Source organism: Lolium perenne, chromosome 2 (genome assembly GCF_019359855.2).
Source record: "Lolium perenne isolate Kyuss_39 chromosome 2, Kyuss_2.0, whole genome shotgun sequence".
In the NCBI taxonomy this organism is placed as follows: Eukaryota; Viridiplantae; Streptophyta; class Magnoliopsida; order Poales; family Poaceae; genus Lolium; species Lolium perenne.
In genome coordinates this window covers 72,418,698-72,490,786 of record NC_067245.2, presented here as the reverse complement: position 1 = coordinate 72,490,786, position 72,089 = coordinate 72,418,698, and the positions used below count along the sequence as shown (strand labels likewise).

Below are 72,089 nucleotides of genomic sequence, written 5' to 3'. Positions count from 1 at the left end.
TCTGATAGCAATATAGATGCACACATCTATAAAAAAGAAAGAAAAAATACAAAAAAAAGTCCCGCTAGAGTGATTAATTTCTTGTAGCAGCTTACCAAACACCATCAAGACAACACTAGAAATCCACCTTCTCCAAAAGCTACACCACATGTCGTGGTTTTAACCATGGTAGGTGCTACGGGGTGTAGCACCTTGTTGGTGCGAGGCAAGGAGGACAAAGCCATCCGCGGGACGAGATTGCACGTGGAGCCTTCCGGAACTCGACACTCCGGCCAGAACCAGGAGGACATACATAAGCGGATATTCGTCTTCACGCGAGAAGAACCCTTGGACCGCCGCCTTTATTCAGGTCGAGCCCCCATGCGTCCGACCACCACCGGCCGCCCAACCCGCCAGGAACGCCGGCATATCAATGGTGACCATGGCCGCCACTGACGACCATGGCGGGGGCGGGGGAGTAGCAGCGGCATCTTCGACCTAGGGCACGGACCGCCGCCAGTAGCCACCCGTGCTACCCTGCATCGCCGGACCAGACCGCCGCTCCACCGCCTCCCACTGCTACGTCGGGCGCAACACCAAACCTAGCGCACCCTAGAAGCCGCGACCCCTCTGTCCTAAAGCGCCGCCTGCAGAGCACCCTCACTGACCTCCGCCTTTGACCGGACTGGTGTCGCCACCGCCGGCGGCGCCAGCGGCCAGGGGAGATCGGATCATGGGTGGCTAGGGTTGGAGCGGGAACGCCCAGGAGGAAAGGAGCCACTTGTTCCCTCCGTAGACATAGGATAGTGCGTTTACACGTGCAGGATTTGGACCTGGTCGGCGTCCACGGAGCAGGGCGTCCACGGAGGTGCCAAATACATACACCCCCTCGTGCATGCATCCAGTCACCTGATTTTTCCAGGCTCAAGCGAGTGGTTTTGCAAGACCTGTCATGCCTTCTCTCCCATGGGGTGTTCAGATTTGTGGGGACAACAGCAGCCTTCGGCTCCGCATATTATAAGTTTTCATCCCGCAAACTGAAAATGTTCTCTAATGACTGAATGAGGCTCGAATGTGAAATTACAAACACTGGAGCATTTGACGCAAAGTCAGAGAAATATCACATGGCCTCAATGCTTATTGGTGAGGTGGAGCATAACGATCTTAACCTTTGCTGAATCTGGATTCGAAAATGAGTTTGAAGATGCTTCAGATGAAGATGTTAGAGCCTTTCCACTCGAGATACTCCACTGATGGCGGGTGAGCGCCGTTGTTGTTGGTTCTCAGGTTAAATGGAAGGGACAAGTTGTAGCTGTGCTCGGTGAAGCTTCCAACACATCTTAAGCTCGGCTCTTTCCAGCCTCAGGTGCACAAGCCTATCCGAACGCTGGGACAGCCATCAGGTTACTATAGGCAAGCGCATGATATGAGGCCCTCAAAGACTATGGTTGTGGTTGCTCGTCGGAGTTCTCTCCTGATCCGCCATCAGTCTCCCTCTGCAGTCTTCCCTCATTCTCCCTTGGAACACCTTTTGGAATTTCTTCTTTGTATGTTTCAAAGTTTGTGCACAACTTTTCCCGTCAAAGTTTCTCTCCTTGTACATGTGCTCTTATACAATATATCCTTTTTTCGTAAGAAAATTATGTCGAAGCTATTGCATGGTTTTACATCATTTCTATATTACACAAATTGTCAAAGCTTTGAATCAAGTGGGCAGGCTATGAACATTAATGTCATGTCTACATGTCTACTATAGGGACAGGGACGAAAATTATATACATATGATTTGCTTCACTTCCATTGTACCTCCACCAGAATTAAAAAAACACACGTGCTGCTTGTACTAACCCCTGTGTATTGGACAAGAAGGTTAACTTATGTTCTGAGCAGACATGTTTCGACGGTAATAAAACCAGATAATTCCTCATGTCTCATACCTGAACTGTAATATATGTTGAATGTGTTTGCCACCAGTCCTCAAATTGAAGTACTCCAGAGATAAATCGAATATTTTAGTCCGTAGAAAACAGGCAATACTGCATTTCGACTCTGAATTTAACATAAAGTATTTGTGGTGAAGATACCTATCATGCCCTATAAAAGAACGGCACATCTGTTATCCTGCAATAAAATCGACATTCCCACCTTCCAGCAACTCTTGGCTCCAGTTGACCAAGGTCTAATAAACATAGAAAACAATCCAACCATGTGCTAACTATGGAGTTTAACAAATGATTCGACAAGTGGATTAACAAGCTGAGGTGCCTCATCCTGTCAGGACAAATACGAACAAGTGAGACAGATGTTGCCTGATGCAAACATATTGTTGCTAAAAATGCTAGGTAGGTTGCAGTAAATAATAGTCGAGTAAACCCAGATGTTTGACCTGTGGGCAGTGTCCAACATTTGGCAAGACGATAAAATCTTCAACAGCATCAAAAGACCCATAGGCTCTTCCAAGCTCCACAGGCTCCCACGGATCCTTCTCCCCCCAAGCTACTAAAACAGGACACTGCACAATCCAAATCAAAGCCTTACGTACCTAAGAAAGTTGAAAGAAAAGACTAGCCACAAAACTATTGTGATCCTAACCTTCACCATGGGAAGTAGATCCTCAGGTAGAGGACCTCCAGAGTAGCAGATGAACTCAAGGAATACATCCACTGCCCCAGGGTCAAGCCCTGGCTGCAGAATAAACTGAACCAGCTCATCTGTGACAGCGGATGTGTCATGGTAGCACTGGAATTTTATCAGAATTAGAAAATTCATAAACATGGGAGAATATAAGTTCCTATATATCCAAGTAGTCTTTAAATAAGTGAAAAAGAAAACCAAATTCTTTACTTCAGAGACAACAAAACTAAAGCATCTTCATGCTTCACCGTAAAAATATTTGATACAAGTTGTTTTTATTGCAAGCTCTCAAAAAAAATCTAAGAGCATGTAACTAAGTCAACCTAAATTGTCTACTGGAACTTAAGGCATATAGCTCACATACTTTCTATATATGACATCCGTGTGCAAATCTGTTCCTGGGGAAACATATATTGCTGGAAGCCTGGAACAAAATACACTTTGCACTCTTCTTATGGACAGGAATCTATACCTGAGTCCTGACTTACTGAGTCTTTAATCTCTACTTATGGAACTGTTCAGTGTCTTTTCCTGGCATTACATCTGAGAAGGAACATGTATTTATGCAAACATATTATTACTGCATAGGGTAGCTCTTCTAGACATCTACTTTACCAATGTTGCTACAAAATAGGATAGCAGCCCTTCTGTAGGAGGTCAGGAGCTCAGTGTCCCCTTCTTGCTAGAAACTTTAAGATTATCCATGCAATGGTGCCAATAGTACTTCGTTTAGGGCTTACGTTTATACCTTTATGGTAGCTTCCAGGTCAAACTTATAGGTCCTTGATAAAATATATTAGTAATGTGTGTGGGGAGGATTGTTTCCCCATGTATTATTTGATTGGAGCAATGCAGAGCTCTGTTTTTATTTAGTTCAATAGGTTTCCGGTCTGAATATTACATGCACAGATGTTTAAAAAAAATTATATGCGACATATTGTGTTATTTTAATGTAGCATCCTTTTTAAATGTGGTCAGCTAAGATAGTCACCTGAGAAAGAATATTTTTCACGGATTCTGGTGTTGCAACAGAATTAAAGAAGAGCTTTCCAACAACAGTGTTCCTGACAACCAGAAAAGGCACTATAACACACAACTTGTGAGCCCAAAAATCATGACAAAAATTGAAATGTGATTTACCTTAGGAGATTTTGAAATGATCTGATGAAAGGCTTTCCATACCATGGCTGCTTGCTAATATGAAGCATCCTTAGTGAAATATCCAATAAAACAATACCCTTACAAGTTTGAGGTTGCATAACAGCGGCCTGCAGACCAACGAGCCCTGCATAATAATGAAACAACAACAAGGATTCACAGAGTTGTTTTAACTAAAAGAAACTGTCTCCAGTGACATGTATATAGAAATAAAAAAAACATAAGATTGGTGATCAAAGGTATATGAAATAACATCACTCATTTAATCATCATGGTGACAATAAAAAAGATGAACAATTCTAAGCTCTAAGTTCTAAGCTAGAGCAGTCAGCATCTTGGCCCATCTGTAATCCAATGCACAAAGCATTTTAGCTGAAACAACCAAAGACATTCAGTAGAATTGTGCTCTGGAGTCTGGACGGTGTCAGAGTGACTATCAGAGATTGTACAAGTAACCAGCATTGTTTTGCGCATAATTTCATTGTCTATATAAACATAGACTTTTACATTGTTTTCCGTAATCATCCAACATACCTCCGATTGAATTGCATATGAAGAAAGCATCAGTCTTGACAACTTCAGCACAAAACGTGTTCAACTGTTCTCCCCAAGTCTCAAAAGTATAAAAGCTCTCTTCAAACTCACGTGGATTAGGCTTATCAGAATAGCCATAACCAATTAGATCAATTGCATAAACTCTATTTTCCATGGCAAGAACAGAAATATTTTTCCGCCAATGGTCACTGAGAAAAAAAAAAAGAGAGAAATAAGTACATGGTTGATAAGGAACTGAAAGCCAGCTAGCATACAAGGGAGAGGAAACATAAGGATCATAACAAAAGAAATAATATAGCTTAGGTTCAAATAATTAATTATTATAGGCAAAACATGTAATCGTGAGGTTTCATAATGGATGTAGTATTACATTGACAAATAGGAAGATGGAAAGAAAGCTAATTAACAAGCCTAGATGGATAGGTTGCTACTCCGGATAAAAATTCCTCGAAATAGTAGGCCCAACAATTTTAGGTAAAGTTTAGTTTTCTATAATTTAAGTCACCAGATGACCAAAATGTTAATTCTTTAAGCTAAAAATCATTTTCCCAGGTCATTTCGATTGCCACCTTATTCTAGTACTATAAAGAGCAATGTATCGATTGTACATTTTAGGATTTGGTATCAAAGTGTAACATCAGCTAATAATATGTATCTATGGTTGAAAGTTTAAAGAAGGCCCCATGATCAGTGGACAAGTTCTTTCGCCCGCAAACAGTAAACTGTAGATAAGAATGTGTGTATCTGATGCGCACCTGTTGGCCCCGAAACCGTGAATTAGAACTAATGCAGGGCCAGCCGTTCCAGCGTACTGGTAGCGAATGTTGTAGCCCTTCCAGTTCCACGTGCTGCACGCGCACGAACAAAGGAAAATCGACGATACCATTATTCAGACAGAAACAGAACGAAGCAACAAGAACTCGGAAACTGCAAGTTAAATGAACTCAGTAACAACTGGAGCTGACGTGCGCGTACCTGGTTTGTGGTCGGGGCAGGGGTTCCGACGGGGCGGTCGGCGCCGGCGCCGGCGCGGCGGCGAGGCTCTCCTCGACCGGGTCGGCCTTAGCCCGCAGCCGAGCGCCGGGCGCGTTTCCAGAGAGGAGCCACGAACGCCTTGGGAGCCGCGACGACGGGGGGTAGTAGTGGCAGGCGGGCACGGCAGCAGTCGTGCTGCGGCGGCGAGCGGGGAGGGTGGCCACGGGGAGAGGGCTGGGTGAGGCCGCACACGCCATCCCGCCGCGCGCGCGCACGGTGCTGCTCGAGGCTGAAGAGGAGACGAGAGGAAGCGAGCTAGCGAAGCCACGGGGGAGAAAGGGGAAAACTTTGTTGACAGAATGCGGCGCGAGTGGTGCATGGCTGATGGGCGTTCAGCCGCGTGGGCGAAGCAGGACGTCCGGAGGGGCGCGAGCGGACGAGAGAAAATGTATTTGGCTCTTCGCCCTATGCACGCCACATCCCATTCAGTTTTTATCAAATTTCAAGAATTCAAAACAAATTGACACCAAACTAAACCTGCGATTTTGTGCACTAGAGGCTCAATGCACGGAACAAACGCTACTCTCGAAATGACAATAATAACTCTTTTAAAAAATGAAAATTATGCCTTTTATATAAAGAAAAAAGTCTTATTGTCACTCGAAATGATGATAATAATAATTCTGAGGAGGGGTGCTTAGAGAAATAAACAGATTTTTGATTAGCCGCGGTGCGTATTTATACTAGGCACATGCCTAGCTGGCACCTCTCCTGTACAAATAAGCACCGGTGCTTACAAAAGATGTTTTGTTTATTTTCATAAGAACTCATCTAAGCACCTTGCATTGTAGATGGCATCATCATCTCTTACCTTTCTGTCGAGCCATGTTCCTCCAGATGGAGGCACCTTGGCAGCCTAACATCAATCTAGAAAGTCTAACACGTATCAATCATTTATCAAGCTTCGCATCCAACCGGTGAGTAGCCTCCTTGACAGTGGCGGAGCCAGGGTTCAAAAACTGTGATGTCAAGCTTTAAAATTGCGAAGAATTTTCTTTTGAGAACACACTTATGTAGAAAAGTTAAGCTCTGACAATAAAAGGTTGTTGCTACAAGAAAGCAATTTAATTAATTGATAAACAAAGAAAATATATCACATATAACCAATCCTGCATACAACAAGAATTTTTGTTTCTTGAAAGTATACTAATGTTCTGAAAACTGGAAGAGATGGAAAACAAAATAGGCCTTACAAATAAAAGGGGAGAGTTAAGGGACTGATCGACAAGATGATGAAGCCACGAAGGTTGCCGTAATGCCATGGCCATGCCTCACCGGCGATCGAATTGATGTCAATGAGTTGATAGAGATGGACGATTGGATGAACTGCGAGACTGGGTTCCGTGCTGCCTTGTGCCTGGAGATGCCCCCGTTCCTCACGTCTGCCCTCGCCGGTAATCGATGGAGGTAACCGTGTGCGGCGCGTCTAGTCGCCAATTCCGAGCGGTGGAGTAGCCTTCGCCCTCGGTGTTACTACGATTTAGGAGAGTAGGATTTATACACGAGAAAGTGATTACAGAAACATCAAAATAGAATAGGAGAAGTAGCTGGACAGGAATGGTGGGGATTATCGAGGAAGTTAGGCGTTTCCATTGCTTCCATTGCTTCGCTTTGCAAAGACCAACCAAACTTACACATGCTTCGGTGTCGTTTCCAAAATTCTTGCGTTCAGCAGCCGGGTATTTATACCTGGGGTATTAAACTTGCCAAAATCATGTGTAGTCGCTTTACTACACTGTCATAGCGTGGCCCCCCCACCGCAACTTGAGAGGTAGAGGTAGAAAGGAGAAAACCCTAGCCACCATTTGTGTTTGTGTGTGAGAGCAAGCAAGAAGCCAGTCAGAACGTTGCTATTGGTTTGAGAGGGCTAAAGAACACACTAGAACACCACCATGAAGAGAGAAGAGAGAAGCAGATGTGATTATGTCTAGATTTCTGGCATCTGACTGGCTTGTCTTTAAACTGATGTGTGGAGGCTTAGAAGTGCTTGGATTGGCTCTAAACTTGGTGAGATTTTCCCTTACTTTGAAAACTTTGATCTAGTTAGCTGGTTTGAGATTTGGGTTAGTGGAGAATTACATTTGAGACAGGTTTTGTCAGTTCGGACTGATGTAGTTTCAGCATAGAATAATTTTAGGAGACGGACAATTTGGATTTGCAAGCATTATCTGATCGAGCAAATTTTTTGTTAGTATGCTCAAAACACATATTTTTGCCTGTCTACCAAATTTGGAGCAGATTAGATAGGTGGTGTGCAACACGCTGAAGTGTATTGTACTTACGATGTTCTAGAGAAGATCATGTACCCAGGTTCCTCATTCTGAAGCTTGCGTGGATCAGTTGGTCTACACTCCACACTCATGGTTTTCTCCTCCTCACATTGAGGAGGTTTTTAATGTAAATCCTTGTGTCACTTGTGTGCGCACTTGCGTTTATTTTTCTCCTGCATATCTATTGTTTGGAACTATCCTCAAAGTATATCTTTTCATATATGCTGCTGGGTTGTGAGGTCATGTATCTCCCCTTTCCCCAACAAAGTGGTATTAGAGCCGAGATTCAGTTTGTACTCATTTTTCAGAGCAATGTTTTTTAGGGCTGAGTGCACTTGCTTGTGTGAAAGATGGAAGTCAGTACCAACATAAATATATCATTCAATGGGATAAATTATAAATCTTGGAACTATAAGATGAAAATTTTACTATATGTACACGAATACTAGAAGCTGGTGTTCTCTACTGAGATGCCCAAGGACATGGACCAAGATCAGTGGGTATGCTTCATCTACAAGCTTGTGGGTTCATTTGACAGTGGGTCGGTGATAATGTTTCGAACAATATCATTGATGAGACACATGTACACACCTTATGGTAGAAATTAGAGGAGTTGTATACTCGCAAAGAAGGTGCATGCAAGATTTTCTTGATCAAGAAATTTATGTCTTTTGGGTACAAGGAGGGCACTACAATTGCAGACCATGTGGATGAGTTTTAGAGCATTATAGATCAACTATATTTAGTGAGAATCACATTTGACGATGAAGTGGGAGCCTTACTGCTACTTGGCTCATTACCGAGCACTTGGGAGACCTTTAAGGTTACCGTGTGTAGCTCAACACCTAATGACGTTGTCACTTGGAACCTTGTGAAGAACAAGGTACTAAATGAAGAGTACATAAAAATTGTTGACAAGGATAGTTCTTCCTCACACTCAGACACTCAGAAGTGTTGGTGACTCAGTCAAGGGGACGAAGCAAGAGTAGAGGTCCGAGTCATGGAGAAGAATAAGTAGAAACAAATCAAAAAGCAAGTTTATTGATTTGGTGTGCCATCACTGAAATGAGAAAGGCCACATCAAGTGGCATTGTGAACAAGGGAAGAAGTATAAAAAGAAAGGATATATAGAAGAATCAAGTTCAGAAACAAAATGACATTGATAGTGGCAGTGATGAAGAATTACTGATTTGAGGGAATCATGTTTCTCATGCATGAAGAACATGATGGCGGCAGTGGTTTCACTGTTGAGGAGATGATCACTGTAGTTTCTGATGATACCATAAACCTTGCAGATGGTGATGAGACGACTTGGATTCCGGACAATGGTGCTACCATACATGCTACATCTCTTGAAGACTCTTCGCAAACTATACGTCGGGCGATTTTGATGTCGTAAAGATGGGAAACAATGGTAGAGCACAAATCATTGGAAGTAGAGATGTACACTTGGCGTTTGAAAATGGTATGAAACTATTCCACAAGTGAGCGGGGCATGTTGATGCCCTAAGGCCCAATATTATCTCGGTGGAGTTATTTGATGGTGATGGCTACTTGAGCAGATTTGAAAATGATATTACAAGCTCACTAAAGGGAATCTGATTGTTGCTAAAGGTAACATTGACAAGGGATTAACTTGTCAATGCCTACGGGTTGTAGACTAGAGTTTTAGCTAGAAGTAGAGGGCAAGTAGATCTCAAAGGTTTCAGCCGAAAAGTACTTGACGATATGAAAACTAGGGTTTGTGAGATAATGAATCAATGCTTTCTTTGTCCCTCAGCTCCCCTTTATATAGGAGGTGGAGCCGAGGGATTCGTGATACACAAGTTACAGAGTCCGGGAGGGTTTCCAACTCATCCCGCAATATTACAAGCGTTCTCTCCTAATACAACTCTAGCTTTCCTTAACTAGCAACTTGGGCTTCCGATTCTTCTTATCCTTCGGATCGTGGGCCTTCAGTAAACCCCGGGTACCATCTTCGGCAGGCCCATTGGGGATGCCTATGTCAGTAGCCCCCGAGATTTTGCTTGAATCGCAGAGTCGGGGAAAATCTCCACCTTTATATTTATTCGATAACTCTGAACTTTACCACATATCTTTGCATACAAATTTATATATTGTACAGGGATAATGGTAGTTGGGGCTAGTTCATCTGATGGGTCAAGTACTAGTTAACTGCTCTAGTGGCAGTCCGCAAAAACCTACTTCAAGATCACGTCCCTGGACATGATCTCGGGATACTGGTGTAAACTTCGACAGGTGCCGCTTAAGGTCTTACCATTCCGTCGAGTCACAGTCATATTTATTGGGTACCTAATGCGTCCGTTAGGATTTTTCTTCGTATCTGTTGATACGGAAAAAAGTAGCAAACCGACGTCAGAGACGGCGCCACGCCACACATAACGGATCTGGGGTCTTACCTTCGCAAAGTTTTGCGGCATTCAGAAATTGATCGCAACTTTGGCGTTCTGAGAATATATTGTCGAGTGCTTTTTCGGCTGTTGGAATAGCACATTTTATTGAGTCAAGGATGACTTATATTGCTCCCCCGATGGGAGTATATGTAGAGTTATTTATATAACTCGAAATATGCTCACTTTTTCTTCTTCTTTCTTTCTTCTCTCTTTTTTTTATAATTTCATCGGGCACGCGAACAGCGTTCCCGATGGGAGTAGCCCCCGAGGCTACAGCCAAGGACTTGTGCTTGGGTGTAGGCTCCACGCCTTATGTTGCTATATTTTTCCTCTCTTTCGAAGTTTTCAAAACTCTCGGGTGCGCGAACAGCGCTCCTGATGGGAGTAGCCCCCGAGGCTATGAGCAAATACTAGTATTTGATCATAGGCTCTCGCCACTTCTATTTTTGTCTTTCTCAAGTTTTTCATTTTTCCAAAGTAGCCCCCGAGCATTTGATCAAAAACTTGTATTTGATCAAAGGCTCTCGAAATAATCCACAATCTTCTGCTGTCGCCGTTCTTATGAAGCTGCTTAGCCGAATTTTTCTCTTGCCAAAGTGACATCAGTGCTGACGACAGCCACGACCACTGTATCGGGAAAACGCGAGAACTATTCTCTCTCTGCCTTGCGGGCCCAAATTACCCATCAAGTTGACACGTCGTGCAAGTGGGGGACACACGTCCTCCGCTTTTTCTGGCGCACGTACTGTAGCTCCTGTTCTTTCTCGTCTGAATGAAATTACTTTTTACCCCTTGTCCACATGTACACCATCTGTCCCGCAATCTCTCCAATCCAACAGCGCGTCGATTCACCGCATCTCTATATAAAGGCATCGTCTTCCTCCTTCAGTCCTTTCGCTCGCGCCGCACCTCTGCTTCTCCTCTGCAAAATCCTCCATTATTCCCATTGCTTCAAACGCTCAACCACACTCACACCTTTCGCTGCCACACTCATTGATGCCACCTCGCATCCGTTTGACTAGGCATAGCACTCCGGAGTCGAAGATGGCGACGGCGCATCTGGGGAGTGCTGAGTGGGAAAGATCCAAGATCTCTGCCCAAGACATCAACTTGCTGAAGAAGCTGGGGTTCACCAAGAAGGAGAACTCGCTCCGCTTCCCCAAGGAGGAGAGCTATCCAACACCTCCAATCGAGTATCGGGTCAGTTTCGTTGACCACCTCATCCGAGGTCTTTCTCCCCCAATCCACGAGTTTCTTCGGGGTCTCTTGTTTGTCTATGGGCTTCAACTGCATCAGTTGACGCCCAATTCCATCCTCCACATGTCGATTTTTATCACATTATGTGAGTGCTTCCTCGGAGTCCAACCTAATTGGGCTCTGTGGAAGCGTATCTGCTACCTCCGACGTAATGGCTCCCACAACGTCGCCTACAACATTGGCGGCGTTGTTATCTGTGTTCGTTCTGACGTCGAATATTTCGACGTCAAATTCCCCGACTCCGTCCAAGGTTGGCGGAAGAGATGGCTGTATGTTCATGAACAAAGCCCCAATTCAGTGGAGGACAACATCGCCCCTTTCGACGGAGAAGCCAAAATCCTTCGCCGCCGTTCCTGGGATGCTGAAGCTACCGATGCTGAGAAGTTGGCGACAGAAGCGCTAATGACTCGCATCCACGAGCTACAAAATACCCGCGGCAAGGAACTGTCGGGTATTGAGATCACAGCGTATTTCCTTAGGATTAGAGTGTAGCCTCTCCAGGCTCGCAAAAATCCCCTCTGGATGTATGCTGGTGAAAAAGACGTCGACAGGCTCTCCAAAGACCTTCCTTTGAAGGATTTTGAGAAGCTTATCCGAAGAATCTCATCGCTCAGCAAGAAAGATACCATTCCATCCTCTTGCCGTATTACGCCATATAGTGGCGTCAATCCCCTTCCCGAGGTAATTTTTCCTTTTAGTCGCTATATTGTCTTGTCGAGTTTTATTATTTATCGACTACTATCTTTGCTAGCTTTTTTGCATAACTTCTTTTTTATCGACACTCTTTATTTTTCTCAGAACCACCCCGTTCTTGCTTCTCTTCCTCCTCTTCCTGAGGGTGGAGAAGTTGAAGATCGTACTGTTGTCGATGATGACAACCAAGGTACCTCGCGCCCTGAGAGTGAAGTTGCGGGTTCTCAAAAATCCGCGGCTTCCTCTGAAAAAGACGCCGAGTCCGAGGCCACTGCCTCGACACATTCCCTTCCTTCCGCTGTTTCTCCAAGGAACAAGAGGAAAAGGGATGAAGTCGCTGATTCCGGCACCTCCAAAGCCAAAGAAGTTGGTCCTTCCGAAGGGAAGACAACTTTTAACCCTTACGATGATGCCCTCGTCAGCTCGTAAGCTTGCTACTGCTTCTTATTTGTTTTTTACTCTCGATGTTCTTGTCTATCTTGATTTTTATACTGTCGCCATTTTATTGCAGTGGTGACGAGGAAAAAGCGCAACCTATTGACGTGACTGCTCGAACGAGTACGTCGCGTACTTTAGTTGTTTCTGAAGCGCAAGCTGATAGAGATGAATCTTCGCCTCCTCAGCAAAACACCGAGCAGCCAACTCCACCTGCAAGCCCCCGTGCCCCTTCGCCAAAAAGGGCAAGGGTCGAATCAATCACGGAGCCTGCCCTACAGCTGGGTGACTCCACGACCCCTCTTCTGGATGATGTAAGTCCCTTCTTCTTTTTTGTGCAGAGTATTTTCCGATGTATCGACTTTTTGTTGTTTGCTTCTTTTTTACTTTTTGTTGTCGAGCTTTTTACTATATTGACACTTTCTTTCTCTATATTTCTTTGTCAGCCTTTGATTAAGGAATTCATCCGCTTCGGTACCCAGTTCGTCGGGTACCGTGATCATGCTAACAAAGCCGAAGGTAATACTTTGCTACTTCTTGTGGTAGATAGCCTTACTCCTTTCTTGTCATGATTTTGATTGGTTTCGACCACTTTCGCAGAAAATCTTGCGGAAGCCAACAAGCGCGCTGATGCACTTGCTCGAAAGCTGGAGCAAAGTGAAAAGGCTCGTGAGAAGGCCGAAGCAGATGCTAAGAAGGCCAAGGCAGATGCCACTGCTGTCGAAGATCTTCGGAAGAGACTTCATGACGCAGAAACTGCCTTGAGCGATAATGTGGCCGAGCAAGCTGCTCGTGAAAAAGTAATCCTCAGCCGCTTGCAGTCGCAAAGTCGACGTTTTGTTAGTAAGTACTCAAATCTTTGTTTATTTCTTCGAATTGCTTCACTGTTTCGAGCATTCTTATTGGCGAGCTTCCCCTTACTTGTTTTCTGGGAGAACTCATCAAGAATACGAAGTGGAAGATCCTGAAGGCGATCAGCTTATCGACGCGCTTTCTCTTCTTGAAATCCATGGGGATGAAGCACGCGAAGGCCTTGCTGACGCTGAAGCAGGTCTGTCGAAGCTTTTCCCCTATTTCTTCCCGAAGAAAGAGGAGCCCAACACTTTTACTGCTCTCGCCAAAAACTTCAACGTGCCAGAAGATCTTGAGCTCAAACTTCGCCAAGAAGGCCTGAAGATTGGTGTTGAAGGCACCATCGCTCTGATTGCTGATAGCCAGCAAAACGTCGACTGGGCTAAAGTTGGCGACATAAAGGAGATGGAGACGAAGAAGTGGCAATCTCTAATTAGAGCTGCCAAGCCTCCCTCAAAACCGATCCTTGCCTTCCTTGGCGTTAAACCAACTCCTGCTCCAAGCGCATCCAGGCCGGAGGTCAAGTAGACCACCCTGTCTTTTCTTTTTCTTTTTTCCTTTTGATGCTATCGCCAAAGTAGCTTTGGTGACACTTACCCCACTAGTTTGTTAGGGCGACCTCTGATACGTCTCCGACGTATCGATAATTTCTTATGTTCCATGCCACATTATTGATGATATCTACATGTTTTATGCATACTTTATGTCATATTTATGCATTTTCCGGCACTAACCTATTAACGAGATGCCGAAGAGCCAGTTGTTGTTTTCTGCTGTTTTTGGTTTCAGAAATCCTAGTAAGGAAATATTCTCGGAATTGGACGAAATCAACGCCCAAGGGCCTATTTTCACACGAAGCTTCCAGAAGTCCGAGGGAGAGACGAAGTGGGGCCACGGGGCGCCGCCACACTAGGGCGGCGCGGCCTACAGGGGGCCCGCTAATACGTCCAATTTGCATCACTATTTTGTATCATAATTTGCTGTTATTCATTGATATATTTCATGTTTGGACACAATACTTATGTTATTTTATCTATTTTGCATGTTTCTTCATTATTGGAGGATCGAGCACTGGAGCCAGGATTCTGCTGGAAAAAGCACCGTCAGAACGCAATATTTCGGAAGATCAACTGTGGAAGGAAATTATACCAAAAATCCTATTTTTCCAGATGACGAAGGAAGCCAGAAGGGGGAGCCATCTGGACCCAAGGTGGGCCCAGACCATAGGGCGGCGCGGCCCATGGCCTGGCCGCGCCACCTTGTGGTGAGGGGGCCCCACAGCCCCTTTCGCCTCCTTTTCTTCGCGAAATCCTTCGTCCCGAAAACCTAAGCCACGGAGGGTACCTCACGAAGAGTTACAGCCGCCTCTGCGGGGCGGAGAACACCAGAGAGAAAAGAGCTCTCCGGCGGGCTGAGATCCGCCGGGGAAATTCCCTCCGGGAGGGGGAAATCGACGCCATCGTCACCGTCATCGAGCTGGACATCATCTCCATCACCATCATCATCATCTCCACCATCATCACCGCCGTCTCCACCGCTGGACATCGTCACCGCCGTAGCAATTTGGGTTTGATCTTGATTGTTTGATAGGGGAAACTCTCCCGGTATCGATTTCTACTTGTTGTTGATGCTATTGAGTGAAACCATTGAACCAAGGTTTATGTTCAGATTGTTATTCATCATCATATCACCTCTGATCATATTCCATATGATGTCTCGTGAGTAGTTCGTTTAGTTCTTGAGGACATGGGTGAAGTCTAAATGTTAGTAGTGAACTATGGTTGAGTAATATTTAATGTTATGATATTTAAGTTGTGGTGTTATTCTTCTAGTGGTGTCATGTGAACATCGACTACATGACACTTCATCTTTATGGGCCTAGGGGAATGCATCTTGTACTCGTTTGCCAATTGCGGGGTTGCCGGAGTGACAGAAACATAAACCCCCGTTGGTATATCGATGCAGGAGGGATAGCAGGATCTCAGAGTTTAAGGCTGTGGTTAGATTTATTCTTAATTACTTTCTTGTAGTTGCGGATGCTTGCAAGGGTTATAATCACAAGTATGTATTAGTCCTAGGAAGGGCGGTACATTAGCATAGGTTCACCCACACAACACTTATCATAACAATGAAGATTATTTAGCCGTATGTAGCGAAAGCACTAGACTAAAATCCCGTGTGTCCTCGAGAATGTTTGGTCATTATAAGTAAACAAACCGGCTTGTCCTTTGTGCTAAAAAGGATTGGGCCACTCGCTGCAATTGTTACTCTCGCACTTTACTTACTCGTACTTTATTCATCTGTTATATCAAAACCCCCTGAATACTTGTCTGTGAGCATTTACAGTGAATCCTTCATCGAAACTGCTTGTCAACACCTTCTGCTCCTCGTTGGGATCGACATTCTTACTTATCGAAAATACTACGATACACCCCCTATACTTGTGGGTCATCAAGACTATTTTCTGGCGCCGTTGCCGGGGAGTGAAGCGCTATTGGTAAGTGGAATTGGTAAGGGAAATATCTACTGTTTGTGCTGATTTTATTTCTCGCACGCTGCCATAATTCATTATGGAGAGATCTTCTCTCGAATGTTTATTTGGGAAATCCGCTACTACTGCAAAGGTAGTGGATGAGGCGCCAGGTGAAGAAGAAATACCATACAAAATACCTATGAAAATTATTGAACGCGTAGTGAATAACCGTTATACAGGGGATGGAACTGTCCACCCTGGAGATCATTTATTGTTCTTGCATGAATTATGCGGTTTATTCAAGTGTGCAGGTATTGCTATGGATGAAGTGAGGAAGAAACTATTCTCTATATCGCTGTCTGGTAAAGCGGCGCATTGGTATAAATTACTGGATAATGGGGATTCTCTTGAATGGAATGATATTGTGCCCCGGTTTTATTCTAAGTTCTATCCTCCAAGTGAAATTCACAAGGATCAGAATCGCATATATAATTTTTGGCCTCATGATGGAGAGAGTATTGCCCAAGCTTGGGGGAGATTGAAGTCTTTAATGCTCAAATGCCCCATTCATGAGCTTCCTGGTAATGTTATTATTGATAATTTCTATGCAAGACTTTCTTTTGAAGACAAGACCTTGCTGGATACTTCTTGTTCTGGATCATTCACGCGCAATAAGGAAGAGTTTAAAAGGGACCTTCTTAATCGGATCCAGGAAAATACTGAAGGATGGGAGATCGACAAAGATCGAGAATTAGGTATAAATTATGATTACAAATGCATTGAAGCTTTTATGGATACTGATAAATTTCGTAATATGAGTGCTACTTATGGTCTTGATTCTCAAGTTGCTGCAAATCTTTATAAAGCTTTTGCCTCTCATTATGAATTGCCTAAGAAGAATTTTGATAAGTATCATGAACCGTACAAAGATAAAATTGATTCATCTATTAATAAATGCGTTGTAGTTGAAACTGTTGATCATGTTATTCCTGAAGCTTATATTGAAAAAACTCCTTTCCCTGCTAAAATGAAGGAGTACTCTGTTATAAATAGTGCGGTTCATAAAAGTGAAAAGAAACCTATAGAACCTGAAGAACAAATAAAAGTTGAACCTGCTGTTGCAATAGTTAAAGATCTTGTGGCTGAAAATTTGGAGGAAGGTCATATTATTTTCTGTGAAGATGCTTCTAATATTGTTTCACATCCTAATAAACCCAAGCAAGCTAGTGTTCCTACGCTATCTGTTAGAATTGGTGATCATTGCTATTATGGTTTATGTGATATTGGTGCAAGTATTAGTGCTATTCCTTATGAGCTTTATACGGAGATTATGCACGAAATTGGTTCTTGTGAACTTGAAGATATTGATGTGGTTATTCAGCTAGCTAATAGAGAAACTATCTCTCCAATTGGTATTGTTCGAGATGTAGAAGTTTTATGCGGTAAGATTAAATATCCTGCTGACTTTTTGGTACTTGGTTCTGCCGCTAGTGATTATTGTCCTATCATTTTTGGTAGACCTTTTCTAAATACTTGTGGAGCTATTATAGATTGCAAGAAAGAGAAAATTTTGACTAAATTTGCTGGTGAATCATATGAGTTTAACTTCTCTAAATTTACCAAAACTCCTTATAAAGCTGATTTGCCTAATAATGATTTTAAAATGGAACAGTGTGCATCTATTGTTCTTGTTCCTAATAATCCTTTGCAGCAACATTTGGAGAATAGCGAGAGTGAAGTTTTTAGGAAAGAAAGAGATGAGCTTGAGGAAATTTTTCTTCGTCAACCTATTCTTAAGCATGATTTACCGGTGGAAGATCTGGGTACAACACCGCCACCAAAGGAAGATCCTGTCTTTGATTTAAAACCCTTGCCTGATAATCTTAAATATGCTCATATTGATGATAAGAAAATATATCCTTTTATTATTAGTTCTAAGCTTACAGAGTTTGAAGAAGAAAGGCTATTGGAAATATTGAAGAAACACCGAGGAGCTATTGGCTACACTCTCGATGACTTGAAAGGGATTTCTCCCTCTATTTGCCAACACGCCATCAATATGGAAGATGATGCGAAGCCTGTTGTTGAACCTCAGCGTCGTCTAATTCCCAAGATGAAGGATGTGGTAAGAAATGAGGTATTACGACTTCTTGAAGCTGGTATTATATATCCTATTGCTGATAGTAGATGGGTTAGTCCAGTGCATTGTGTTCCTAAGAAAGGAGGAATGACTGTTGTGCCTAATGATAATGATGAGCTCATACCTCAAAGAGTAGTTGTAGGGTATAGAATGTGCATTGATTATCGAAAAGTTAATAAAGTTACTAAAAAAGATCATTACCCTTTGCCTTTTATTGATCAAATGTTAGAAAGGTTATCTAAAAATACTCATTTTTGCTTTCTTGATGGTTATTCTGGATTTTCACAAATTGCTGTTAAAACTAAAGATCAAGAGAAAACCACTTTCACTTGTCCCTATGGAACTTATGCTTATAGACGTATGCCTTTTGGTTTGTGTAATGCTCCTGCTACTTTTCAAAGATGCATGTCTGCTATTTTTCATGGTTTTTGCGAGAGTATTGTAGAGGTATTCATGGATGATTTTTCTGTCTATGGGAATTCTTTTGATAATTGCTTGCTGAACCTCGATAAAGTTTTGCAGAGATGTGAAGAAACTAACCTTGTTCTTAATTGGGAGAAATGCCACTTTATGGTTAATGAAGGAATTGTATTGGGACATAAAATTTCTGAGAGAGGTATTGAAGTTGATAGAGCTAAAGTTGAAGCAATTGAGAAGATGCCCTATCCTAGGGATGTTAAAGGTATTCGTAGTGTTCTTGGTCATGCTGGGTTTTATAGGAGGTTTATTAAAGATTTCTCCAAGATTTCAAAGCCTCTTACTAATCTTCTTCAAAAAGACGTACCTTTTGTTTTTGATGACGATTGTAAGGAAGATTTTGAAACTCTTAAGAAAGCCTTAACAACTGCTCCTATAGTTGAACCTCCTGATTGGAACTTACCATTTGAAATTATGTGTGATGCTAGTGATTTTCTTTGTAGGCGCTGTTCTTGGACAGCGGGTAAATAAAAAACTGAATGTTATTCATTATGCTAGTAAAACTCTTGATGCTGCTCAAAGAAATTATGCTACTATTTGAAAAGGAATTGTTAGCTGTAGTCTTTGCTTGTGATAAGTTTAGATCTTATATTGTTGATTCAAAAGTTACTATTCATACTGATCATGCTGCAATCAGATACCTTATGCAAAAGAAAGATGCTAAGCCTAGGCTTATTAGATGAGTACTTCTGTTGCAAGAATTTGATTTACATATTGTAGATAGGAAGGGTGCTGATAATCCTGTTGCTGATAATCTGTCTAGATTGGAAAATATTTCTTATGATCCTGTTCCTGTTAATGATAGTTTTCCAAATGAACAATTGGCTGCGATAAAGGTGAGTTCGCGAGACAGTCCTTGGTATGCTGATTATGCTAACTTTATTGTTTCCAAGTACTTGCCTCCAACCTTTTCAGCTCAGCAAAGGAGGAAATTCTTTTATGACTTGAGGCATTATTTCTGGGATGACCCACACTTATATAAAGAAGGAGTGGATGGTATTATGCGAAGATGTGTTCCCGAATATGAACAACAGGAGATATTGAGTAAATGCCATGGTAGTGCTTATGGAGGACATCACACCGGAGAAAGAACCGCGCAAAAGGTTCTACAATCAGGTTTTTATTGGCCAACTCTCTTCAAAGATGCAAGGAAGTTTATTTTATCTTGTGATGAATGCCAAAGGGTTGGTAATCTCTCTAGACGCAATGAAATGCCGATGAATTATACTCTTGTTATTGAACCGTTCGATTGTTGGGGATTTGACTTCATGGGACCTTTTCCCTCTTCAGAAGGTAACACTCATATACTTGTTGCTGTTGATTATGTTACTAAATGGGTGGAAGCCATACCTACAAAAAGTGCTGATGGTGAGACCTCTTTAAGAATGCTTTTAGATATTATTTTTCCTAGATTTGGAGTTCCTAGATATATTATAACTGATGGAGGTTCTCATTTTATTCATGGTGGTTTTAGAAAAACTCTTGCTAGATATGGTATTAATCATAGAATTGCTTCCGCTTATCATCCTCAAACTAGTGGGCAAGTAGAATTATCAAATAGAGAGATTAAATCTATCTTGCAAAAGACTGTTAATAAAACTAGAAAGAATTGGGCTAGTAATTTGAAGAATGCACTTTGGGCTTATAGAACTGCTTATAAAAATCCCATGGGAATGTCACCTTATAAAATGTTTTATGGGAAAGTTTGTCATTTACCTTTAGAACTAGAGCACAAAGCTTATTGGGCTGTTAGAGAATTAAATAAAGATCCTAAACTTGCCGGTAATAAGAGGTTGTTGCAATTGAGTTCTCTAGATGAATGGAGAAGTGAAGCTACTTAAAAATGCTAAACTCTTTAAAGAGAAAGTTAAAAAATGGCATGATAGAAGGATTATCAAAAGAGAATTTAATATTGGAGATAAAGTCCTATTGTATCGGTCTCGTCTCAGATTCTTTGCAGGGAAATTACTCTCGAAATGGGAAGGACCGTATGTTGTCGAGGAGGTGTATCGTTCAGGAGCAATCAAAATTAGCTCTCTCCAAGGCAATGCTACGCAAGTGGTAAATGGACAAAGACTCAAGCATTATATCTCAGGTGATTCCTATAATGTTGATGTTGATATTATTCGAGTGGAAACACCGGAGGCCTTCATCAAAGGACAAGTTGACAGTTCGCGTAACTTCGACTTTGAATAGGTAACAGTACTGGTAATAAAAAGTTCGCAATTTACTTTCCGAACAATATTTTTGCTGTTTTTGGAAAATATGGAAAATTACGAGATCGAAACGGAGTGGAAAAGACGCACAAGGGCGTGCCACCATAGGCCGGCGCGGCCTGGCCTGGGCCCGCGCCGCCCTATGAGCTGGCCGCCTCGTCGCCCCTTTCCGACTCTAGTTCGATCTGGTACTTTCCTTTTGACGTGGAAATTTTTGCTATATAATCCCCTGGACCCCTGGAAGTCCGTATATCGCTTTTTCGACGTGTTTTGTTTCGAGCTGTTTCTGCCAGGATCTGTTTTCAGTTTAGAAGCACCATGGTCTCCAAGAACAAGGGCAAGGAGCTTCCGGATGAAGATAATCAAGATCTTGAGTGGAAATAGGAAGACAAGAGCGTCAAGGAAGAAGATGAAGAAGAGGCGGAGGAAGACTCGCGTGCACACCCGCGTGCTACCATCGCAAGCGTCAAGGTGGAGGACAACCCCTTCAGTGCAAACAAGAGCGCAAGAATTCGCACCGGAGGAGGGGTTCCACGTCATTACCTAGCTCCGAAGACATCTTTCTCAGGCACTCACCATCCCTTCCGCAATCTAATTTTCAATAATCAAATTTAAAGGATTCCCAGGGCAGCATTTCCTAGCAATTGGGATATAGATCGTTCTAACACTGCAGGAAGGACGAAGCCTGAGGGTGACATGGGCATACCCTTCGGGTACCCATTATTAGTATACCTGGCTCGGCCCAATATGGAGAAGACCCAATATGGAGAAGGCCCAACAAGGCAACCCGAAGAAGTAGTTGACTAGGACTCTTGTAAAACCCTAGGCTGGTTGCATATATAAAGCTAGCCAGGGCACCCAAAATAAGGAGGTCAACATATAGACAATAGATAGACAACATAGCTCCGCCTACGGCGGCACCCTGTAAACACATCTATGATCATATACTGGATTGCTAGCAGCACGTAGGGATCCTCCACCGAGGGGACCCGAAGCTGGGTACGTCGTGTGCCTAATCTCGACCCTGGAATCTCCATCGTCGCTCTCTCCCGAAACCCAAGTCTACAATACGTAGGCATTGCCGAGGTATTCCCTCGTCAATTGGCGCCGTCCGTGGGGATACGCGACGACTGGATTTCGTTATCCGAGCGAGATCCATCGAGTTCATCATCAACCACGTTCAGATCAGATCCGACAAGAAAATCGTTGACAGCTTGTTAGCGACTGTATTCATCTTCGTCACGCCAAGAAAAAAAACGGTGAAAAAATCTCGGACCAGATGGCCAAAAGAAGCGCCGCCAGAGAAAGCAATCTCGATGATCTCTATCAGATCCCAACTCAGTTCATCGGGTGGTGATTTGGATAAGCAAGGGAAGTGAATGCACAACGCGGTGGCGGCTGTTTGCCCGAAAAAGCAACATCCAAGGCAACGGATCGAGAAACTTACAACTTTCGATTGCACGCTTCGTGCCGTCGAGCGGTCAGGACCCGACAGCACGCACTCGTCATCGTCATCGAGGAATCCTTAGGCTCAGGGGCTAGCTATCACGTAGCTGCCATGTTCAAGGACTCGAAAACATATTTGCGCTACAATTCCTCGCTTCAATTTCATCAGACACAAAGATCAAGATCATCAGGTTCTATATTTTCAATTAATTACTATTTGTAAAATTTGTGAGTAGATTTTTTTCGTTTGAGTACAATTGCAGATTGGAATAAGCTCCGATTATTCGCCTTCGCGCACTTGCCTCGCCCGGCGGCTTGCCCGCCGCGAACTCGAAAATTCTCTCCTCCATGCCGACTACTTCCGTGCCGAATATTTTCGGCAAAAACGCCGCACAGCTCCGCTACATCAGTTGCGTCCTCTTCGTCGACTCCGTCTGCCGGATGATCTACTTCCACGTCGACTTTCTCACTTCCGATAAAAAAGCTAAGTGTACTTCTTCCAAAGATCGATTATTATTTGCTTCTGCCACACCCAAATACTAGGTGGTTGCGTTATTACATCTTTACAATAAAATACACACGACATTCTGGGCTGTGCCATTACTTCGTTTTCGCAAATATACTCGGTTACTTGGTGAATTTCTTTTCTTTGGCTCTGGATATATCTCCTTCGTCTCAGTGGATTTATGTTCGACTTAGTGAAATTACTTTCTTCGGCTCAGTGGATTCATCTTCTTCAGCTTATTGGATTTTCTCTTCGTCGGATTCATCTTATAAGATTCATCTATATGGATATTACTGGTTTACTCATATACAACATTACCCGAGGCGTTTCGGCTCAGTGGATTTATCATCGAGGATTATTACTGGATTTTTTTGGCGGATTCATCTTCTATGGTTATTACTGGATTTATTTTCTTCGAGACAATGGATTCATCCTCTATGATATCGATGGATTCATCTTTAATATATGCTCTATATTTAATGGCGTAATCTTCAATATGGATTCATCTCAAATACTTCATCTGGGATTCATCTTCGTATATTATTGTCTATGGCTTCACCTTAAATGGTTTCACCAAATATGACGCCGCGACTCCATCAACTTATTTCGACGTCACGCCTAAACGCTCGGGGGCTCGATAACGATTTCGTCTCGGGTCACGACTGCGACACAACAATCATGACATCACCTCAGCAACACTCGGGGGCTCGGCTATTTCTTCATCAACAATTTCGCGGTGTCCACTTTTGCTATTTGGTGGTTTCTACTTTGGCTAGATTTCTTATCTACACTCGAAGACTTCATCATGCATCGACTTCGTCGTGTCCAAAAAGCTAAGTGTTCTTTTATTTTGCACAAAGTTGATTATCATTTAATTTTGTCGCACCCGATGCTCGGGGGCTGCGTGGCATATATTCACTTTACATATCATCGAATCTGAGCATCTGACACCGCATGCGAAAAAGAGAGTCAAGGGAAAGATAGAAAAAGTTTGTTTATTTGTGCAGGAGAAAGCAAAATTCAAAGTATATAAGAGAGAACCCGATGAAATTGTCTACAGGGAGAACTCGACGAAATTGTCTTCAAGAAAGAACAGGACCCAAAGAATTATCCTCAAGGAGGTCCCGAAGAATTATCCTCAAAGAGGACCCGAAGAATTGTCCTCAAGGAGGACCCGAAGAAATTTTCCTGAGGGAGGAACTTGACGAAATTATCAAGGAGAAACCAAAAAAAAAAGGAGGGGAAAAAAAAGAGGATGGACAAATTTTCGGGTCCATTGACTCGGCATTTGTTCTGAGCAAGAGCATTGGCGATGTGCCTGACGACAATATAGAAGAACACAATATATTCGGCTGTCTCATCACGCCCGAGAAAAATATAGAAGAACCCGTAAAATGGGTCATTGCATCAGCCGAACAAGGCACTCGACAATATATTCTCAGAGCGCTAAAAGTCGCGAATAATCTCTGAATGCCGCAAAACTCTGTGAAGGTAAGACCCCAGATCCGTTCTGAGTGGCGTGGCACCGTCTCTGACGTCGGTTTGCTACTTTTATCCGTATCAACAGATACGAAGAAAAATCCTAACGGACGCGTTAGGTACCCGATAAAATATGACTGGGACTCGACAGAATGGTAAGACCTTAAGCGGCACCTGTCGAGTTAACACCAGTATCCCGAGATCATGTCCAGGGACGTGATCTTGAAGTAGGTTTTTGCGGATTGCCACTAGAGCAGTTAACTAGTACCTGATCCGTCAGATGAACTAGCCCCAATTACCATTATCCCTATACAATATAAATATGGATGTCAAATAAAAATAGCAACGGCCTGGAGTCGATAAAAAGAGGGGCTGCACCAAGTTGTTTATCGAGTAGTACAACTTGAGCCTATGCCTAGGTGCAAGCACCTGCTCATAGGCTCGGGGGCTACTCTTATCGAGAGTATTGTTCACCCTCCCGATAAGAAAGAGGAAAAATTGTGGAGTCAATTACAAGCAAGTTGAGCCTACACCCAAGTGCAAACACTTGGCTGTAGCCTCGGGGGCTACTCCCATCGGGAGCGCTGGTCGCGCACCCGATAGAAAAACATCTTCGACAACATTTATGACAATCAAGGTTTGTAGACTCAACTCGATTCTACGACTCGAGTGGAGCCTACTCCCATCGGGAGTGCTGGATTTCATTAAGTCCTTTAACAGGAGTCGATAAAAAGAGGGGCTGCGCCCAGAAGTACAGTCAAATTCTTCATCGAGTAGTACAACTTGAGTCTATGCCCAAGTGCAAGCACTTGCCCATAGACTCGGGGGCTACTCCCATCGGGAGCGCTGCCGCGCACCCGATAATTTCAAGAATCGTCGACATCATCTACGCTACACATGATCTACGACATGGACCTCGCCTTGTATTTCTTTGACTTCAGAGATGGTTATGCTTGGAGTTTCTACGCAAGTCTTCAACTTCCCTATAAACTCGGGGGATACTGACATGGGCATACCCTTCGGGTACCCATTATTAGTATACCTGGCTCGGCCCAATATGGAGAAGACCCAATATGGAGAAGGCCCAACAAGGCAACCCGAAGAAGTAGTCGACTAGGACTCTTGTAAAACCCTAGGCTGGTTGCATATATAAAGCTAGCCAGGGCACCCAAAATAAGGAGGTCAACATATAGACAATAGATAGACAACATAGCTCCGCCTACGGCGGCACCCTGTAAACACATCTATGATCATATACTGGATTGCTAGCAGCACGTAGGGATCCTCCACCGAGGGGACCCGAAGCTGGGTACGTCGTGTGCCTAATCTCGACCCCGGAATCTCCATCGTCGCTCTCTCCCGAAACCCAAGTCTACAATACATAGGCATTGCCGAGGTATTCCCTCGTCAGAGGGTGAAGAGTGGGGAAATAGCTCCAAAAGTTGGGACTCGCTGTCGGACATACTTCTTAACCGCGTCGAGCACAATTCGGAGATGATTCGCAACCTCACGTACAAGATTGATGAGCTTCAGGAGCTTGTTGAGAAGCTCGTCAGGAATTCATCACCACCATCGCCGAAGGAGTAATTCATCATCGGTATTGGCATCCCCTTGGTTTGTTCCAAGCTTGGGGGAGTGCCGCGGTATCACATCATCACTACCTTTTACTTTTTACTGTCAAGTAGTGTCATATCATGAGTAGGGAAGTTATCATATAAGATGGGTTGCAGTTTGGAAGTATCTCTCCTTTAGTTAGTTGTCTATGTATCCCTTGGTGTGAGTTATCGTTATGGAATATTAATGAGAAGTCTTATCATTTACATATTGCACATCTTATTTTAGTTTGCAATCTCTATTATATGATTTACCTTGTTGTTAGTATTGGTATCACTTTGGGAGCATTGAATAAATCTATTTGGTTTTGGCAAACTTAGCATTGGTCAATAGCAACAACACTTTGAGGTTTAAGTAGAAAAGAGAAATACATGTAGATGTTTCATTGTCTTTCTTTCTTGTTAGCTCATAGCTTATTATTCTGAAGTTAAAATTGTTTGTGCTTACAAGGAAGATGCATGATTGTTTCTATCACATGTATATTTGTTTGTTTCCTTCAACTCTTATGCTTGCTAATTAACCTTGCTAGCCAAAGACACATCTTGAGAGGGAATACTTCTCGTGCATCCAAACCTTAGCCCAAACCTATGTCATTTGTGTCCACCATATCTACCTACTACATGGTATTTTCTGCCATTCCAAGTAAATACTTCATGTGCTACCTTTAAACAAATTCAAAATTTACTATCTCTTATTTATGTCAATGTTTTATAGCTCATGAGGAAGTATGTGGTGTTTTATCTTTCAACCTTGTTGGGCAACTTTCACCAATGGACTAGTGGCTTTATCCGCTTATCCAATAATTTTGCAAAAAGAGCTGGCAATGGGATTCCCAGTCCCAAATTAATTAAACTAAAAAGACACTCCTCCATGGTATGTGATTGATGGACGGCACCCGAAGGATTCGGTTAGCCATGGCTTGTGTAAGCAAAGGTTGGGGGGAGTGTCATCATCATAATAAAACCAAAATAAAAAGGCACTCCTTCATGGTATGAGATTGTTGGCAGGCACCCGAGGATTCGGTTAGCCATGGTTTGTGAAAGAAAGGTTGGAAGGAGTGCCACACAAAATAAAAATAAAATGGGAGCCGCTCTTTGAAGGTTTGCCTGGCAAGGGGGTTAGAGTACCCGCTACCAGTCGTTGACAATAACAAACACCTCTCAAAATGTTACTTTTATTATCTCTATATGATTTCAAAACTGAAAAAGCTCTAGCACATGATTTAATCACTGCTTCCCTCTGCGAAGGGCCTGTCTTTTACTTTATGCTGAGTCAGTAAACCTATTTCCCTCTATCTCAAGCAAGCATTTGAGTAGTTGTGATCAAACCATTATATTGTGATCTGCTTCATCATGTCTTTTATTCTTCCTTGTTTAGTACAAGTTTTATCTGAATGAATATAGCTTTGCAAGTTATCAATGATTATGAGGAGACTATTATGATTGAGTATGCAAGTTGTGCCATATAAACTTTAACATGAGAGCGCTGCTCAATAGATAAATATAACCTGTTAATTGTTCTCTGACCAAGAACGAAGTTTGCCATCACCAACTATGATTTCTTATGCACCTTTATTTGTGATTACCTTATACTTGTTTCAAGATGAGTTATATGAGGCAGTTGTTTGCTAGAATGTATTGTGTGAATGAATATGATGCTTCTTGTCCGTATTTGATTTATCGACTCTTCACTCCATAAACATGTGGTCCTGTTTACTGAGTTCAGTTTCGCTTGGGGACAAGCGAAGTCTAAGCTTGGGGGGAGTTGATACGTCCAATTTGTATCACTATTTTGTATCATAATTTGCTGTTATTCATTGATATATTTCATGTTTGGACACAATACTTATGTTATTTTATCTATTTTGCATGTTTCATCATTATTGGAGGATCGAGCACCGGAGCCAGGATTCTGCTGGAAAAAGCACCGTCAGAACGCAATATTTCGGAAGATCAACTGTGGAAGGAAATTATACCAAAAATCCAATTTTTCCAGATGACGAAGGACGCCAGAAGGGGGAGCCAGCTGGACCCAAGGTGGGCCCAGACCATAGGGCGGCGCGGCCCATGGCCTGGCCGCGCCACCTTGTGGTGAGGGGGCCCCACAGCCCCTTTCGCCTCCTTTTCTTCGCGAAATCCTTCGTCCCGAAAACCTAAGCCACAGAGGGTACCTCACGAAGAGTTACAGCCGCCTCTGCGGGGCGGAGAACACCAGAGAGAAAAGAGCCCTCCGGCGGGCTGAGATCCGCCGGGGAAATTCCCTCGGGAGGGGAAATCGACGCCATCGTCACCGTCATCGAGCTGGACATCATCTCCATCACCATCATCATCATCTCCACCATCATCACCGCCGTCTCCACCGCTGGACATCGTCACCGCCGTAGCAATTTGGGTTTGATCTTGATTGTTTGATAGGGGAAACTCTCCCGGTATCGATTTCTACTTGTTGTTGATGCTACTGAGTGAAACCATTGAACCAAGGTTTATGTTCAGATTGTTATTCATCATCATATCACCTCTGATCATATTCCATATGATGTCTCGTGAGTAGTTCGTTTAGTTCTTGAGGACATGGGTGAAGTCTAAATGTTAGTAGTGAACTATGGTTGAGTAATATTCAATGTTATGATATTTAAGTTGTGGTGTTATTCTTCTAGTGGTGTCATGTGAACGTCGACTACATGACACTTCACCTTTATGGGCCTAGGGGAATGCATCTTGTACTCGTTTGCCAATTGCGGGGTTGCCGGAGTGACAGAAACCTAAACCCCCGTTGGTATATCGATGCAGGAGGGATAGCAGGATCTCAGAGTTTAAGGCTGTGGTTAGATTTATTCTTAATTACTTTCTTGTAGTTGCGGATGCTTGCAAGGGGTATAATCACAAGTATGTATTAGTCCTAGGAAGGGCGGTACATTAGCATAGGTTCACCCACACAACACTTATCATAACAATGAAGATTATTTAGCCGTATGTAGCGAAAGCACTAGACTAAAATCCCGTGTGTCCTCGAGAACGTTTGGTCATTATAAGTAAACAAACCGGCTTGTCCTTTGTGCTAAAAAGGATTGGGCCACTCGCTGCAATTGTTACTCTCGCACTTTACTTACTCGTACTTTATTCATCTGTTATATCAAAATCCCCTGAATACTTGTCTGTGAGCATTTACAGTGAATCCTTCATCGAAACTGCTTGTCAACACCTTCTGCTCCTCATTGGGATCGACATTCTTACTTATCGAAAATACTACGATACACCCCCTATACTTGTGGGTCATCACCCGCGCGGCCCTAGCGTGTGGGGCCCCCGTGATGCCCCTGACCTATCTCCTCCGCCTACTTAAAGCCTTCGTCGCGAAACCCCCAGTACCGAGAGCCACGATACGGAAAACCTTCCAGAGACGCCGCCGCCGCCAATCCCATCTCGGGGGATTCAGGAGATCGCCTCCGGCACCCTGCCGGAGAGGGGAATCATCTCCCGGAGGACTCTTCACCGCCATGGTCGCCTCCGGAGTGATGAGAGAGTAGTTCACCCCTGGACTATGGGTCCATAGCAGTAGCTAGATGGTCGTCTTCTCCTAATTGTGCTTCATTGTCGGGTCTTGTGAGCTGCCTAACATGATCAAGATCATCTATCTGTAATGCTACATGTTGTGTTTGTTGGGATCCGATGGATAGAGAATACTATGCTATGTTGATTATCAATCTATTATCTATGTGTTGTTTATGATCGTGCATGCTCTCCGTTATTAGTAGAGGATCTGGCCAAGTTTTTGCTAGTAACTCCAAGAGGGAGTATTTATGCTCGATAGTGGTTCATGCCTCCATTAAATGCAGGACGATGTGTGAGAAAGTTCTAAGGTTGTGGATGTGCTGTTGCCACTAGGGATAAAACATCGATGCTATGTCTAAGGATGTAGTTGTTGATTACATTACGCACCATACTTAATGCAATTGTCTGTTGTTTGCAACTTAATACTGGAAGGGGTTCGGATGATAACCTGAAGGTGGACTTTTTAGGCATAGATGCATGCTGGATAGCGGTCTATGTACTTTGTCGTAATGCCCAATTAAATCTCACAATACTCATCATATCATGTATGTGCATGGTCATGCCCTCTTTATTTGTCAATTGCCCAACTGTAATTTGTTCACCCAACATGCTTATTCTTATCGGAGATTCGCCTCTAGTGAACTGTGGACCCCGGTCCATTCTTAACAATCGAATACAATCTACTGCAATACTTGTTCTACTGTTTTCTGCAAACAATCATCATCCACACTATACATCTAATCCTTTGTTACAGCAAGCCGGTGAGATTGACAACCTCACTGTCACGTTGGGGAAAAGTAATTTGGTTGTGTTGTGCAGGTTCCACGTTGGCACCGGAATCCCTGGTGTTGAGCCGCACTACACTTCGCCGCCATCAACCTTCAACGTGCTTCTTGGATCCTACTGGTTCGATAAACCTTGGTTTCTTACTGAGGGAAAACTTTCCGCTGTACGCATCACACCTTCCTCTTGGGGTTCCCAACGGTCGCGTGCTGTACGCGTATCAAGACTGTTTTCTGGCGTCGTTGCCGGGGAGATCAAGACACGCTTCAAGGGGAGTCTCCACCTCCAATCTCTTTACTTTGTTTTTGTCTTGCTTTACTTTTATTTACTATTTTGTTTGCTGCACTAAATCAAAATACAAAAAAATTAGTTGCTAGTTTTACTTTACTTGCTATCTTGTTTGCTATATCAAAAACACAAAAAAATTAGTTACTTGCATTTACTTTATCTAGTTTGTTTTATTTACTGTTGCTAAAATGGGTACTCCTAAAAATACTAAGTTGTGTGACTTCACAACCACAAATAATAACGATTTCTTATGCACACCTATTGCTCCACCTGCTACTATAGCGGAATTCTTTGAAATTAAACCTGCTTTACTGAATCTTGTTATGCGAGAGCAATTTTCTGGTGTTAGTTCTGATGATGCTGCTGCCCATCTTAATAATTTTGTTGAATTATGTGAAATGCAAAAGTATAAGGATGTTGATGGTGACATTATAAAATTAAAATTGTTTCCTTTCTCATTAAGAGGAAGAGCTAAAGATTGGTTGCTATCTCTGCCTAAGAATAGTATTGATTCATGGACTAAATGCAAGGATGCTTTTATTGGTAGATATTATCCTCCTGCTAAAATTATATCTTTGAGAAGTAGCATAATGAATTTTAAGCAATTGGATACTGAGCATGTTGCCCAAGCATGGGAAAGAATGAAATCTTTGGTTAAAAATTGCCCAACCCATGGACTGACTACTTGGATGATCATCCAAACCTTTTATGCAGGACTGAATTTTTTTTCGCGGAACCTATTGGATTCGGCTGCTGGAGGTACCTTTATGTCCATCACTCTTTACGACGCAACAAAGCTTCTTGATAATATGATGATTAATTACTCTGAATGGCACACGGAAAGAGCTCCACAAGGTAAGAAGGTAAATTCTGTCGAAGAAACCTCTTCCTTGAGTGATAAGATTGATGCTATTATGTCTATGCTTGTGAATGGTAGGACTAATGTTGATCCTAATAATGTTCCGTTAGCTTCATTGGTTGCTCAAGAAGAACATGTTGATGTGAGCTTCATTAAAAATAATAATTTCAACAACAACGCTTACCGGAACAATTCTAGTAACAAGTATAGGCCATATCCTTATAATAATGGCAACGGCTATGGTAATTCTTATGGGAATTCTTACAACAATAATAGGAACACACCCCCTGGACTTGAAGCTATGCTTAAAGAATTTATTAGTACACAAATTGCTTTTAACAAATCTGTTGAAGAAAAGCTTGGGAAAATTTATATACTTGCTTCTAAAGTCGATAGTCTTGCTGCTGATGTTGATCTCTTGAAATCGAAAGTTATGCCTAATGAAAATCATAATAATAAGATTGTTACTACAGCAAATTCCATCCAAGTTAGAATTAATGAGAATATAAGATTGATGGCCGAATTGCGTGCTAGGTGGGAAAAAGAAGAAAATGCTAAAGAAGATAATATAGCTAAAGTTTGGACTATTACCACCACTAGTAATGCTAATGCTCCACATGTTGCTGCACCTCCTACTATTAATGGTAAAATAATTGGTGTTAGCAATGTTTCCACTTCTAATGCAAAGCGTGAAAAACTGCCTGAAACTGCTAAAACTGCTGAAACTACCTGTGATAAAACCGCTGAAATTTTTTCCAACATTGGGAACAACGATCCCATTGCTTTAGATTATAATGGTTTGGATTTTGATGATTGCCACGGGGATGGTGGCGGCGGGGATCTAGGCTCTTGGCTCCCCGCGCGGTGGCTAGGTAGAGGAACGCCGCGCTGGGCTCGCCATGGCTGATGCGGGTGCTTGGTGGTTCCCCTGCTCCGACGGGTTGGCCTCTAGCTCGGCCTTAGGTAAGGGCGGCCTCTACCGGCTGCGGCCTCGGCAGGAGCTTGGGATCTCAGGGAAGCGGCCTCTGTCTGCCATGGCCTCGGTGGGATCTTAGGGCAGCGGCCTCTGCCGTCCGTGGACTCAGTCGGAGCTCGAGATCTCAGAGCAGCGGCCCTAGTCTGGTGGTAGGACCACACCGTCTTGGCGGCAGGCGGATCTCCCGGGTGTGGGCTGGTCTTTGCGGTTATGTGGACGTCGCGGAGCTAGCAGGTGCTGGACTTAGCTTGGGGGGCCCTTTGGTGGTCGCCGACTGACAAAGTATCAACTTGTCAATGCCTACGGATTGTAGACTAGGGTTTAGTTGGAAGTAGAGGGCAAGTAGATCTCGAAGGTTTCAGCCGAAAAGTACTCGACAATTATGAAACTAGGGTTTGTAAACAATGATTCGATTATCTCTGCGTCCCTCGACTCCCCCTTATATAGGAGGCGGAGCCGAGGGATTCGTGTTGTACAAGTTACAAAGTCCGGGAAGGTTTCTAACTCATCCCGCAAGATTACAAATAAGACTTTCTATTACAACTCTAACTTTCCTTAATAATATCTTGGGCTTCCGAATCTTCTTATTCTTCGGGTAGTGGGCCTTCAATAAACCCCGGGTACTATCTTCGGCAGGCCCATTTGGGATGCCTATGTCAGTAGCCCCCGAGATTTTGCTTGAATCGTAGGGTCAAGGAAAATCTCCACTGTTTATTTTTATTCGACAACTTTAACTTTTCTATATTTCTTCTCATAAACTTCTATATTGTACAGGGATAATGGTAATTGGGGGTAGTTCATCTGACGGATCAGGTACTAGTTAACTGCTCTAGTGGCAATCCGCAAAAACCTACTTCAAGATCACGTCCCTGGACATGATCTCGGGATACTGGCGTAAACTTCGACAGGTGCCGCTTAAGGTCTTACCATTCTGTCGAGTCCCAGTAAAATTTATTGGGTACCTAACGCGTCCGTTAGGATTTTTCTTCGTATCTGTTGATACGGATAAAAGTGGCAGAGCGCAGTCTTCGGCGATGCCACGCCCAGCAGAACGGATCTGGGGTCTTACCTTCGCAAATTTGCGGCATTCAGAAATTGATCGCAACTTTGGCGTTCTGAGAATATATTGTCGAGTGCTTTTTCGGCTGTTGGAATGGCACATTTTATCGAGTCAAAGATGACTTATATTGCTTTCCCGATGGGAGTATATGCAGAGTTATTTATAACTCGAAATATACTTTTTTGCTCTGCTATTTTTCTTTTTCTTTTTTCTTTCTTCTCTCTCTTTTTTTTTATGATTTCATCGGGCACGCGAGCAGCGTTCCCGATGGGAGTAGCCCCCGAGGCTACAGTCAAGGACTTGTACTTGGGTGTAGGCTCCACGCCTTATGCCGCTATATTTTCTTTTATCTCCCAAAGTTTTATAATTTCTCGGGTGCGCGAACAGCGCTCCTGATGGGAGTAGCCCCCGAGGCTATGAACAAATATTTGTATTTGGTCATAGGCTCACGCCATTTCTATCTTGTCCTTCTGGATCTTTTCCTTTTTTTTCCAAAGTAGCCCCCGAGCATTTGATCAAAAACTTGTATTTGATCAAAGGCTCAGCATTATTTTCCATGTCGCCTTTTATGAAATTGTAGAGTCGAATTTTTTCCTCTGCCAAGGTGACGTTATTGCTGACGATAGCCACGATTGCGAACCCAAAATCGCGAGAAGCCTTCTCCCACTGCCTTGCGGGCCCAATTGATCCACTATCTTGACACGTCGTGCAAGTGGGGGACACACGTCCTCCGCTTTTTTCTGGCGCACGTACCGTAACTTCTCCAATGTTGAATTACTTTTTACCCTCGTTTTCACGTGGCTACCATCTGCCACACATTTTCCTTATCCAACGGTTCGTCGTTTCACCGCACCCCTATATAAGATCGTCTTCTTCCTCCTTGAGCACTTCCGCTCGCGCCGTCCTCCTGCTCTCATCTGCAAATTTCCTCCTGCGACCCACAGCCACCTTAGCTCCTCGTCTCCAAGCTGCAAACCCTGCGCCATTATTGATGCCACCGCGTCGATTGACAAGGCACAGCACGCCGGAGTCCTCCATGGCCGCCGTGGATCTGGGGACGGCGGAGTGGGAAAGATCGAAGATTTCCACTCAGGACATCAACATGCTGAAGAAGCTGGGGATCAGCAAGAAACCCAAGGCACTGTGCTTCCCCAGTGAGGAGAGCTACCCAACTCCTCCAATGGGGTACCGGGTAAGTTTTGTCGACCACCTCATCCGCGGTCTTTCCGCCCCCATTCATCCTTTTCTCCGCGGACTGCTTTTTATCTACGGTCTGCAACTCCACCACCTCACGCCAAATTCAATCCTCCATATCTCCATTTTCATCACTCTTTGCGAGGCCTTCCTTGGCGTCCAGCCTAACTGGGCGCTATGGAAGCGCATTTTCTTCTGCCGCCGTAATGGCTCGCCCAATGTCGCCTATAATATAGGCGGCGTTGTAATTTTTGTTCGGCCCACTGTCGACTACTTCGACGTCAAACTCCCTGACTCAGTTCAAGGGTGGCGCAAGAAGTGGCTGTATATTCAGGAAGAGAACCACGGATGTGCTGAAGACAACATCCCTCCTTTTGATGGAGCTGAGAAAATCTTTCGCCGCCGCTCCTGGGACGCAGAGGCTACCGAAGAAGAAAAGGCGTCGATAGAAACCTTGATGGCTCGTATCCACGAGTTGCAAAATACCCGCGGCAAAGAGTTATCGGGTATCCAAATCACTGCATACTTTCTTAGGACTAGAGTGCAGCCGCTTCAGGCTCGCAAATACCCTCTCTGGAAATATACTGGCGACAAGGACGCAGATCGGCTGTCAGTGGATTTAGAGGTCAAAGACTTGGAAAAGCTTGTCCGAAAAATCTCGTCTCTCAGCAAAAAAGATCCTGTCCATTCTTCTTGCCGTGTAAAACCATTCAGCGCCGCCAATCCACTTCCCAAGGTAATCTTTGTCGATTGTTTTGTTATTGCATTGCTATCTTTTTTGTAACTCCTTTTCTGATATCTTCCCCTACTTTATTTTTACTTTGCACAGAACCATCCAGACCTTGTCTCGCTTCCTCCCCTTCCTGAAGGTGGAGAAGTCGAGGAAAGGGCCATTGTCACTGATGACAACCAGGAGGCCCCCTCTTTTGTGAACGAACCCGTGGATTCTCTAAAATCTGCGGGATCTTCTGAAAAAGATGCTGCCTCTGAAGGCACTGCATCGGCACTATCTCCTCCTCCTGCTGTTTCTCCAAAGAACAAAAGGAAGAGGAATGATGTCGAAGATTCCGACACCTCCAAAGATGAAGAAGTTGATCCTTCACGTCAGAAGGCAACTTATGATCCATATCTCGAATCCCTCGTCAGCTCGTAAGTCACCTTGATTTCCCCTTATTTCTGTACTCGAAGATTTTTGTCTCATCTTGCTTTTTATGCTGTCGATCTTTAATCACAGTGATGATGAGGAAGAAGTACCAACTCGTGACGTGGCTCCTCGGACGAGTGATACGTCTCCGACGTATCGATAATTTCTTATGTTCCATGCCACATTATTGATGTTATCTACATGTATTTTGCACACTTTATGTCATATTCGTGCATTTTCTGGAACTAACCTATTAACAAGATGCCGAAGTGCCAGTTCCTGTTTTCTGCTGTTTTTGGTTTCAGAAATCCTAGTAACGAAATATTCTCGGAATCGGACGAAATCAACGCCCAAGTTCCTATTTTCACCGGAAGCATCCAGAACACCCGGGAAGGACCAGAGGGGGGGCACTGGGCCCCCAGACCCTAGGCCGGCGCGGCCCAGGCCCTGGTCGCGCTGCCCTATGGTGTCGTCGCCCCTTCGACCCTCCTGCGCCGCCTCTTCGCCTATATAAAGCCCCTGGATCGAAAACCCTGAGACGTTCGGCGAAAACCACAGAAACCTTCCAGAGCCGCCGCCATCGTGAGGCCAAGATCTGGGGGACAGGAGTCTCTGTTCCGGCACGCCGCCGGAGTGGGGAAGTGCCCCCGGAAGGCTTCTCCATCGACACCGCTGCCATCTCCACCGCCATCTTCATCACCGCTGCTGCTCCCATGAGGAGGGAGTAGTTCTCCATCGAGGCTCGGGGCTGTACCGGTAGCTATGTGGTTAATCTCTCCTATGTACTTCAATACAATAATCTCATGAGCTGCTTTACATGATTGAGATTCATATGAGTTTGTATCACAATTTATCTATGTGCTACTCTAGCAATGTTATTAAAGTAGTTTTATTCCTCCTGCACGTGTGTAAAGGTGACAGTGTGTGCACTGTGTTAGTACTTGGTTTATGCTATGATCATGATCTCTTGTAGATTGCGAAGTTAACTATTGCTATGATAATATTGATGTGATCTATTCCTCCTACATATGCATGAAGGTGACAGTGTGCATGCTATGTTAGTACTTGGTTTAATCTGTTGATCTATCTTACACTACAAGGTTACTAAAACATGAACAGTATTGTGGAGCTTGTTAACTCCGGCATTGAGGGTTCGTGTAATCCTACGCAATGTGTTCATCATCCAACAAAAGTGTAGAGTATGCATTTATCTATTCTGTTATGTGATCAATGTTGAGAGTGTCCACTAGTGAAAGTGTAATCCCTAGGCCTTGTTCCTAAATACTGCTATCGCTGCTTGTTTCTTGTTTCTTGTGTTACTACTGCTGCAATACTACCACCATCAACTACACGCCAGCAAGCTATTTTCTGGCACCGTTGCTACTGCTCATATATATTCATACCACCTGTATTTCACTATCTCTTCGCCGAACTAGTGCACCTATTAGGTGTGTTGGGGACACAAGAGACTTGTTGCTTTGTGGTTGCAGGGTTGCATGAGAGGGATATCTTTGACCTCTTCCTCCCTGAGTTCGATAAACCTTGGGTGATCCACTTAAGGGAAAACTTGCTGCTGTTCTACAAACCTCTGCTCTTGGAGGCCCAACACTGTCTACAGGAAAGGAGGGGGAACGTAGACATCAAGCTATTTTCTGGCGCCGTTGCCGGGGAGGAAAGGTAAAAGGTACTCACACTCCGGACCTCGGCTACTAAGCTATTTCCCGGCGCTGTAAGTACTCGAAGCTATTTCCTTTAGATCCTGCAATTGCATCTTTTTGTTTCTTGTTTACGCTAGTTTGGCATAATGGACAAGAATGATCTTCTTATTTTATTTCCTGATTTAAAACATGGATTGTTTGATGCGAAAATTAAAAAACCTATGGAATCTTATTTGCATGCTGGTAGTAATATTAGTATGAACGCTTTGAACACCATTGTTGATAATAATATAGAAAGTTCTAAGCTTGGGGAAGCTGGTTTTCATGATCTTTTTAGTCCCCCAAGCATTGAGGAGAAAATTTACTTTGATGATACTTTGCCTCCTATTTATGATGATTATAATGATAGTGGTCTTTTGGTGCCACCTACTATGGAGAGTAAATTTTTTTGTGATTATACTATGCCTCCTACACTTGATGAGAATAATAATGATAGCTACTTTGTTGAATTTGCTCCCACTATTACTAATAAAATTGATTATGCCTATGTGGAGAGTAATAATTTTATGCATGAGACTCATGATAAGAATGCTTTATGTGATAGTTATATTGTTGAGTTTGCTCATGTTGCTACTGAAAGTTATTATGAGAGAGGAAAATATGGTTGTAGAAATTTTCATGTTACTAAAATGCCTCTCTATGTGCTGAAATTTTTGAAGTTACACTTGTTTTATCTCTCTATGCTTGTTGCATTATGCTTCTTGAACTTGTTTATTGACAAGATTCCTTTTCATAGGAAGCATGTTAGACTTAAATTTGTTTTGAATTTGCCTCTTGATGCTCTCTTTTGCTTCAAATACAATTTCTTGCGAGTGCATCATTAAAACTTCCGAGCCCATCTTAATGGCTATAAAGAAAAGAACTTCTTGGGAGATAACCCATGTGTTATTTTACTACAGTACTTTGTTTTATATTTGTGTCTTGGAAGTTGTTTACTACTGTAGCAACCTCTCCTTATCTTAGTTTTGTGTTTTGTTGTGCCAAGTAAAGCCTCTAATCGAAGGTTGATACTAGATTTGGATTTCTGCGCAGAAACAGATTTCTATCTGTCACGAATCTGGGCTGTTTTCTCTGTAGAAAAATCATAAAAATATGCCAATTTACGTGCGTGTTCCACAGATATGTACGCAACTTTCATTAGTTTTGAGTTTTCTGATCTGAGCAACGGAAGTATTTATTAGAAATTCGTCTTTACGGACTGTTCTGTTTTGACAGATTCTGCCTTTTATTTCGCATTGCTTCTTTCGCTGTGTTGGGTGGATTTCTTTGTTCCATTACCTTCCAGTAGCTTTGAGCAATGTCCAGAAGTGTTAAGAATGATTGTGTCACCTCTGAACATGTGAGTTTTTGATTATGTACTAACCCCTCTAATGAAGATTATGAGAAGTTTGGTGTGAAGGAAGTTTTCAAGGGTCAAGAGAAGAGGATGATATACTATGATCAAGAAGAGTGAAAGCTCTAAGCTTGGGGATGCCCCGGTGGTTCACCCCTGCATATATCAAGAAGACTCAAGCGTCTAAGCTTGGGGATGCCCAAGGCATCCCCTTCTTCATCGACAAATTATCAGGTTCCTTCTCTTGAAACTATATTTTTATTCGGTCACATCTCATGTGCTTTGCTTGGAGCGTCTGTATGCTTTTATTTTTGTTTGTGTTTGAATAAATTGGATTACATCATGCTTTTGTGGGAGAGAGACACGCTCCGCTGGTTCGTATGAACACATGTGTTCTTAGCTCATAATATTCATGGCGAAGTTTCTTCTTCATTAAATTGTTATATGGTTGGAATTGGAAAATGATACATGTAGTAATTTGCTATAATGTCTTGGGTAATGTGATACTTGGCAATTGTTGTGCTCATGTTTAAGCTCTTGCATCATATACTTTGCACCCATTAGTGAAGAAATACATAGAGCTTGTTAAAATTTGGTTTGCATGAGTGGTTTCTCTAGAGTCTAGATATTTTCTAGTGAGGTGTTTGAACAACAAGGAAGACGATGTATAGTCTTATAATGCTTGTAATATGTCTTTTATATGAGTTTTGATGTACTAGTTCATGCTTGTGTTTGCTTCAAACAACCTTGCTAGCCTAAACCTTGTATCGAGAGGGAATACTTCTCATGCATCCAAATCCTTGAGCCAAACAACACTATGCCATTTATGTCCACCATACCTACCTACTACATGGTATTTTCCGCCATTCCAAAGTAAATTGCTTGAGTGCTACCTTTAAAATTCCATCATTCACCTTTGCAATATATAGCTCATGGGACAAATAGCTTAAAAACTATTGTGGTATTGAATATGTAATTATGCACTTTATCTCTTATTAAGTTGCTTGTTGTGCGATAACCATGTTCACTGGGGACGCCATCAACTACTCTTTGTTGAATTTCATGTGAGTTGCTATGCATGTCCGTCTTGTCTGAAGTAAGAGCGATCTACCACCTTATGGTTAAGCATGCATATTGTTAGAGAAGAACATTGGGCCGCTAACTAAAGCCATGATCCATGGTGGAAGTTTCAGTTTTGGACATATATCCTCAATCTCAAATGAGAAAATTATTAATTGTTGTTACATGCTTATGTATAAAAGAGGAGTCCATTATCTGTTGTCTATGTTGTCCCGGTATGGATGTCTAAGTTGAGAATAATCAATAGCGAGAAATCCAAATGCGAGCTTTCTCCTTAGAATTTTGTACAGGCGGCATAGAGGTACCCCTTTGTGACACTTGGTTAAAACATGTGCATTGTGATGATCCGGTAGTCCAAGCTAATTAGGACAAGGTGCGGGCACTATTAGTATACTATGCATGAGGCTTGCAACTTGTAAGATATAATTTACATGATACATATGCTTTATTACTACCGTTGACAAAATTGTTTCATGTTTTCAAAATAAAAGCTCTAGCACAAATATAGCAATCGATGCTTTCCTCTTTGAAGGACCATTCTTTTACTTTTATTGTTGAGTCAGTTCACCTATCTCTCTCTACCTCAAGAAGCAAACATTTGTGTGAACTGTGCATTGATTCCTACATACTTGCTTATTGCACTTATTATATTACTCTATGTTGACAATATCCATGAGATATACATGTTACAAGTTGAAAGCAACCGCTGAAACTTAATCTTCTTTTGTGTTGCTTCAATGCCTTTACTTTGAATTATTGCTTTATGAGTTAACTCTTGTGCAAGACTTATTGATGCTTGTCTTGAAGTGCTATTCATGAAAAGTCTTTGCTTTATGATTCACTTGTTTACTCATGTCATATACATTGTTTTGATCGCTGCATTCACTACATATGCTTTACAAATAGTATGATCAAGGTTATGATGGCATGTCACTCCAGAAATTATCTTTGTTATCGTTTTACCTGCTCGGGACGAGCAGAACTAAGCTTGGGGATGCTGATACGTCTCCGACGTATCGATAATTTCTTATGTTCCATGCCACATTATTGATGTTATCTACATGTTTTATGCACACTTTATGTCATATTCGTGCATTTTCTGGAACTAACCTATTAACAAGATGCCGAAGTGCCAGTTCCTGTTTTCTGCTGTTTTTGGTTTCAGAAATCCTAGTAACGAAATATTCTCGGAATCGGACGAAATCAACGCCCAAGTTCCTATTTTCACCGGAAGCATCCAGAACACCCGGGAAGGACCAGAGGGGGGGCACTGGGCCCCCAGACCCTAGGCCGGCACGGCCCAGGCCCTGGCCGCGCCGCCCTATGGTGTCGTCGCCCCTTCGACCCTCCTGCGCCGCCTCTTCGCCTATATAAAGCCCCTGGATCGAAAACCCTGAGATGTTCGGCGAAAACCACAGAAACCTTCCAGAGCCGCCGCCATCGCGAGGCCAAGATCTGGGGGACAGGAGTCTCTGTTCCGGCACGCCGCCGGAGCGGGGAAGTGCCCCCGGAAGGCTTCTCCATCGACACCGCTGCCATCTCCACCGCCATCTTCATCACCGCTGCTGCTCCCATGAGGAGGGAGTAGTTCTCCATCGAGGCTCGGGGCTGTACCGGTAGCTATGTGGTTAATCTCTCCTATGTACTTCAATACAATAATCTCATGAGCTGCTTTACATGATTGAGATTCATATGAGTTTGTATCACAATTTATCTATGTGCTACTCTAGCAATGTTATTAAAGTAGTTTTATTCCTCCTGCACGTGTGTAAAGGTGACAGTGTGTGCACTGTGTTAGTACTTGGTTTATGCTATGATCATGATCTCTTGTAGATTGCGAAGTTAACTATTGCTATGATAATATTGATGTGATCTATTCCTCCTACATATGCATGAAGGTGAAAGTGTGCATGCTATGTTAGTACTTGGTTTAATCTGTTGATCTATCTTACACTACAAGGTTACTAAAACATGAACAGTATTGTGGAGCTTGTTAACTCCGGCATTGAGGGTTCGTGTAATCCTACGCAATGTGTTCATCATCCAACAAAAGTGTAGAGTATGCATTTATCTATTCTGTTATGTGATCAATGTTGAGAGTGTCCACTAGTGAAAGTGTAATCCCTAGGCCTTGTTCCTAAATATCGCTATCGCTGCTTGTTTATCGTTTCTTTGTGTTACTACTGCTTGCAATACTACCACCATCAACTACACGCCAAATAAGCTATTTTCTGGCACCGTTGCTACTGCTCATATATATTCATACCACCTGTATTTCACTATCTCTTCGCCGAACTAGTGCACCTATTAGGTGTGTTGGGGACACAAGAGACTTCTTGCTTTGTGGTTGCAGGGTTGCATGAGAGGGATATCTTTGACCTCTTCCTCCCTGAGTTCGATAAACCTTGGGTGATCCACTTAAGGGAAAACTTGCTGCTGTTCTACAAACCTCTGCTCTTGGAGGCCCAACACTGTCTACAGGAAAGGAGGGGGAACGTAGACATCAAGCTATTTTCTGGCGCCGTTGCCGGGGAGGAAAGGTAAAAGGTACTCACACTCCGGACCTCGGCTACTAAGCTATTTCCCGGCGCTGTAAGTACTCGAAGCTATTTCCTTTAGATCCTGCAATTGCATCTTTTTATTTCTTGTTTACACTAGTTTGGCATAATGGACAAGAATGATCTTCTTATTTTATTTCCTGATTTAAAACATGGATTGTTTGATGCGAAAATTAAAAACCCTATGGAATCTTATTTGCATGCTGGTAGTAATATTAGTATGAACGCTTTGAACACCATTGTTGATCCCTTTGTTGATCCCTTCTATTTTTCTTAGGACTTGCTTTCTTTTGTTTTTACTTGCTGTCGACTAACATATATTTTCTATGGCAGGTCAAACAAGCCAAGAGTTTGATCTTGAGAATCCCACCAATGATCCTCTGCTTGACGCACTTTCTTATCTGGAGTTTCATGGCCAAGAAATTCGCGAAGACGTGGTGAATGCTGACGCAGGATTGTCGAAGTTGTTCCCCTACTTCTTCCCAAAGAAAGAGGAGCCTAAGACTTTCCTTGCCCTTGCCAAGGACTTCAATCCACCGGAGGATCTTGGACTGAAGATGCGCCAGGAGAACATGAAGGTCGCTGTCGAGAACACTGTTGCCTTGGTCGCTGACAGCCAACAAACTGTTGACTGGATGAAGGTTGGCGACACCGAGCAGATAGAGCAAACAAAATGGCGGTCGTTGATCAAGGCAGCCAAGCCCAACACGAAGAAAATCCTGGCCTATCTTGGGATCAAGCCATCTGCAACTCCTAGCTCATCAAGGCCGGAGGTCTAGTTGCATGCCTCTTTTTTTTTCTTTGCTTTCTCTGTTTCTTTTGCCCTTGTCTCCACTTTAGTCGTGGCGACAATTATCCTGGTAGTCCTTTTGGAGAACTTCTTTTGTAATGTCCATGTAAATTTTCTAGAAATCAATGAAATTCCTCCTGGCACTATCATTGATCCTGGGACTTTTCTTTTCCAGTTAATATTTGATAACTATTCGACCAATCCTTGCTCTGCCGATGCTTCGACTGCTTCTTCCTTCTCGAAGAAAATGCTAATCGATGATAACCCCCTCGAGGGTTCTTCAAGCAAACATTTGCCGAAAGATTTGCAAGAACTTCGACAGCAACTTCAATCCATGAAGAAGCAAACCCTTGCGATGATGGAACAATCTCGACAAGCGTCCGAGAGAGAGAAAATTGCTCTTCAACAGGCAAAAGAAGCCATCGCTGCGAAGGATGCTGCTGTTGCTGAGGCTGCTGAAACTTCTTCTCGCGAGAATTATATGCTTCAGCTAATGACTGACGCCAGTTTGGACATGACAGGTATGTTTCCTGCTCATAACCATGTTGGATGTTGTTCTTTGCTATTCGTTCTTTGATATTTTGTTTGCTGTGCTAGGCTCATTTCTGGATACTGCTGCCGAAGACCAACGTGTTGAAGCTCGAACCACTGTTTTGATGAGACTGGCTGCGCAACATGGATCTAAATTTTGGGTTACTCCTGAGCGCACCCGCCAAATCGTAAGATTTCAAGATCGCGCGGCTCAGGTCCGTGACTTCCTTGACTTCTGTACGAAGACCTTGTTCTTAGTTTATGGAACCATGTTCCCTCGGAACAAGATGCCAGAGACCCTTCCAGCTTTAATGGAAAAATTTCGGGATGCTCCTCGAATCCATGGCTTTGTGCGGGCTCAACTTTCTGCTGGCGCAAGATTTGCCATGATGATGATAAAAATTTGCCATCCGAAATTGCCCATAGATCAAATTGTTCCTACTTGCCTGGCGAAGATGGCAAAGAAAAAGAGAAATGTGGGTAAGATTGATGATTTGGTGACTCCTGTTGCCGAAGATATGATGGATGAACTTCTTCGGATGGATTCTGAGTTCTTCGTGAAGGGAAGCTATGCTGAACATAGTACTCGTCCTTCTACTGAGCGAATAACCATAGACCATGTGCTAGGTTTCCCTTGAAAACTTTTTCTTCTTCTTGCTATATTTCCATCATTGATACATCTTTGTGTATTTGTAAACACAATCTATATTGTAAAGCTGTCAACTCTGTACTTTTTCTATTTTTGATCACCGAGCCCCCGAGCCTTTTATACTGCTTTGTTATCTCGAAGATTTTTCCTCTTGTTGTAAGAAAACGTCTTTATTTTTTCCATTGATGGATTGCAAGCCCCCGAGTATCTTAGTGTCGAAGTTCTATATTTTTTGTTGCGAGGTTCTTGGACCAAAGCAATAAGATTTTGATGTGTACACTATATTTATAATTGTTAGCTTCCGATGTTTATATTTGGCGAGGTATTAGTGTACCAAGGCGAAATATTTTGGTAAGTCTAGTTTGTCTATATTGTACTTATTTTAAGACTTGAAGGCGTTGAACCCCCGAGCGTGTCGAAGAATAAGAAGTATATCTCCACTATCTTTATTATATTGCAGCACTCGGTGCCCCGAAAAGGAAAAGAGTGCGTCTGAAAACTCGCGGGCATTTCAGTACATTGTATTTTTACAGAGGAGGACTATATTTCAACTCTAGGCGTAGAACCGCCTGAGCTGCGCCACGTTCCAGGGGTTTTTCTCGGGAGCCCCTGTCTTCTTATCCTTGATCCTGTATGCTCCTCCGTCGATGACTTCCGTGACGACGTAAGGCCCCAACCATGGTGATTCGAGCTTCTCAGTACTTTTTTGATTTAACCGTAGGACCAAATCCCCGACCTAGAAAGATCTGGGCCTTAACCTTCGACTGTGGTAGTTTTTGAGATCCTGCTGGTATTTGGTGACTCGTGAAAGTACTTCGTCTCGAGCTTCGTCGAGTGCGTCCATATCATCCTCCCGAGCTTTTTGTGATGTTTCTTCGTCATACTCTGCTACTCTTGGAGAATCATGCTCTATTTCAATTGGTAATACTGCTTCGGCTCCATGGACGAGAAAAAACGGAGTTTCTTGTGTCGCCGTATTTGGTGTTGTTCGGATGCTCCACAAAACACTTGGCAATTCCTCTGGCCAAGTATGTCAAGCTTTTTCAATCGGTCCTAGCAGGCGCTTTTTGAGGCCGTTGCAGATGATACCATTGGCTTTCTCGACTTGGCCGTTAGTTTGCGGGTGCCCAACTGACGCAAAGTGCAATTTAATGCCTACTTCTGCGCAGTATTCCTTGAATTCCTTGGACGTAAAGTTTGAACCGTTATCTGTGACAATGCTATGGGGCACTCCAAACCGAAAAACGAGGCCTTTCACAAACTTTATTGCCGACGCTGCGTCTGGTGAATTTATTGGCTTCGCTTCTACCCACTTGGTGAATTTGTCGACAGCGACCAGCAGGTACTCATATCCTCCTGGCGAAGCTTTGTGCAACTTGCCCACCATATCAAGTCTCCATTGGGCAAAGGGCCACGACAATGGTATTGGTGTTAATTCTGCCGCTGGAGAGTGAGGTTTTGCGTCAAATCTTTGGCACGCATCGCAGGTTCGTACTATTTCCTTGGCATCCTCGATTGTTGTCAACCAATAAAATCCTGCCCGAAAAACCTTGGCTGCGATGGCTCGACTACTTGCGTGGTGACCACATATTCCTTCGTGTACATCCTTCAGAATTATTCTTCCTTCTTCGGGTGTGACACACCTTTGCAAGACACCTGAAATACTTCGCTTGTATAACTCCCCTTTGACCACTGTGAAAGCTTTGGATCGTCGAATAACTCGCCTTGCCTCAACTGGATCGTCGAGTATTTCTTTTCTGAGGATATATGATATATATGCTTGCATCCAAGGAACTTCTACCATCATTACAAGCTCTTGGTCCTCTTCGTCCTCCGTGGTTTCTTTGAGGGGCGCCGAAGTTTTTTCTTCCTTTGCTTTTTTCTGCACCTTTTTCGGCTTCGTGGATCTCTCCGCTATTTCTTCCCAAAATACTCCTGGCGGGATTGGGAGGCACTGCGACCCAATGTTTGCGAGAATGTCGGCTTCATCGTTACTCAATCTACTGATGTGATTTACCTCGCACCCATCAAACAGCTTCTCGAGCTCATTGTACACCTCCTTGTATGCCATCATGCTATCATTGACTGCGTCACATTGGTTCATAACTTGCTGAGCCACCAATTGTGAGTCGCCAAAGATTTTTAATCGAGTTGCACCGCAAGCTTTCGCCATCTTCATCCCATGTATGAGGGCTTCATATTCTGCTTCATTGTTGGATGCATTAGGGAACGTCATCCAGAGGACGTATTTTAACTTATCGCCTTCAGGTGATATAAGTACCACTCCTGCGCCAGCTCCTTCTACTCTTTTGGACCCATCGAAGTTCATGGTCCAAGTTCTCGACAAATCTGGGGGTCCCGTGTTTTGCAGCTCCATCCACTCTGCAATGAAATCTGGCAAAACTTGTGACTTGATTGCCTTTCTTTTTTCGTACGTGATGTCCCGAGGGGAAAGTTCTATTCCCCAAAGGGAGACACGCCCTGTAGCTTCTGGATTGTTCAATAAATTTGAGAGAGGTGCTTCGTTGATTACTATTATCGGGTGTGCCGAAAAATAGTGGCGCAACTTTCTTGCTGTTGCAATTACTCCATATGCTAGTTTTTGATACTGCGGGTACCGCTGTTTGGAAGGCGATAAAACTTCACTGATGAAATATACCGGCCTTTGCACTCCATGGAGTTTTCCTTCTTCTTCTCTTTCAACAACTAGCACCGTGCTAACCACTTGGGGCGTGGCTGCAATGTACAGCAGGAGAGGTTCCTTTTCCTTCGGCGCCACCAAGATTGGTGGTGTCGAGATTGTGCACTTCAGATCCTCGAAAGCTCTATCAGCCTCTTCGTTCCACTGGAATTTCTCTCCTTGCTTTATCAGAGCGTAAAATGGTAACGCTTTTTCTCCCAGCCTGGCGACGAATATGCTCAAAGCTGCGACTCGCCCAGTTAGCTTCCTCATTGTTACGATAGCTTGTATTTTGTCGGGATTTGCTTCAATCCCTCTTGCTGAAACTAGGAACCCCAGAAGTTCTCCTGCTGGGACGCCAAAAGAGCACTTCGTCGGGTTCAGCTTGAGGCAGAATTTGTCGAGGTTGTTAAAGGTTTTCTTGAGATCCTCGATCAATGTCGCCCCCTTTTTTGACGTTATGACGACATCGTCGATGTATACTTGCACGTTTTTCCCAATCTGTTTCGCCAAACACTTCTGCATCATCCTCTGATATGTTGCCCCCTCGTTTTTCAGACCAAAGGGCATTGTTCTGTAGCAAAACACGCCATACGGTGTGATGAACGCTGTCTTTACTTCATCTTCTTCTTTCAATCTGATCTGGTTATAACCAGAGTATGCGTCCAGGAAGGAAAGACGTTCACATCCAGCCGTGGAGTCGATAATTTGATCGATCCTCGGGAGGGGAAAGTGATCCTTTGGACAGTGTTTATTGAGGCACGTAAAGTCGACGCACATGCGAAGGACCTTAGTGTTTTTCTTCGGCACCAACACAGGATTTGCTACCCATGTGGCCTCTGTATGCAGTTCCTTTATAAAACCAGCTTCTCGTAGTCGATCTATTTCTGACAGCATAGCCTTGCGGTTTGGTTCCGAAAAACGCCGCAAAGGTTGTTTGATTGGTCTCGCTAGTGGATCCAAGTTTAGGTGGTGCTCGGCAAGTTCCCTGGGTACTCCTGGCATGTCAGCTGGACACCATGCGAAGATTTTCCAGTTCTCACGGAGGAACTCGATGAGCGCGCTTTCCTATGCGAGGTCCATGTCGTTTGCGATGGACGTCGTCTTTTTCGGGTCTGTCGGGTGAATCTGCACCTCCTTAGAATTTTTCTCAGTATTGAAAGTTGATTCTTTATTTGACCTTCCGACGTCTGGCAGCACGTCGTAGTCAGTCATACTCCTTGACGCCAAATACTCAGCTTGCATCCCGAAAGTTTCTGATATCCGATGAAAATCCTTATCGCACTTATCGGCTAAGGCGAAGCTTCCTTTGACTGTGATTGGTCCCTTAGGTCCAGGCATCCTCCACAACAGGTATGTATAATGTGGTACCGCCATAAATCTAGCATATGCTGGTCGTCCCAACAAGGCGTGATACTGCGACGGAAAATCCACAACTTCAAACTCCAGCTTCTCGATTCTATAATTTTCTCGGGTTCCAAACTGAACGTCGAGATTAATCTTCCCCAGTGGATAACTTGGTTTCTCCGGTGTGATACCATGGAACCTTGTGTCTGTTGGCTTCAAGTTTGCTAGGGATATGTTCATCTTTCTCAATGTATCTGCATACATAAGGTTTAGGCTGCTGCCACCATCTATGAATACTCGAGAGACATCAAATCCCGCAATGACTACTGGTAGGATAAGTGCTGACTGCCCTGGTCGAGGAACTTGCTGCGGATGATCTGCTATGGTGAAACCAATATCTTGCCCTGACCAATTAAGATACTCGACTGTTGGTGGGGGCATTTTTTCTGCCATGAACACCTGTCGCGAGATTACTTTCTGAGCCCTATTGGATGGCCTTCCCTTCTGAATCATCGACACCGCTCCGTTGGAGTTAGGATCAACGTAAGGTGGTGGTGGAGGTGCTGCCGCTATTCTGAGCTGATGTCGATTGTCTTCCGTAATCGCGGGAGGGGGTGGCAAGTGAATCTCACTCCTGGGTTCTCGAGGATTTCTCTGTGCTGCCCGAGCATTAGCATGCTCTGCCCATCTTAACATTGCCTGAAAATTGCGACAGTCTTTCTGCAGATGTCCTGACTGTCTTTTTCCATTGCTGTCGAGGAAAAAGTGCATCTGACACGGCCCATTCATCATCTCTTCAGGAGACACGAAAGGCCTCGGGAACCTAGGCCCGCTATTTTGCCTGTTGTTTCGAGAATCATCTCTATTATCGCCTCGCTGCTCATTGCTTCTCTGATAATCATCTCTGTTGTTTCCTCCTGTGTTTGCCCGAAAGCCTGCCGAAATTTGTCCTGGAGCATCATAGCTCGGGTACTGCCGAGGAAATCGTCGCCTCAGTTGATAATTTCGACCACGGTCCTCCTCTGGCGACCTGTGCCGTTTGTTGTGAACAACATCTTCTCCATCTGCCCATCTGTTTGCTATTTCCATTAACGCGGATACTGTCTTTGGGTTGGTCCTCCCCAAGTCCTCGACAAAATCTCCACGCCTGATTCCTGCGACAAACGCATCTATCGCCCTCTCGTCAGATATATTTTCTGCCGAGTTTTTGATGATGTTCCACCTTTGAATATATTTTCTCATTGGTTCATCTGGCTTTTGTCTGCATGCTCTCAACTCCTCTAATGACGCAGGTTTCTTGCACGTGGAGCGGAAGTTCTTGACAAAAACATCCTCGAAGCTTTCCCAGCTGTCGATGGATCCTGGAGGAAGTTTCTTTATCCAAGATCGTGCGGCTCCACTCAAATGCACCTGGATGGTTTGCATAGCTGTTGCTCTGGTTCCTCCTGTAAGCTTCACTGTCTCGAGATAATCCACTAGCCAATCCTCTGGATCTTGAAGGCCGTCGAATTTCTTGAAGTTATCCGGTAACTTGAATCCTGAAGGGACTCGAGTTTTTCGGACTCTCCTCGTGAAGCACGGCAAGCCACACATATCCTCGTCGTTTAACTCTGGGGACTGCCGATGTTCCCTTCTGCTTTGTCGCGCTCTGTCGACTCTTGCTTGTGCTGCCGTGTCCCTTGCTCCACTTGGTCCTTCAGGAGCTGCTGCTGCTGCTGCTGCCGCAGGTCGTGGACTATTTTGCCTTGCTGATCCTTCGGGAGGTGTTGATACAAACGCCGTCCCCAAGGCTCCAACTCCCGCTATCGCCATGTTGTACAGTGTTTCCCTTGGATCTCCTGGAGGTGGTTTAGATGCGAGGATAAAAGCTTGTGTCACCATATACCCAGCCTCTGGTGTCTTAGGGATGATGTTTCCTCTTGTGTCTATCGACATAAAAGACATGTCGAGGTTTTGGACCAGGTGCTCTCTTTCTCCTTCGGGTACATGTTGTAACCTTGATCTTGCTCTATTCCGAGCCTCTCTGTGGCTATCACCCGAAGTTCTAGATTGTCGACTCAGCTCTGCCCTTCTCTCGCCGGGACGCGTGCTGCCTCCTTTCTTCTGTTTAACTCAGCTGTCTGTTTTTCCAATTCCCTTGCAGCTCGTGCGAGCCTATATTGATATGCTTGTAATTCCTCTGGCGTGGCTGTGGTGGCCATTGGTTCTGAGCCGTCCATAGCTCTCGCGGCTCTATCCCATGCTGCTTGCGGGAGTCGAACTCTGTGTCAAGGCTGTGGCCCGACATATTTATTGCCCAGGCCTCGCCGCAGATCAGAGGGATCGACGTATGGATTTCCCAGATCGTCGAAAGCCTCAGATGTTTCCTCTTGGTCATGGCTTGGCTCTCCAATGACATAAATCTGATGATATTTTGTATTCAGATCTATGTTGGGTTTGGTGACACCATCGTTGAGATTGGTGAAGACCTTGCCCACTGTAGTAGATTTGTCGATGAAGTCGTAGAATCGTCGACACTGCTTGAGCCATCGCTTATATATGAGTCCGCAGATGACTCAAACGACATGTCGCTGAAGATCTTGGCGAGTTTTTCTCTTGCCCTGATGCTGATGTAGCGTGATGACGAAGTTTCTTCTTCTCCTGATTCGGTTGACGATGTATAGCTTAAAAAATCGGAATCGACCGCCGACGATCCCGACGAAATCGGAATTTCGACACGATACGATCCTTCCTTCTCGACGCGAAAACGAAACCTTCCGAACATCATCTCCATAGGCTTCGCCAGATACGCATATGCATCCAAACGGGAGGGTTGGTGAGGAACAAAATCGACAGGACCAGCAGCGATCTGTTTACCTCGATCCATTGCGTTGCTTGCGGTTGACGATGTCGAAGATCTTGAACGTGCCATCGAGATCAGATCCTTACGCCTCTAGTTCCCACAGACGGCGCCAATTGACAAAGTATCAACTTGTCAATGCCTACGGATTGTAGACTAGGGTTTAGTTGGAAGTAGAGGGCAAGTAGATCTCGAAGGTTTCAGCCGAAAAGTACTCGACGATTATGAAACTAGGGTTTGTAAACAATGATTCGATTATCTTCGCGTCCCTCGACTCCCCCTTATATAGGAGGCGGAGCCGAGGGATTCGTGTTGTACAAGTTACAAAGTCCGGGAAGGTTTCTAACTCATCCCGCAAGATTACAAATAAGACTTTCTATTACAACTCTAACTTTCCTTAATAATATCTTGGGCTTCAGAATCTTCTTATTCTTCGGGTAGTGGGCCTTCAGTAAACCCCGGGTACTATCTTCGGCAGGCCCATTTGGGATGCCTATGTCACCGACTCTAGTTCGGAAGCCGCCAGCCCCTGCTATCTTCCGATGCGCCCAATTTTGCTGGTTATGAATCGACCCAGATGTGGGCAGGACTCTGTGACCAGGAGAAATCCCTGACCGGTGGTGCTGGTCACGACAACGACGTCCATGGGAACCACCTGTCCTATTGGGGGCACTGTCAAGGTACTGTCCTCCCCTCCTCCTAGGACCCTAGGTGAAAACCTAATCGTGGATTGGGCGGTGGTGGCGATGTGGCGTCGCTCCCCTTGTTGAAGCCGTGGTCTTGGGGTGCTTGAGGTCGGTGTGGGCGTTTGATGTGGATTTGGAGGTGTGCCGGTGTCTTCTCCAGCTTTTCCAGCAGTTTTGACTCCGACGTGTTCGATCTCCGGTGTGCTGATGTGCTTCTCGATGTGTTGGGCTTGGTGTTGCTTTCTTGGAACATCTCCTTCAGTCCTCGCCATTAGTTAGCATCCAGGCTCAGGGGAGCATTTCAATCGGGCCGGCGGTTCGGCGCCCTTCGAGCTGTGGTGAGGAAGCAGGGAGCCTTCTTCGGCGATGGACTCGATGTGGCTGATGCGCGATCGCTCGGTGTGTGTCCAGGTCAAGCCACACCTGCCGACTTCATCTGGAGTTTCGATGGCACCGAGTTGCAGATAGAAGAGGCCCATGATGTTGCAAGATGTTCTTTCAATCATACTCTTTGTTTGCTCGTAAATTTCTCTGTGTTGTAAGCTGTTCTTAGCATTCATGTACTATCTGCCGTTGTGGCTCTATTAATTTAAAGATGGGATAAAGCCTTACGTTTAAAAGAAACACAAAGAGCACACAAGTTCTAGTCTTGTGGACCCTTTGCAGAAAAGGAAAGACTTTCAGACTCGAAAAATACAAGGATGAACCTGGGTGCATGCACCCGTATTCTTCAATATTAACAAAATGCTATTTAAAATATGAAAAATAAATAAATATTTTCATGTACATATATTATGTTGATATTTACTTGTGCAAGTTTTCACAGAAAAATACGATTATATATGGCCTACATGAAAATGATAAAATATCGAAATGACACTATAATTATTGATTGTGTATGTTCACAGAAATACAGTAGGAAATTCCACTTTCACATTTATGTGTAGGTTATATATGGTCGTTTTTATGCCAAAATCTGCAGAAGTAAGTGTCAACATAGGATATACATGTCTACATTTTTTCAAGTTTTTCGGAAACTTTTAAATAGCATTTTAAAGAATTTTTCATAATAGAGTGTACGGGTTCACATCATCCGCCTCATTTCGGACTCACACTTCATTTTCAGTCGGTGCGTGCGTGGAACGCTCCACAAGCCTTCAATTCGAAAGGAAAATTTTCTCCTTACCACTGAAAGGAAAAAGAAATTCTTTTGGCCGCGCCGCACTACTCGCAAAGGAAACAATAATGAGGATTCGCTGTGTACCGTAGCCAAGGACAAAGAGGCCGCCTTTCCTTGCGCCATTGGCCACGGCAAAGTGATACGAAAGCCAGCTTGGAGCCATGCTTCTCCAGCCTCACCATTTGGTCATCCTGCTCCTCGTCGCTGCAGGTCTCTCGCCTCGCGGCCAGCGGCAGCGTCGGCGATGAGGGTATGCAGTTCACGTACAACGGCTTCGCCGGCGTGAACCTGACGCTGGACGGCGCGGTGGTCATGCCGAACGGCCTCCTCATGCTGACCAACGGCACCATACAGACGAAAGGCCAGGCCTTCCACCCGTGGCCGCTTCCGTTCCGCACGGCGCCGAACGCCACACGGTCCTTCTCGACCACTTTCGTCTTCGCTATCTTCGGGCAGTACTCCGATCTGAGCAGCCATGGCGTGGCCTTCTTCGTCTCCGCGTCCAAGGAGGTGCTCTCCACTGCGCTGCCAAGCCAGTTCTTGGGCCTGCTCAACAGCACCGATGTCGGCAACCAGAGCGCCCACATCTTCGCCGTGGAGCTGGACACCATCTTCAACGCCGAGTTCCGTGACATCAACAGCAACCACGTCGGCATCGACGTCAACAGCCTCGTGTCCCTCGATTCCACCGACGCCGGGTACTACGACGACGGCACCGGGCGCTTTCAGAATCTAAACCTCATCAGCCGGAAGGCCATGCAAGTGTGGGTGGACTACGACGGGACGGCCACGGAGATCACAGTGACCATGGCTCCCCTGGGCATGGCCAGACCCAAGAAGCCCCTTCTGCAGACCACCGTCGACCTCTCGGGTGTGGTGCAAAGCACGGCGTACGTCGGTTTCTCATCGGCGACGGGCATCCTGACCACACGCCACTTCGTCGTCGGTTGGAGCTTCGCGCTGGGCGGGCCAGCCCCGGCGCTGGACATCCCGGCTCTGCCGGCCTTGCCGCGGGCCTGGCCAAAGCCGCGGTCCAAGGTGCTGGAAATCGTGCTCCCCATAGCGTCGGCGGCGCTGGTTCTCGCTGTAGGCATCGGGATTTACGTCTCTGTGCAGCGGAGATCGCAAGCATCGGACGGCTTCGGCACCGCAATCTCGTGCCGTTGCTTGGTTACTGCCGGCGCAAAGGGGAACTTCTCCTGGTTTACGACGGCCTGAGTGACCACGGCCTCGCGCGCCTTCGTGGTCGCCCCGACCACGAACCTGGCGACCGCAACTGTAGTACTAGTAATGAAGAAGGGCGACCGATCTGCCAGCTTCTTTTGGACCGCCAGCAAAGCAAGGGCGGGCGCGGGCGCGCGGCTGTACGTGCACCCGAGACACATGCACAATTAACTCCGTCCTTTCTTTTCGATGCCCCGCGCCGCCTAATTAACTCCGTTCTGCATCTTTATTTTTCGAGGTAATTGCACCACAAGTACAAGAACTTGCACTCTATGTGCATTTTCATACGAACTTGCAAAACGTGTTCGTGGTACAAGAACTTGTTCCTGATGTGCACCGTTGGTACAAGTGGTGTCTCGGAGCTGCCACGTGTCCCTGGTGCACCGTCAAAGCGTTTTTGCAGAGAAACCCTTACTGAATTCGAGATTTGAGGGGACATATTGATGACGTTTTCGTTGTATATTGGACATTTTGGCCACGCAGAACAAGAGGGAGCGAAGGAGATGGCTGTTCGGGAGGTCCTCGCCTCGCCCCTTCGCCGGCGGCTCCTCCGGCCGCCGGAGCAGAAGAAGAATCGCGCCGGTGAGGTCCGCGCGCCGGCCCTTCGGTGACGGATGAGCAGCACCACGCCATCGCGCTCGCTGTGGCGACCGCGGCCACGGCCGAAGCCGCCGTGGCCACGGCGCAGGCGGCCGCCGAGGTGGTCCGCCTCACCCGCCCTTCATCCAGCTTCGTGCGCGAGCACTACGCCCGCCGTCGTCGTGCAGACCGCCTTCCGAGGCTACCTGGTATGTAGGACACGAGCAATGGCCGCGCCGCACTTGCCACAGTAGGTTTGACGCTAATGGGTGGTTGTGTGTTTTCTTTCGACCGCAGGCGAGGCGCGCGCTGCGCGCTCTCAAGGGACTGGTGAAGCTGTGCGTGGCCACAACGTGCAGAAGCAGGCCAACATGATGCTGCGCTGCATGCAGGCGCTGGTGCGCGTCCAGGTGCGGGTGCGCGACCAGCGGATGTGCCTCTCGCAGGACTCCCTCTCCGCCACCGGCGCCGCCGCCTGCGGCAGCAGCTAGTCCTCATACAGCGTCGACACATCCACCTTCTGGGACTCCAAGTACACCCACGAATACGCCGAGCGACGCTCCGTGATCCGTCTCCGTCTGCAACTCAACCAACCAACATCGCATCTCAAGTACTACCAATCTAGTGTTTCCGGAAATGTTTGATTGATGGTGATGGATTGGGTTGGTTTGTAGGAGCGGTCGAGGGATGGCACGGTCGAGGGATGGCAGCAGCTTCGCCGCCGACGACTGGGATGATCGGTCGCGGACGATTGAGGAGATCCAGGCCATGCTGCAGACCAGGAAAGACGCCGCTCTCAGGCGTGAGAGAGCGCTCTCCTACGCCTTCTCCAATCAAGTAATTATGCGTTTGGTGATTGAATTTGCAGTGCCGAGATTACAGTACGTTCGATCTTACTGATTGGTTGCTGCCGTGTTTTCATTCACAAGATTTTGAGGAACCCTGCCCCGTCCGCGGAGGAAGAGATGGACGTCAACGGGCAGCCGCGCTGGGCAGAGAGGTGGATGGCGTCACGGGCATCCTTCGACGCCAACAGGAGCAGCTCCCGAACCGCGGCCGCCGCTGCTCCAGAACGCGCGTCCACGGACCACCGCGACTAGGTCAATACGCTGGAGATCGACACCGGCCGCCCCTTCTCCTACTCCACGCCTCGGCGTCAGGCGCCGCCGTCGCAACACGGGAGCGGCTCGCCGATGCACCGGGCGCACCACCACCACCACTCCGCGGGGACGCCTTCGCTGGGGAAGGCGCGCCCGCCGATCCAGGTCCGCTCCGCGAGCCCACGCGTGGAGCGCGGTGGCCCGGCGGGGGCAGCTATACCCCGAGCCTTCACTCCCTAGCGCCACGCGTCCTCCGGCTCGGTTGCCGAACTACATGGCGGCCACGGAGTCGGCCAAGGCGTGCATCCGCCCTGAGCGCGCGCGGCAGCGCCCCGCGACCCCGAGCGCGACCTGCCGCAGACCGCGTACAACCCCGCGACCGGGAGCGCCAAGAAGCGGCTGTCGTTCCCTCGTCCCGCCGGACACGTACGGCGGCGGCGGCGGCACGCGCAGAGCTCGCAGAGCCCGATCTTCAAGAGCGCGACGGGGCGGTTCACCTCCGAGCAGCGCTCCACTGTGTTGTCCTTGTCGTGCGCGGAGAGCGTAGGCGGGGAGCCGATCTCCCAGTCGTCCACCACCGACCTCCACCGTTGGCTCCGCTGAGCCGGGCCGCGGCGAGGTGTTCGTTGTAATGCCTGCGTGACCTTCTTGCTCTGCTATTTTCCTTTTTCTGTCGTATCTATTTTTTTGCTGTGCCTTTTCGTGTGATTTTGTGCGGTGGGTCTGGAGGGTCAGGGCGTTACTTGGGGCGTTAGCTGGGTCATTAGTTGGGGCGAGGACCTGTTCGCAATTATCCTATTTCTTCAATGCTGCAATGAAAACCTCCTCTCATGTCTAAAAACTGCCACATGTCGCTACCACATTGAATTGTATGAGTGGTGCACGTCCAGGACAAGTTCTTGTATGAGTGAAACACACTTTGCAAGATTTTGTATGAAAATGCACATACTCCCTCCGGTTCATATTAATTGACTCTAATATGGATGTATTTAGACACATTTTAGTTCTAGATACATCCATATTGAAGTCAATTAATATGAATCGGAGGGAGTAGAATGCAAGTTCTTGTACTTATGGTGCAATAACCTCTTATTTTTCCAGCAACAATTAAAAAGGCGACCTCCATCTCAATTCACGCGCGCGCGGTCCTACTCGATCGGTTCAACCTGGCCGCTGCTATTCTCGAGTATTAACTTCACGCGCGCCACCGAATTAACTGCTACAACTTCACGCGCGCCACCTAAAAACAATTCTCATATCAAAAAAGAAACACAATACTAGCAAACTTTTTACGAGTCCTTCCCTTCTTTTACCCGTCACATGAGCAACCTAGCATTTTTCAATTATACTTACAAAGTTTCAGGATCAAACACCACAAAATATAATTAAATGCATAAAGCAGCAACACTCTAGAGATATTTCAATACATGATACACTCCACCACAATTAAGTTCATCTAAGAACAAATGCAAACGTACAATTACAGCAAGCTTCTCTAGCTCACCCGGATTCTACAACAAACACTTACTCCAAATTAAAGGCATATACCGCCGCAGAACGAAGCTCAGAAGCCGGAGGCGAGCACATCCGGCCAGCCATCGACATAACCTGGACACTCGTATTAACATGTCCGGTCACAAACGCAAAGCCCAAAATAGGCACCTGCAGATAACACAAAATTCAGATACTGTTCCTTCGACTTCAACCACACCAACTGCCAACTGGAAACAAGACGCAGATGACAGTAGATAGACGCTTATCTTCATGCTTACAGCCGTTTGACAGTTGGTCTACTCTATAGGATTACAAAGTCAGTACCAACGACAGAAACTGGACAGGAACTCTACTGAGCAGATTACTTCCCTTCTTCACAATAGCATCAACCCAACTGATACTCTGCTAATATACCAGGACAGACGCTATTTTTACTGTCAAGTGACATCAAATACCCCATTACTATATAACAAGTTGGAAGCACTATGATATATAAATCAGGAGCAAGACAATAAATTTGCAACACACAGCTCTGTTGCATGTATTGCCAGATTATTCATTGGACCAGTGCTCTAGCAAGGATCAACTACACATCTCTCATGCATACAAACAACGCTTAGAGCTGCCAATGAGAACCAAGTGACTATTAACCATAGATCGAAAAGAAATACGACAACACATGATTGAACTACCAAGCAAAACCCATAGCACAATGCACAACATGACAGGACAGCGGCAGCAATGTATTCAATCACAGCAACTAAAATCAAACTCGACCTTTGACTATCGATGTCGGCGAGGTCCAGCACAGAGCAAAAGAAGGTGCTGGACTGGCAGGCATAGTGCTCCGGAAACTTGTTCACCGACTTGTCCAACCCGTCCACTCCTCCGGCTGCTCAAGAAAGATAGGATATCAAATAGCACAAGTGAACTCTGTAACATGATAAAATTATCTAGCTACAAATGCTACCTCCTTTCATACTAAAGCTAGAACACTAGCAGCTGATAGAACTACACTGTCCACCTACATAAAAACTATTTCAGCTAGTAACTAATTACAGCAACCGGTCAGGAAACTAGTATTAAACACTTGGATTTAGTTAACTACTTAGGTGCAGATACCAACAGTTTGCTAGCACAAAGATTACATGACTAATATTACTAATCTGAAGCACACAAAAGCGACTAGATCAAATTCATAAACCAGATCATCACAAATCAGATTGCTTGCTTCTCGCATATTCTTCGACCGAAATTGGTGGCATCATGTTAAAATGCTATTAGATGTACCACATTATCGCAGAGCAAACACTCCCAGTAGACGTACTATGCTGCCCTATATCAGTGAAGAACAAATACTAATGTAGGTAATATCTAGGACAACAAGCACTCCTCCTTGAACAACCATGTAGATACATTCACAAGGAATCGATTTGAGTTGACACACAAGTGATGGTAAGGCACTGAAATTCTGAACTGGTACCATGCATCAGAAATATTACGCAGTGCTCAACAAAGCACATCCCAAATAATTAACCAAACTAACAATCGCTGCACAACAAGTTGGACTCTGCATAATTTGGAAAGCGTCTCGTACAGATTTTTTTCGATTCTATCTATTTGGAAGCCAATGCTGCAGAACAAAGCAAGAAAATTCAAACTTTGGACGAGGAGGTCCGGCCTGCCCGACGGGCCTACTGCTCCAACGCCTCACTGCCCCTCCTGCAGCTCTGAAAATACGCAATTTTTCAGTCAAGACTGAATGAAATGACGAAGAGGATTAGGTTTGGGCTTGGTTAGCATACCCGGACGGCGATGTACGAGAGCAGGGCGGGGCGAGGCGAAGGCAGCACGGTTGGTCATCGGGAGTGGAGTGGGTGGGTGGCGGAAGGTAGCCACATCCTGGCCGAGGGCGCCGCACCCGCATGGACGGGAGGGGGAAAGGTGCGGCCAGGGGCACGGCGAGGGAACCGACCGGAGAAAACTCCCCGGAGCTGCGCCGCCGCGTCCACCTCGCCGACGTGCAGCACCAGCCCGTCGACCGCGAGCAGCGAGTTCGACGGAGCGCCGCGCACCTTCCTACAGGTGCACGCGCGCGCCGTCGAACAAGCTGCCGCGTTGGCGTGGTTCTTGGGGCGCCGCATCTCCTCGTCGGCAAGTTGTGGGCGCCGCCGGTCGCACTGTTGCGGGGGCTCGGGAGCGAGTGGAATTGGGGTGGATGTAAGAGGAGAAGGAGGAAGGGAGGAGCGCCGGGGCTGGGAGAGAACGGCGGCGCCGGCGACAGCGCCGAGAGACTTGAATCGGCGGAGAGGGGATCGCGACGGACAGATTAGTGTTCGGTAGGCTTCATTTTGTTCGGTACAGCCAACGTTTTCTTTTTTTCGACAACAGAACGGGCCTCCGGTAGCTATCCTGGACCGAATTTGTGCTATGGGTTAATTACGACCCAAATTTTCTTCAGCCTTTACGATATTATCATTATTAATTACTGTACGATAGTTTGCTGTTCCCGCTCGTTTCCGTAGCTCGATCTGCATGCTTAGCTCGTGTTGTAGTGTATACACGTAGCAATCAAGATGGCATGCTCACATGTAGAGCTAGACTCAATGTATGTATCCGTATATGTTTTGTCTCCACAAACTGCACATCACGCACACATGACAATGTGGCGGTCCAGTGGTACATTCAAGTGTCCGATCGTATTCTTCTGAAAAAACAAAAGCCTCGTGTTTTCATTTTTTTCTTTTTCAAACACAAGACAACCAAAGACGCCATACATACGCGTACACACTCACCCCTATGAACGCACACACGCACATCGCTACCTCTATGAGCACCTCCAAGAGAGTGCGTTGAATAACCGATCCGGCGAGTCTTGAGATTGACAAAGTCACCACAGTGCTCATTGTCGACGAGAACGTCGCCTCCCACGGAAGAATATTCCGCCTTTACGAGACACCAAAGTGTAAAATCTGGGATTTGTCGAAACATGCAATGTGCCATGTTGTATGTCCATACATCCGCTCTCTGCTATATATGCCTTGTGTATGAGATCTCCGAAGGGCGTTAGCCTGATGGCGACGATCAGCCTAGCTAGTACCATGGCATAAGAGAAAAGGGGCATGGTGCCCTACATGCGGCACTAAACTAAATATTTGATTAATGCGTAAAGAAGAACCTATTTGTTAATGTTTGTCGCTTGCATTCGAGTTGCATCCTTCGTCAAGTGCTTGACACCATCAATGGCTAAACATGTTCACACTCGCATCCTCTCTCAGTGACTCAAAACACCAACTTGAATCCGTAGGTAAACTACTACACCACGAGTCTACCTGTGACGATAAGATAAAGAGCGAGCTTAGTGTAAAGATACATCACTATGGTAATCGACGCCCTCGTTCACACCACAACAACCGAGCGACAAGTAGAAACAAAGCAACAAGATACAAATGAATTTTAAATATGAGAAACCCTCCAAAGGACCATTCAAACACCGTTAAGATCGCCTCGGTCGAAGCTCGTATCGTATGCACAAGTTAAGGCTTGAGAAAAAAACATTTATGGAGAATCTCTAGACACCCGAGACTCCTATCTCACCGTCGTGATGACGATACAACACATGAAATGAAATGATAGTTAAAAGCTAATACTATTTCATTCAAAAATGGAAATAGGGGACCAAAAAGTAGTGTCAATATAGGCCTCAAAAACGAGGGGGGAACGTCTAAATGACTTCTCTGTAATCGTGTGCCTAATTCATTTTCTTCGTATTGATAAGGTGCATAGTTTATTTTCTAGGTCTATATCTTCGGGCATATCGTTCATTTAAGATCAGGATTAGATTCTAGATTTAGGGTCTAGGTCTCCACAGTTGTAGGAAAAGGCTTATACTAGATTTGATAACGTAGATGCACCAAATTAGTGGTACCCTAGTGCTATTTACCGTTGTCGTACCAGCATGTTGTACGCCATGGATAAGGGTCGACCAGATTGTATGCGGTATCCCCACATACCGCTGGCGTACCACTTTTTTGGTAAGCCAACGGTAGTATGCTACTGACGGTGTACCAAAAAAAGTGGCACCACGACGGTAATATCTCTCCACTTTTTTTTCCCTTTTTCCCTTTCCGCTGCACACCACATGCATCATGCACACGCATGCAACATCCACCACACGTTCCACTCCCATTATCTCCCGCACCGCACCCACCTCTTCGCCCTCTCCTCGCACCTCTATCACTTATCTCCCAAACCTCTCTCACCACTCCACATCTTCGCCCGCGCGACTCCGGTGCTTCACCTCGACGAATCCCGTTGTCAGGCTCCCACGTGAGCGCCACCACCCCTCCACAACCTTGTGCTCCTCCTCGCTAACACGCAGATGTGTCAGCCACTCCTCGCCCACGCCATCCTCGATGGGGGATTCTGCTACCGCATTTCTCCCACCTCTGTATTACACCCGCCATGTACGTAGTTTCCCGTTTCCCTCTCCTCGTTCCCGTTCCTCTTTCTCTCTCTCATCCGCTCTACATCTTCCATGCTCTCTCCATGTCACCATTTTTTCCCGTTCTTGTTATAGTGTGAAGATTTTTTTTCTTATAGCTGCAACACTTGGTGGTGGGGACATAGTGGTAGTGGTAGGGAGTGATTTAGAGGGTTCTAGCTTGATCTGTTTGTGGGGTTGGTGTCTGAGGAGTAAAGAAAGATGAGGGCATAGGAGTAGGGGAATCATACAAAGACGAGCACCACGAGCTCGTTGTCGTCCAGCAGCCGATCGCTTCCTCCAGCCCGGCCCCAACAACCTCAATGAAGGAGGTGCCGTCCCCCCTCCTCGGATTCCCTCTTCCTAAGTGCTTGCTTGGCAAATCCGGTGGCTCGAGATGTTGACATATGGTGTGTGCATGTGGTCTAGTTGAAGGGCTGAAGAGTGACAAGGAGATACGACGTGGTGCCGGAAATGGGCGGCGACTCGGCATCATCGGGCGCGGGGGGCAATGGAGGGGATATGAAGGAGCTTGTGATGGCGGTGGATAGGAAGGAGCTTGTGATGGCGGCTGGGAGCGAGAGGCAGCGCGGCAGCAACATCATCGGCGACTAGAGGACCCGCTTTGCTTTTCCTTTTTTTTTGTTTTCTGAAAAAAGTACGAGTGGCGTACTAGGTAGGGGCATGCCAACCATATTTTATGGTTACTGCATGGTGTACTCCGGCTGGTGCATCTCGCAGTAGGTAGCTAACGCTCGGCGTGGTAGCACTAGCGTACCTGTGTGCGCCAGGGGTAGCTAAAATATGTACGTCAGCGGTAGTGTTTTCCCTACTAGTGCTACACGAGAGTTATGTATGGATTTCCTATTTACAACAACCTTACATACTCGTGTTGATTTCACACCAAAAACTTTAGGGTTTACGACCGTTTTGGCGTGATTTCATGTGCCCCTATCCAATGGACCCGAATGGCAATATGCTAGCTTTTCACCTAAAGTAGTGATTTTATGCGACTTTCCTCTTTATTTAAAATTATGGAAATACTTTTGTACACCCACACTCCCGCATGAGTGTGGGTGTTTCCGTCACCGTTCATTTATTCCTCGAGATTTATCTATGGAATCTTTCTTTATTTTCCTACCCCTATCTACTTTAGGTTATAAATACTACTCCCTCTGTTCCTTGATATAAGGTATATAGTTTTTTGAGGAAAAGCTCCAAAATATAAGGTGTATTCCGTTTAGCCACTCATGTGAATTTTTTTTTACGGATTTGATTGTATTTTCTTAACTAATGCAAACTCCTCTATTTTCTCATGTCAATAATTCAGGGGTAATCTTGCTCAAAACCCGTGTAAGTTTCCCTCAATGTGTGTTTCTTAATTTCCGTGCCAAAAACTATACACCCTATATTATCTAAAAACAGAGGGAGTACTTAGCACCTCCATACTTTAGTGTGCACACAAGCTGATACACATATATTGTAGGAAAATCATAGAGAAGAGGTAGCAAAAGAGGTAATCATGTGTAGCAAAATCCCAAAACTTAGACTTCGCCTGAAACCTCGCCGGTGACGTTGTAGCAAAACTTTTGTTCTACTATAGCAAAATTACAAAATGATCGTAGCATTTAAAAATACACAAAAAATTCCAGGAAGTAGTCTTATAATTCAGCACCAACTTGTAGCAGGCTAGCAGCACTGCCAACCAGTTTGTAGCAGGCTAGCAGCACTGCCAACTAGTTGCATCATCACCGATCCCCTTGACGGTAGCATCACTTACCAACGTCGGTAGCATCTTGGGATGCCGAAGGTAGCAACCTCGTCACTCCTTTTGCAGCGACCGCCCCTCCCGGCCGATGAGGAGGAAGGCGGCGACCGTACGCCAGCATGGCCATCGGCGATGTGCCCCCGACGACCTCGGCCTTGGGATGAGAAGGCCACGACTGGGGCCATGGGAAGTAGAGGAGGCCATGGGAGGTCGAGGACGTCGCGCCTGCGCCAGAGTAGGAGACGGAGCTGGCTTGGAAGTCGACGGCGCCGGGCCGGCTCACAGAGGAGCGGCCATAGCCGGAGACGGACCTCGCCCTTGACCTCGCGACGGGAGCCTATGGGGTCAGGGCGGCGGGTTCCAGGGTGCGCGGCGGCTATAGCAACAGGGACGCGGCGGCTGATGGTACCTGGCAGCGGTGGGTGGAGGGGATGCAAGGGTGCAGCGACAGAGCGCGGTGGCATGGCTGGGGCGCAACGGCAGAGTGCGTCGGCGTGAATTTTCTGGGGCGTGGTGAGAGAGAATGAGAATAATAAGGTAGCGGTGTCCACCCATGACGCATCATCCGTGGAGCGTTGGCACCTATGCGATGAAGCGCATCGAACAGCCAGGCAACCGGAGGTTGCAGCGCGTGATATCCCCCGGGGGGGGGGGGATTGGATCATTTTCCATCTCAATATGCACATATTGTCATGTAGCCACGGTTGGTTTTAGTGAATCCTACTTGTTTCTGTGGATGGATAATGGAGATGAAACCACGTGGAGAATTTATGCTAGTAGTAGAATATCCTCAAAGCGAAAAAGTTTGTTCATGTCAAGTGTTGTAGTATCGTACTACATCGAAAGTCAAGGGTTTAATCATCTCATTAATTTACCGACCCCTCGTGTGAAGTGAATCAATTAACCACATCGCGTGGTTCCAAGCTTCCAGCCAAAGGTGGCTTATCATCGATAATGACGCGCGTGTTTCCAGGCTTCGCAGGGAATCACCCTCACGTTTAACTCATTCAGACGATACTCACTCACCCTCACCTTCTCTGGCTCGCTCAGTCCCCGCCGCCTTGCCTCCCCCAGCCCTCCGTCGACCTCGCCCGCCGGCGTCGCGCTCACGGCAAACGGGTTGTAAGCGGGTACCGTGCACCAGGACGCGACGGCGCCGCCCGTGCCCTTCTCGTCCGTGCGGGAGGACCTCTCCACCGGCGCCTGCTGCCGGGGTGAGGCCACCATGCTGCACGCCCTCCCTTACCACGCCCTGTCCAGGACGTCACCGTACCTGCAGGTATGCCGAACCAAAACCCCGGATTTTTTTTTCTAGGGTTCATATATAAGCGATGCAGAATCAAGTTGGTTCATCTTCAGCTTCTGGTCAACCAATATGTTCACCTGATCTGCTTTAATTTCCATCAATGTTTCCCCAAATCCTAACACTAATAATCTGGTGGAATTTGCAAAGCAGTATCCTCACAAGGTTTATCTTCCTTTTGATGTCCTACTACAGGTTAAGATGATATAATTTATTATGATCCTGTTTGAGAAGAGTGACATGGTTATGCTGTCAACATCGTGCAATGCAGTTTCACTAGATGAAGTTAGTACACAAAAAGTTTGTTCCTTCTTGGCTAATTATTGCTCAATTTTATAGGTTGCAGTTATCTGTTGATGAAGGAGAGGATGCATGTCCAGAAAATTGTTTTGGAGCATTCTTCAGACCTTGGAGCAGCACCAAGACAACAACATCACAAGCAGCATCGATACAACAATGCTTTCCTCGCCGGCCACCACACCCACACTGTTTGTCAGCGCAGCTCGAGCTCTGCTCCCGAGTTCTAGGTATGCACTGTGTACAAACCCCATCTCCCTCTCCCAATTCCACTCCAACTGTTCTTCCCAAATTTGACTAAAAAAATTGATTCTTTTTCGACCAGTGTCCGGACAAATCCGTTGAGATGGTTCTCTCAACAATACGCCGGCGCTGAAACACCTGCCCTCGCCAGCCATCGTCAGGTCTCCCCGCATCTTGTTTACCTGCAACATGAACGCATCATGCTTGTTTTAGAATCAGAGAGTATGGATTGTGTGTGTGGGCCTTGTTGATTTCCCTGCTCATCAGTGTGTCTTTTTAATTTACTTGCATGGACAAATGGAATGATTCGTACGTACACGACATGGTTGCACGCTCAATTTTTATTTGTTCAATGTTGTGTTTGAGTACTTCTATCCTTCAGTTAGCGCAGAAATCATGTCCCTTATCTCTAAATATTGCTTGAGCTCGGTTTACTGTTTCTCGTGTCCTAGTTTAAGTTTTAGCAGACGGTGTTTTGTTAAGAAAAAATATGATGACTACAAGCTGGGGAAAGTCATATTGTAGGAACCAAATGATGCATATATGGATTTATTCGTTAGGACGAGTTGATGACTGCTTGATAGAAGACTGATGATGTGACCACTATCTTTCCTTTCCTGAAATATTATTCCCTCAAGCAGATCAAGCTTGAAACTAAATTTGGATATTTCTTAAGTGATCATGGTTTAATTATCTGCTTCAGTTAACATGGATAGCAAACATGTTATTACATACGATAACTCACATTTTATTTTCCTCAATAAGTTCTAAACATGACGACCATTTTATTTTCCTCAAAAAGTTCTACTTCAGTTAACATTGATAGCTTATATAAAAAGTTGGTAGCTTGATGGCTTATTATTGTTCAATTTTATAGGTTCTCTCGTTGATGAAAGAGAGGATGCATGCACTGAGATAATTGTTTGTAGAATTCTCAGACCTTGAAGCAGCACCAATACAACAACATCGAAACAGCACCGAGGCAGCAGTACATTCCTCGCCGGCCACCACAACCACACCGTTCGTCGGCGCAGCTCGAGCTCCGCTCGCTTCTCCCAGCGGTGAGTATTTTTCATTTACTTGCATGGACAACCGGCAGGACAGGATTTGAGCTATGATCTAGCAAATAAACTAGTACCGTACCAAAAAGTTGGAGTAGTGAAGAGTTAAGATCAATCTATGGGAGTACCAGACCTTAACGACATGGTTGCAAGATCAATTTTTATTTGTTCAGTGTTGTGCGTGAGCACTTCTTTCCTTCAGTTAGCGCAGAAATTAATTCCCTTATCTCTGCATATTGTTTGATCTCGGTCTAGTGTTTCCCCTGTCCTCTTTTGAGTTTAGTAGCACACGCCACACGATGCTTTGTTTAGAAAATAATATGTTGATCAAGATTCTTGTTTACTCCTGTGTTTTGTGCTGTTTGTTTAAAATTCAGTTAAATTTCATATATGCAAGCAGTTAAATTTGTTGTGCTTTAATACTGATCGTCTAAGCTATTTACCACACCTGTAGTATACAATTTTTTTTTAAACGTCACATGGTTACAGATTTGCGTGTGTCAATGAGTTGATGTGGTACCCTTTCAGTTGACAAATTTTACCCATTTATATATGTACTAGTTACTACTAGGCATGAAGTTTTTCTTGTTTTGGATGGATTCAAATCTTACAGGTGGTTGCTCCTCGTATGTAGTGCACTTAGGAAGAACTATGTTAGTTGAATGGATACAAATTTCTTGCTATGGCCTATAATATGTGAAGAGTATAGCGTATGCACTATATAGCAGCTAGTTTACTTCTTGATAATGGAAGAATTACTTGCGGATGGCCTTTTGCATCTCTGCTAGTTGACTGATGCATTTACTTGTTTTAGATCTAAAACTAATCATGCGTATGTGATCTGCCTAGGTGCAACGCTGAGACAATGGTAGACATGTTGGAGCTCATACGCAATGGGTGACGGAGCATTTTCACGTACAACCTGCAGTGCCATTTCAACTGTCTCAACTCCACTATATCTTGTAACAATCATTTCTGCAATTGTCTCACACCTTTTGTATAGCTATTAAACCAATTTTAATAAAAAATATGGCATCTCAGTTATTGTACACCCAGTCACCCACATCATGATTTGTTTAGATCATATTAGATGCCTTTAACACTTGTGTACAGTGAGGAACCGACAGCAGGGAGGTCTGGTATAAATACCAATGAAACTTGTGTAGCATGCTTGTTAAAGCATGGTTGTTCTCATTTGGTCTTCCACTCATATACAATTGCAAGAACTTGCCGTGACATAAATTGTACCAGTTGGGGTCCTAGCATGGACGGTCCATTAAGTTGTATTAGTGTTTTCTGAACTAGCTGGCATGATTATGCGAAATCTACAAACTGGGGAAAGTCATGTTGTAGGAACCAAATGATGCATATAGGGATTTATTCATTAGAATGAGTTGATGACTTCTTGATGGAAGAATTATGATGACCACTGTCTTTCCTTTCCTGAAATATTATTCCCTCAAGCAGATCAAGCTTGAAACTAAATTTGGATATTTCTTAAGTGATCATCGTTTAATTATCCGCTTGATTAACATGGATAGAAACAAACATGTTATTACAGACCATAACTCACTTTTTATTTTACTCAAAAAGTTCTAAAGGGGCAAAGATGGACTATTTGTTTTTCAGTTAACTCAGATTTTTCTTTTCCTTATTATATGACTACCTCCTCATATGTAATGCCTCATGTTTTTTTCCATTTTCTTTCCAGGTTTCTTATATATCCAAGAAATATGTGTGCGACAGTCTACTAGGGAGCGTGGCAACAGGTAGTGGTGACGCAACCCAGTGACCGGTTGGACCACGCTCCACCACCACCCTCACGTAGCTGCATGAGGGACTTGATGTGGGAGGCAGGGAGGTTGAGCGGGAGGATCTGGGCGGCTGGCGACCACGTATAACCGCAATCTTGTCGGTGTCGATGACCTGCGTCACCGCCTCTCCAAGCACCCTCATGCTCGGGCCTCCCGCTGCCCAGTGCCAACAACCACTAGCCGCAGGACAACCCATGGCTGCCGCATGTCTTCATCGATCTGGTTCGCATAGGTTGGAGAGGTAAATCCCTCACTTGCATGTAGGTCTATTTTGTGTGGTGTCTGCTACTCTAATTAGCCATTCTCTAAGTTGCATTATCCAATTAGAACATTCTGTTTGTGAGAGATAACATTTGCATTCTTGTATACCAGGATTCTTTAAAAAAGGAACTTCTTGAAATCATACTTGGTGTGGTTTCATCATATTGTGGCAACTTGTTACTATTTTGGATTTATTGTAGTTGTTATGAACTGTCTTATGCATCATCAAGTTGTTATGTTTCTATTGATCTATTTTGATCTTTATTGTTATATTCACCTAGAAACTTGTATTATCAACGTCATAGCACTGATATATTATCTTTTGCATGCAGCTACACACTATTTGAGCACACTTGATTTTTTGATCATGACGTTACTAGACCGTGGCTATAGTTTCCTACATAGAAAATTTTAATTCATTATAGATAATGCCTTTATTCAAAAGTAAACTCATATTTTACCCTCTCGCAAAAAACCTATTACCCATATTCATTAACGGTTGCTTGTTGTCGACCATTGACCACTGTCAAAGATGAGAAATGCAACCTAAATCGGTGAAATTGAACTTACGGGTCTCAATCTCGGAGAACTTCCACCATATTTACGTAGAATGAGAGTCCTCCAAAGGATTAAAATGAACTGTGGGCTGTTGAAGTTGATTTCAAACATTTAAGCGGGTAGTTCTCTGCGATTTTTGTTGGGTTCTCTTCTCCCAATTGGAATTGAATTGGGTTCAGTCCCCTTGTATTTTCATATTATACTCTGAAACTTCAGCCTTCCTATAAGATTGAGCCGATGAACTTTGGTGGTAAAATATTAGAAAATGCATATGCACTTGTAGTTGCAATATTTACTCTGTTTGTACCTCATAGAGGCTTTGTATGCACATTGCTGTCAGAAAAGAGAGCTAAAAGGTTATTGGGTCCCAGCTATAAAGGCAGGTTCCGATGTTGGTTGTCGTCTCTTGGCTGAGATCCTTTTTAGAATGCTATGTTTCCTGAAACATTATCATTCTTTCGATGTGTGTTTGTCAAAGAGACAAGAGTAATGCAATTTGGGTACACCAATCAGAAATGGTTTTGGCAGAAAGTGATAAACATTTTTTTTTCTGCTCGTTCTTGTTGATCTTTACTGGGCTGGCAGGTACTTTTGTAGTCTGTGATTTTATGTTTGTGCTGCCATTTATTTGATCTGAAGGTACTTGAGTAAACATCATCAGTTTATTTAGTCGGAGGTTTAGTAAAGTAACTCCAATTTGGTCAGCATGAAGGTGTTTTGCTACGATGGTGTTTTCTTGTTCTCAATAATTTCTATCCACAAACGATATTTGACTAAAAGTTCAATTGAACTCCCAGTGGAAGTCACTACTCCTATTTTTTTTACCCATTTTTAAGTTTGGCATCTTGGTACTACATGAGAATGTTCAGAATGAGCATACAGCAAAAGAAATGGTAAGGCAGCCACATCTGAGGCATGCATGTTACAACCAGATAATTTAAACCCACTATGTTGCTTTACAATTTACATCCTCTTCGTGTGTATATTTTAAATGGAGCATCAGGAGGCATCAACAAACATGAATAAAGAAGAATTTGTATCATATATATTTTGGAATAAGTCTATTCAGTATATTAGTACATATTTCATCCTCTTTATTATTTTCCAGCATCTTCTTTGTTTTGCTATCAAGGTCTCTAGAGATGAGTGCATTCCCGATTCTAGAACATGACAACTTGATTAATGTGTATTTACTGATTTGAGATGCAGGGAAGTACAAACAGGAACAATTGTGCTACGTTCTCTTACTTGGTTTTTGAAATGGCTAGGTGTGGACTTTGGAAGTATGAACTCCATTTGTGAAGTAAGCATATCCACGGCTATCACCCTTGCTTTGATTTTTTTTTCATTTTTTCTTGTTAATTTGCTAGTGTTGGAGTATAGTGATGAAGGTACAATTGTTATCGTTTCACAAGAGGATCTTAATGATATTATCATGCTTTTATTCTGTCTGATTTTTTCTTTATTGGGCCTAAATAAACTAAGTAAGCGTAGAAGGATTGGTTTTTTCTGTATGCATTTGTGGGACTTAAGTTTGAGCAAAGAATGAACCATAGATCTTTATGTCTTTTCTACTTTTCTCTAATATATTTGCATTTCGTCCTTTTTGGATATGGGATTGTTGCAACTTTTATTTCTGTCAAAATGAAAGAAGAAAATGGCTAATAAGGTTGTATTCTGTTTTGTGTATGCAAGCACTTACCCTGGGTTGACAATATTAAATCTGCAAATTAAATGGTCTTTCTCCTTGCCTATATAATTCATTAGCAGATGCTTATTTAGATGTGTACGATTTCTCTTCTAGACATGGATATATGGTCTAAATTTCATAAAGAAGGTTGCAGATCATTTTCTAATTACATATACCATTGAAAATTATCCCAATTATTTTACGATTCTTACTTGTATATGTGCAGATGGAGATGGATCAAAGGCCGAGTGGACAACCCCACAGTTACTCCTTTGCTGATCTCTCAGCTAACCTAATCTCACCATTTGGACCACCGTGTCATTTTTAGTGTATAGAGGTAGTTCACCTTTTCCACATATATATGATCTATCAAAAAACCCGTTACGCGTGATACATATACCACTTGGAGTAGTTAAAGAGGTTGTTGTTGCTATAAAAAAAATCAATTATGTTCTGTTGACATGTTCTTTCTTGTAAGTTAGAGAATCTCATTGAGAGTTATGAGATCCTTATCAGTTACATTTACCAAAAGGGCGTTCATGTGGTCATCGCCTTCTAGTACAATGTGTGAGGGAATTGCCTCAACGGCATGCTCTGCTTCTTTAGCCTGCAGGTTATGACCTCCCTCCTTGCTTCTCACTTCTCGCTGATTTGCTTTGGTCAAGACAACAAACTACAACAAGACGTGTTCATGGAAGTGCTTATTAGAGATGAAATATTTGTTTATGCCTAGGCTTGGTTTCTTTTCTACGGATGCATAGCATATGCTAGCTGAGATGCAGATGGTTTTCCTTTTAGTCATGTGCATTCTTAAATAGTTATGTGATGTTCAAAATTTTGATGATGCCATTTAAAAATTGATTGTGGGATTTCTAAGCAGCTGGGTCTGTATCGGGAGACATTCATTTGGTTGTGAATACCACTGGTTGGTATTATGTGGTCTTGATCTTTAATGATCTAGGTCACTATATGCGTGTCATTTTCTTCTGATAAATATGCCTAACAAATTAGCCCATGTTGTCCACTTTTATTGAAGAATTTATGTTCCACTTGGATTGTAGCTTCTAATATCTGGTTATAAATTTTAATTGAGATCCAAATTTTGAATAAATGTAGTGGTTATCAGGTCTGATGGGTCCTTGTTGGTAGCACTAGCGCCATCGGATGGGGTCTTCTACTCGTTCTTAGCGGCGTTGATGTCGGCCACAGGTTGCTGTCGGCTGCCTGCTATGTGCGAACCCCGTCTCCAGAGGCTCAAGGTATTCGTCTGAAAAACGATTCTTTTTGTGGGATGTTGGGCAGATATCGGGACGAAGATAATGGTATATTGGTAACA

General features: G+C 44.6%; 2 protein-coding genes, 1 long non-coding RNA gene and 1 pseudogene across 5 annotated transcripts; 2 read left to right on the top strand and 2 right to left on the bottom strand.

The window, feature by feature from the left end:
• Positions 1–1,588: 1,588 nt before the first annotated feature.
• On the bottom strand, positions 1,589–5,658 carry LOC127332935 (uncharacterized). Of its 3 annotated transcripts, none has more exons than XM_051359253.2 (10): positions 5,302–5,658; positions 5,082–5,174; positions 4,306–4,514; positions 3,754–3,898; positions 3,605–3,677; positions 2,572–2,718; positions 2,366–2,491; positions 2,064–2,250; positions 1,917–1,969; positions 1,589–1,829 (listed from the first exon to the last, which is right to left on the bottom strand). In XM_051359253.2, the coding sequence occupies exons 1-8, from the start codon at positions 5,556–5,558 to the stop codon at positions 2,191–2,193; spliced, it is 1,110 nt and encodes a 369-aa protein (XP_051215213.1). In that variant the 5' UTR covers positions 5,559–5,658; the 3' UTR covers positions 1,589–1,829; positions 1,917–1,969; positions 2,064–2,190. The 3 variants fall into 3 exon arrangements, with proteins under 3 accessions (XP_051215213.1, XP_051215216.1, XP_051215212.1); XM_051359256.2 differs by having other exon boundaries at positions 1,917–2,028; positions 2,125–2,250; XM_051359252.2 differs by having other exon boundaries at positions 1,917–2,250.
• Positions 5,659–53,101: 47,443 nt separating this feature from the next.
• On the top strand, positions 53,102–54,216 carry LOC127328646 (L-type lectin-domain containing receptor kinase SIT2-like). Its single transcript, XM_051355230.2, has one exon. The coding sequence runs from the start codon at positions 53,131–53,133 to the stop codon at positions 54,094–54,096; it is 966 nt and encodes a 321-aa protein (XP_051211190.2). The 5' UTR covers positions 53,102–53,130; the 3' UTR covers positions 54,097–54,216.
• A 490-nt stretch (positions 54,217–54,706) lies between these two features.
• Positions 54,707–56,384, top strand: LOC127328645 (protein IQ-DOMAIN 17-like; annotated as a pseudogene).
• A 701-nt stretch (positions 56,385–57,085) lies between these two features.
• Positions 57,086–59,642, bottom strand: LOC127332929 (uncharacterized). Its single transcript, XR_007870776.1, has 3 exons — positions 59,081–59,642; positions 58,053–59,005; positions 57,086–57,443 (listed from the first exon to the last, which is right to left on the bottom strand). It is a non-coding gene; the product is annotated as an uncharacterized lncRNA (long non-coding RNA).
• Positions 59,643–72,089: the final 12,447 nt, after the last annotated feature.

Excerpts from the sequence above, each read along its gene's own strand:
- LOC127332935 (XM_051359252.2), bottom strand. The coding sequence starts at position 5,558 with ATGGCGTGTGCGGCCTCACCCAGCCCTCTCCCCGTGGCCACCCTCCCC. Across the intron at positions 2,492-2,571 it reads ATCTACTTCCCATGGTGAAG|TGTCCTGTTTTAGTAGCTTG; the intron begins GTTAGGATCACA and ends TGGATTGTGCAG. Across the intron at positions 2,251-2,365 it reads ATGTTGGACACTGCCCACAG|GATGAGGCACCTCAGCTTGT; the intron begins GTCAAACATCTG and ends TTGTCCTGACAG.
- LOC127328646 (XM_051355230.2), top strand. The coding sequence starts at position 53,131 with ATGCAGTTCACGTACAACGGCTTCGCCGGCGTGAACCTGACGCTGGAC.